A 72,089-nucleotide genomic window follows, 5' to 3' on the forward strand; every position below is an offset into this window, starting at 1 on the left:
GAAATCTTCTATAAAGCAAACAAAATGTCCATTATATGGTTCTTATGCAATATAGAACTTATGAAATTATCTTGAATTGGGTGTGTGACTCACTGAGAAAAGCTCACTTTGGTGAGAATAAAGACATGTTTTAAGCACCAATTTTCTTTAGCTATCTGAATGGTACTGAAAATGAAAACTGCAGCACCCTCTTCTGGCCTCAGTGGCCTTAGCTTAGTAGGTAATACACAGCAGACAGAAACAGTTAAGGCTAACCAAGTTCATCCAGACATGCGGTTTTTTAAACATACCTGAAAAACTTAGTTTCACTATTTTCTTGCGTGACTGTGTGTGGTCTGAGTGTGTGCAAGCTTCCCTATGCATACTCAGAGAAGCCAGAGAAGATCAGGCGTGCTGCTCTTCCATGCGCCACCTTATTCCCTTAAGAGCAGCGTCACACTGAAACAGGAGCTGGCTCAGCCCTGCTGATGTGACATATGTACGTATATATGAAGTATGAAAGTATATATGAAGTACGTCTCACAGTACTGGGCATATGCAAACATGACTACATCTAGTTTTTTATGTGGGTGCTGGGGATCTGAACTCGGGACCTCAAGTTTATGCGACAAATGCTCTGACCTGCTGAGACATCTTCCAGCCTGTAGTTTCATTACTTCTACGAACAAGTCATGTGGGTTCTGATTCTAACTTCAGAATAAGAATTATTTTAATGAGAATGGATGTTCAGATTTGAGTGGTGGATAAAAATGTTTAAAAGCGAAAGTGTAAAACTCAATATGAAGCGCCACAGCTTCCACTCTGAATGCCTCTTTCAACTGTATAGAAGTTAATTTGGTTGTACAGTCTTTTCATCTGGTTAATCTTAGTGTGTTTTTTGTTTTTTGTTTTGGTTTTTTGAGACAGGGTTTCTCTGTGTAGCCTTGACTGTTCTGGACTTGCTTTGTAGACCAGGCTGGCTTCAAACTGTATTTTTTATATGTGTTTTTACAATGTTTTTTATAATAAAATATAAAAACAAAAGTTTCCATTGGTCATGAAATCAAATTAAAAGGATAACTGCAAAGAAAGAAGGACACAAACAAAAATCTAGAAAGTAGGAAATTCTTTGTATAGTGTGGCTCTTAAAAAGTCAACAATAAGCCAGGTGAGGTGGCGCATGCTTGTAATCCCAGCACTTAGGGAGACAGAGGCAGGAGGATCTCTGTGAGTTCAAACCCATCCTAGTCTATGAAGCAAGTCCAGGACAGCCAAGGATACACAGAGAAACCCTGTCTTAAAAAAAACCAAAGCTAGCCGGGCGTGGCGGCACACGCCTTTAATCCCAGCACTCGGGAGGCAGAGGCAGGCGGATCACTGTGAGTTCGAGGCCAGCCTGGTCTACAAAGTGAGTCCAGGATGGCCAAGGCTACACAGAGAAACCCTGTCTCGAAAAAAACCAAAAAACCAAAAAAAAAAAAAAAAAAACCAAAAAACCCAAAGCAAAGTAAACATTAGAATAGAGAAAGATGGCACTGGGGATTAATCTAAATTAACAACAGAATAAAAGAACATTACACAGGTGGCATATATTCCTGGAATGGATCCGCAATTTAATAATATGTGCGTGTGCGTGTGTATAATGAATATATATCCATTCACACATAAATATGAATATATGTAAGAATTATTAATATGTATATATGTACACACACACACACACACACACACACACACACACATATATTTAAGACAGTTTGGAGGCTGATAGCACTTAATGGTGGTAATATCTGAAGAATCATTGTCAGTTTTTCTGGACATGATGGTGGTTTACGTTATACGGGAGACTGCTCTAATCTTTACAGGAAGCATAAAGCAGCCATGCATACAGTTTCTATCTATAGCATGTTTACCACTCAACATAGTGTGTGTGTGTGTGTGTGTGTGTGTGTACACACATGTATATCTACATACAAATGCATAATACCAGTAACTGTAAGTAAAGAACACTTGTGTACCCAATGGCTTGCAAGCCTGAAACCTCTCAGTGCAGACAGCTGTTGGGTAAGCACCACATGTATCATCAGTCAATTTAGGAGTTCCTACTCCCCTTCTGAGAGGAAAGATAACTAAAAATAAGACCTTAGAGAAAAAAGACAAAAGTCAGCTTCTTCTTATAGAAGGAGATACAAGCAGTTATCAACTCCCAAACAAACCAAAGACACAAAAATTAAAAACCTAACAAGATCACTGGAAAACAACAAATCAAAATGTTAAACTTAAGCTTGTTATCACCATAAAAAAGAGCCATAATAGGAAACTGTCAGTATTATACTGTAGTTAGTAACTAAAGGAAGGTAGTGGGTGAGAGAAGTGAAAAGATTTCATGTAGGCTGCCCAATTACACCAGTGACCCTCACACTACAGATAATTTCCACAGTTTGTCAGAGCTGAACAGGTGACTGTGCAGAGGATTAATCTAACACATGTTTAAGCACTATTCTATGGGACAGGCGTCACATGTGAAAGCTCTCTATGTTAGAAAGGAGGGGTGTTGATTTCCTAAACAAGTTTAAGTATTAAAAGAAAGAGGGAAGAAAAAAAATGCTCCAGAAGTAATTAGTAAGAAGGGTATCTCTGGACACAGGTAAGAAAAATGTGTCTCCCCGAGTAGGGGGGACAGATAACAGTACAGAAGATAAGAGCATCAAAAAGGCCTAAAGAAGCACGCTAACACACAGTACAAGTGGCAACTAGAAATCGGAGGGAACTGACATTATCACATCCGATACAGCACGGGGACTGCAGCACTGGAACAGAGCTGCATCTTGTCTCCTGTAGTTGTCACTTTTATACAAACACTTCTCAAACTTCAAAAAGGATTAAGCCAAAAATCTCCCTCACAGACGTTCATAGACACTTTGTTTTATAAATTACTCCACTTCATCAAAGAATGAACAGCTGTCAATGAAAATTTTTTGTTATTTGTTTTTTAGGACAGGGTCTCACTAAGTAGCCTGGATAGCCTGGAAATTACTCTGTAGTCCAGGCTGGCCTCAAAGTCACAGATATCTGCCTTCCTCCGCATCCTGAGTGCTGGGGTTAAATGTGTGCATCATCAAGCCTAGAAAAGATTTTCTCAAAGTGCAACCTGCATAGGCTTTAAAACAAAACTATTTATCATCTCAATTAGCCCCACTTTTACCCTTGTCATGCCACTCTAAGGGTGAAAGGCCAGTGCTTCATTTTCTCTATAACTTTTCTACCAGGTTAACAAAGTGAAGTCACTATGACGGAATGCAGGCCACTCATTCAACTCTATGTGCCTAGTGATCTAATGTGTAATAAAAATATATATGCATCGTAAAATGGCTATCTTCCTCTTTTCATTTTACTACTGAGGAACTAACAGGGTTATAATCTAATTGCTTATAAGGTTTAATAAAAAAAATACTTAAATGTGACACCTGAATTAAAATTTTACTGAAAAAGAGCTTTAAACATGAACCTGTGAATTAATCACCCTCAGACTATCTGCCAAAGCCGAAGTCACTTGTCAAAAAGGAAACAGAAGTCCTAGAAATGCAATTCTAATTTGCATTCACTGGAGGAAAACTTAGGTCTATTAGTTAAATATGGTACCCAAATTTCAGGTTATTGAAATCATATAAATTATAAATATCTATGACTAAGATGTCAGTGGAAATTTTTTGTATGGATTAAAATAATTCATTGAAATTACTCGTAAATAAGAAGCAAAACTAATTCTATTAGAACTTTAAATGAGACAGAGACAAAGAGGGCAAATTTAAAAACTCCAGATTGAAACTTAACAATAAATATATAAACTATTAAACAAAATCAGGAATATAAATTACTTTCAAACACCTACTCATATCCATTTTAATGAGAATTAAAAGATACAATGTGTCAAAGACATTTTTAAAAACTAGTGGGGTAAAATAAGTGAATCAAATTTTGTTTATATCCTAAAAATTACAAACACTTTGAAAATGTAGTGTTAGTTCATTGTTTTTCCAGTCAAAAACTTTCTATGTTCATCGCCTCTATCTTTGGTGTCACTGCTACCAATAAGCACAGTATACAGCTTTAAAATCATATCACCACATTTAACTAGGGAAAAGTAAATCAATGTTACTTCTTTAAAAATAAGATATAAAGACTATTTGTCTCATGGTCCACAATACCTGAACATCATGCCAAAATGTAAAAGTTTAAAGGGAACATCAGTCTCCTCTAACTGCACCAAAAACTTGGCTACTGTACGCTGGTGGGCAGAAGCTACAAAAAGACGTAACATACATAGATTTTGCTCACAATTAGTAAAAGAAAGGGTCAATTTAATGTGACACTACAACAGGACAACAATTCCTTCAGGTCAATGTGCTACAACTTGGTTCTCTTGTAGCTTAAAAAGATAGTGTACTTATCTTAAATTTACATAAAACATTAGCAAACATGGTAGTTGTTCATGATTAAAATAAAACAGCAATGTAAATTAATTTAACACAGTGTTAAATATATTCACATGATCACCATTGTAATTCAAATGGCCACTAATGAAGTTATAGGTCAATATATGTACATAACATTTGCCATAGCAGTTTTTGAACTTTTGAGTGTTACAAACCAGGTACTTTTACAAGACAATAGTCTTGTAACAATTCTTCATATTATGAAAGGAAATAAATGTAAGTAGTTTCATTCCTCGGGGGGGAGGGGCAGACCTCTGAAAAGTCAGTGCAAATTGAAGACAGTTCTACCTCTTGAGTGTTTGAACTTGACCAAGATGGACTGCTATAAGCTGAGGAAAACAAATCTTAGGGTGTTAATGAATCTCCTAACACAGTCAAGGGCATTCAGCAGAAGCATGCCACCAAGAGGAACGTTGAGTTCTATAGCAGAGCCTTCTGAGAATATGCTTGCTGTGGCTGAGGTGGCTGCTGGCTGCCTCCTGTTTGAGGCAGGGCTGATGACGTTAAAGTATAGTTTGGCACCTGGGACATATTAGGTCCTGCATTCTGGTATATAGTGACATCAGCAGGTACAGGCACAGCAGCAGGGACAGCTACAGGTACAGCAGCAGCAGCGGCGGCAGCAGGAGGACTATATATTGAAGCCTGGCTGGGATACGAATTTCCTTGAACAGAACTAACCATTGCACTGTGGAGAGAGGGAAACACTTAATTAGCTAAATAATGAATTATGCACAAATTCAGAGAGAAGCAGGAAAACTATTACACAATTCATTTGATAATTTATTAAATATATATAGTATCAAACTGGTATTTAAGCACTGGGATGCTATGAATAAAGAAAAGTAAGTGTCTATTATTATGGAGTTTACATTTCGGTAAGAGGAAAAAAACCCAGTAAATTTATAGTATGTCAATGGTTAAAATTGCAGCGAAGAAAATCAGGGCATGGCAAGCAATACCAGAAGTACCTGAGATAATGGAGTCTCACTTGTGTAGGGTGGTAGAAGGAGGCTTTTCAGGTAAGGGTTAATTCAAGGAAAGATCTTAAGAAGGCAGAGGAACCATGCCAGCAGTCTAGGAGAGGCTAAGAAAAAAGCCTTTGAGGCTTAATAACGACAGGTATGTTCAAGGAACAGAAAGGAAGCCAAGGCAATTGCAGAGGAATAAGCAAAGAGCACATGTGGTATAAGAGATAGAATGGCCAGTAAGAGGAGGGGCAGAGGAAGGTCCAGTGCATATTTTAGGAGCCACAGGGTTATGCTTTGGGAGTGAAGTGAAACAAACACTGGTTTGTTTTTTAGGAGAAAGGTAATTGGATATGACTTGCATTTTGACAGGCTCACATGGGAACATAGATACAAGAGCTGGCAGGGGTCCAGAGCCATAGTGGAGACAAGAAAAAAGGGCCACACCCTACTTTGGAAAAAGTGCCATTGAAATCTGATAATGGACCAAGGAGTCTAGAATGTCTAATTTTATAACTGATAAAAATAACTGGAATGGCTACTTACTAAAAGGAGAAAATTACACTTGGGACTATAGTTGACTGGAACTAGAAAGGCACGGGCAAGAAGAATTGCTTTGGAGAGATCACATGAGATGCCTACAAGACACAGAAGAAAACTGGCACACTAAGGAGGCAGGCTCAAGATAATCTCTAGAAGCTTGAGGCCAGCGTGGTCTACAAAGAGAGTCCAGGCCAAGTTTTGCTATACTGAGAAACCCTGTCTGAGAGACAGAGAGACACAGAGAGAGAAAGAGACCAAAACAGAAAAAGAGGTGGGCAAAGGAAAAGAACAAAAAGTAAACAATGCACATGCGGTCTGGAGTCCCGAGGGAGAGCAGGAGTTGAAACAGACACTAGAGTCCTCATTCAGACATAGGGGCCAAAGGATGTCCTTGGGAAATGCTTGCCCAGAACAGAGCAGTCCACACAACGAGCCCTAGACTTTATGTCAGGAATATAAAGGGGACTGGGGAACAGTAAGCAAAATGGAAAACCAATTGACTATTGCATGACCTAGTAAACCACATTCAACACAGGGAAGGGGATGACTGGGAAGGAGGGTAGGAGACTTGTGAAATGAGCATAGGATCCAGCATTATGGACACGAGCAGCACCTTCACAGAACAGTCACAATGTGCTGGAGAGATGTAAGCATGATCCTCTCCCTTACTGCCCTACACGCACATCAGAAGACGGGCATCGTACACACCAACTGCCACCCCATCTACCAAGTACCTGCAACTGTACCTGTTCAGATTGCATCTGTATCCATATGTGCCCGACCTTACATGCAGTGGCACATTAATGTCTCCTCTAGAGGACCCCTGTGCATTCCACAGGTGCTTTCTGTGGGGCATGTCCTGCAAATGTTTGGCCTTCTTGGCTTGGCTCCTATCCATTCTCTAGTTAGTCCTCAGCTTGCCTTCATTTTCTCTAGGACACTTATGCTATCCTGTTTCCTATCTGTTGCTCTCGGGTGCCATCAGATGGTACATGTGCATCTGTCACTGTTTCCTCTGGTGACTGCCATTTTATGTGTCTACTCTCCTAAAACTACAGTCACTTTAAGAGCTGGAGTTTCTTTCATCTTTTTGCAGTCATCTGTGAAGGACACAATTTTATACCAGGAACTCAGTAAATAAGTAATATTTAAATGTTAAACTGTTAAGGATGACAATTTCAAATACTAAACTAAGATAGAGGTGGGTAGCTGTTTTTCAATTCCTCAAAAGGATATCACAAAGACTCTGAGGTAATATGAAGAACTGGCATACATTTAAATATGTATAAACGCAAATCTGTGTTTAGAAAAAGAAATAAGGCAACTGTTGGCAAAGCAAATGAAGAATTAAAAAAAAGCAAAATGGAAGAAAAAAGCAAGGCCTGGGGTGAGTGACAAATGCTGTATATCTGACTAAGCTTTCCAATTGTAATTTAAGGCTATCAAGATTTTCACTGATTCACAGGCAAGTTTGCCTAACTCTCTTCAGCACACATCTAGGAGGCTATTTGTTCAAAAAATTTTATACACCTTAATTAATATAAAACTACATCACTTTCCATCTTTCCTCCCTCTAGCCCCTGCCCTGATCCCTACTCTCAAGTTGATAGCTTCTTCTTCTCTGATTACTGTTACACACATATACATGTGTGTGCATGTATAGGTATGTAAAAAAACAAACACAATCAGCTGAGTCTGTTTTTATTGTATGTTTCAGGACTGATAACTTTGTACTGGAAAACCAATAAAGGCATGCACAGGAGGCCATTTCTTATTCCTCTGCATACAGTTTTAGTTTTAGAATCTGTCCCCAGGACATTTGGAAGGCGCTCACTTAGGAGGTGGTACTCATGCAGTGTCCAAATACTGTGTATGGTGGTGACATTATTTTGAGAAGACAGTAAGGATGAAGCCACCATAGCTTATGGATCTGTTTATCAATTACTTCACCTGTTAAACAGCGGTTTAAGAATTTAATGAGAGATGCAGTATAAACTGGTGGTAGAACTCTTGCCTACATAAAAGATGAAGGTTTTGTCCCCAGCACTGTGAAGAATGTGTGAGGCTGCAAGGGGGCAGACATGGACAAAAAGCAACTTGTTCAGAGTAACTGATATGAAGCTGTTTTGATTTGACATGGGGCATGGGGTAGTTAAGAAAGGTCTCACTGAGAGAAGGGAGTCTTTGATATAGGTATGTACTTCCAAAGTCAGGGAGAAAAAAAGGGAAATTAAAAAATAGAAAGATAGAAATAATAAAGAAAAATTAACCTTAAAAAGCTTCAGCAGAAAGCCACCAATGGTAATATTAACTCTTTGAAATGAGTGATAAATTTAACAACCTGGAAACACTGATCAAGAAGAAAAGCAAATCAATCAAAAATGGAAAAGAAAGCTTAGTGAACATATACTAATACTTCCTACACAAATATGATTTAGTTTCTTAGTTTCAAAATACTGTCTAGTTGTGGGAAATCTATAAAAATATGCAATTTATTATATAATAAATCATAAATGCAGATAGGTACCCAGTGCATTAAGGTGCCTGAAGATTTGAAGAAGTTTTCCAAGAAAATATATCCAACTTCTATCTTTCCAAGAAGTAAAAATAGGAAAGATAACCAACATAAAATATGACAGTATGGCATGGCACACTATGGCATCCAGGGCAAAAGCAGACAGGCGGGGGGAAAAAGGCCTTGACAGCATCAGAGAGAGAAGAGAGAGGGCAAAGAGAGGAGAGAGGGGGTTGACAGGGAAAGCGGGGGAAAGGGAGGGAGGGAGGCAAGGAGGAAGGGAAGGAGGGCGGAAGGGAGGGAGGGAAGAAGGAAGGGAGGGAGGGAGGGAGGAGACAGACACCTGGAGATACTGACAAGGACTGGAGAATGAATGCCATAGTCTGAGTTGATGAGAACTCATCTTTAAATAGTAATTGCATTCCTAAGGACAAAAAGCTGTGCAGCCGTGGTGATCAGGTAAGAAATTATTAGTATCCAACTTTAATAGATCTTGATATTAATGTGAAAGATTCATTTTGGAGATTAGTAAATAATTATATATTAGTCATCATCATGATAAAAAGACAATGCAGGGGCGAGATAAGAAAAAGAAGTTGGTGTCCAATGCAGGCTTTTAGCTCAGCTACGAGGTAGACAGTGGAACTGTGAACTGAGATAAGGAATTACAACATCAAGGGAGACAGCCAGCGTTTACAGGCTGCTTAGTACTTGCCCAGAGCATACTGATGCTATACCCCCATCCACCATCACTCCAAACACGCCGCACTATGAGAAAGGAAATTGAATTTCAGTGTTCAGGCAATGTGATCAACTCTGGAGCCAGATGCCTGGTTTGGATCTTAGCTAAGTGGGACGGGACCATAGTCCGTTTCTCAGTTTCTCACTAGCAAAATAGGGTGCCAATGCATCTCGCTCATAGGTTATTATAGGGGAGTAAGGCAGTCAGTATGTGTTAAACATAAGCACATCACTTGGTCTGCACCATACAGCCCGTATTAGGCATTTTCCCCTACCCTCCTTAAAGTGACTTGAGCACCCCAGACATGACAACATAACAATGTGTTTAAAAGCTCACACACTCTTTGTGGAGGTACACTATAATAGTGCGGTCCATACAGGAGCATTTGTAGACACGGCTGCTTTCTGGGAGTGTGCCTGTGCTACCTTACAACCCTGCTAGTGAACTCTTAAAGCCTACCCATACTTGCTTCAAGGAAAAGAATTAGCCTACATTCGTTCAAAACCCACTCTACACACAGACAGGGAGGTCTGAACACAGTGCCTACCTCTAGCTTTTCTTATCCAGGTTTATGCTTACAGACCATTACAACCAATTAAAGAATTTTAACATTAAACCCAAACAACCATCAACAATCAAGTTACTTTGGGTAAGAAGCCTGGGTCTGCTGACTAGGAAGAGCTGGGTTTGCTGAGGGAGGAACGGCTCCTTGGCTGATGGAAGATAGTTGCTCAGGGGGAAGACTGTAGCTCTGGAGATGGCTCATCTGTGTACTCCCTGCAACCAGGTAGGTCCCACTTTGAGCAGGTCCTGGATATACCTACAAGAGGTGATAAGGAAACATTTCATTACACAACTCTAATGCACACTCCAAACTTAGCAGAGGCATTCAGTTACTTTGCCCCTTTAGAACTTTTTCCAAATGTTACTTTTATCAACCAGAATTTTATAAAAAGCACTTTTTAGTAGACTGGTGATTTTTATCATTTTGCATGTGTATGTGTGTTTGCGTGAATGCATATGTATGCATGCATAAGTATGCAATAGCATGCGGGCCAAAGGTTGACACCAGGTGTCTTCTTGGATCATTTCCCAACTTAGCAATCCAGCCAGGGTCTCTCACTACAACCAAAGCTCATCTATTTGGCTACTACAGCTAGCCAGATTGCTCTGGGGATCCCTTCTGTATTTCCACATGCTGGGATTACAGGCAGGCGACCATGCCCAGGTGGCATCCACAGAGAGTTGGGAATCCAAACTGCAGTCTGGCAAGAACTTTACCCACTGAGCCTTCTTCCTAATCCAGGTTTTTATTTTAAAGCATTACATGAACAGATTTTGTTTTCATATAGAAGCATTAAAGAAATACATTTCATACTATACAGCCTCTATATTAAATTTATGACATATTTTCTATGTTGCTCTTTTAAAAGTTTTTTATTTATTTTTTAATTCTGGTTTGTTTGGTTTTTTTGGTTGCCTGTTTATTTGAGGGGGGCTGGAGTTGGGGGAGTGTGGAGGTGAGAAAGATCTGGGAGGAGTTGTGAGAGGAAAAACTATGATCAGAATATATTGTATGAAAATTGTTATTTTCAATTACTATACACACACACACACACACACACACACACACACACACACACACACACACACACATTCATACTCACACAGAAATACAAGAATGAGAATCCCAACACTTTGGAAGGTACTTGAATTCATTATTTTCTAGCCCTAGACTCTATTTACAATTCACATATGTAAACTGCAACTGACTGAATGGAGAACAAATTAACTTGCCAAGGTAGCGGTCAGCAAATTTTCTTAGTAGGGCCAGTGAGTCTGCTGTAAACACTCAATTTTATAGGTTTAGAATACAGCTACATACACAGCAGAAATAAATGGGGAGGCTGTTATACTGACTGGTTTGCTGTAGCCTATGTGGGCCAAGCTGGCCTTAAACATGAAGCAATCCTCCTGCCTCAGCTTCCTCCTGAATGCTCAAATTCCACATGTGCAGCCATCCTCTCTAGCAATTAGCCTATCAGCATAAGCTACCATGACTCACTGAAGTCTTAAACATTCCATCTTAATTTTTATTTATTGTGAAAGTCTGTTTACATACTTGAAAAGACATTCTACTGTCTTTACAGTGAGATTGTTCTCATGTGCTAAGGCAACTAGCACAATCACCAAAAACAGTCACCTATATTTCATTAAATGTAAAAGACTCACATCAAAATGGTAAATCTCAGAAGAATTTGGAATTAGCAAATGTATTCGAAATGATAGAAAAACTGGTTTTAACCACATAATTACATATAAAATGTTATGAGACCAAATTTTAAAGATTTTGATTTACAGGTCTAGAGTAGGGTGAAAATATCATTACTTTTAAAAAGGGGGTGTGAGGAAACTACTTAGTGGGTAACTTTGCTACTTATATACACACACACAATACTGGTATATTCAGCACATTATACATTTGTGAACTTAAAATGTTATTAATTTTTTCACTGTAAATATTATGCCTTTTGGGCTACAAAGATGACTCAGTGGTTAAAAGCACTTCCTTTTCTTTGGGGGCCAAGTTCAGTTCCTAGCAGACTACTCAAAACCACCTATAAATTCAGCTCTGGAAGATCCAACACCCTCTTCTGGCAACCAAGGGGCCCAGTACACACAAATGGTATAGACTCACAAGGACATAGACACAACACATGCATTTTACAAAAACACAGACATTTCAAATAATCTCAAGTACATTCAAGGATCTGCACAGCACCCCTGAGCTTTACATACCTGGGAACCAGAAACACCAGCTGACTGCACATAATACTGCTGATTCTGTAATTTTGCATACATAGAATACATTGGGTCTTCATTCATTAACTTCGTATACAACGAAAGAGCTTCCATCACCTTCACATTTAGTTCTGAGAGTTCTGAATGTTTTCTGAAACATTACACAATAATTTGATTGCTAAATGATACACTGCTCTAAATTATGACTCATCAAAATAACAAAAAGTAATCAATAGACTTGGGACAAAAAGATTTTTTTCCTTTGGCCCCAGGCAGCAAAAACTGTTTTCAGGTTAGTATCCCATGCTGGAGTACTTGACTGTAGCTGGAACTGCCTGGATGTCCTCATTATCAGCAGCCAGCCAGCCTGTGGGCTCTGGTAATGCTGTTTTAGTAAGCACAACTACATAAAAAAAGAGAAAGACGGCGAAGGCTTATGGGAGCTTTGCTTTCCAGGAAAGAGCAAATGAGTCTTAAATCCTCACTCATATCAAGGTAAAAGTGGTGAATGGAGAACAGTTATTTGATGTTATGTGTCTGTGTGTGATGTGTCTGACAGCTGCATGTGCACGTTGAAGCCTGAGACACTCTGGGTATCTTTTCTTTATGGCATCTACCTTTAGTTTGAAGACAGGATCTCTTACTGAACCCCATTAAGTCACCTTAGCTGGCTGTGCAGTGGACCTCAGTGATCTGCCTCTGCACCACGCCTCTTCCTCCCTCTCCCCACCACTGCTGCCCTGGTTGAGCCTCTAGGTCCACCCACATCATGCCCTACTTTTTATGTGGGCTTTGAGGAGCCAAACTCCGGTCCCTGCAGTTGTGTGGCAGGCTCTTTACCATATGAGCCATATCTGCAGCCAGGAGTACCTTTTTCAAAAGGCAGTTTACTCAAATGGTTTCAGAGAGAAAGACACACAATTCAAGCTCTTTACCTATCAATATCTTCCAGCTTTTCATCAATGAGAGGTCCCATCTGGTGACACATTGCTAAGATGACAATTTTTGAAGAAATAAAAAAAACACATGAAAAGAAAGTAAACTTTTGAAAAATATTCATATAATTAAAGAAATAAAGTTTAATATGAAGTAATAAAGGTATCAATTATCCTTTGTCAATAGAACCTAAAATTGATTTTCTTAAAGTATAATGGTGACAATTTAAAATACTGATTTCAAAATACATACACTTTTTTATCTTACAACATTTTAAGATGTTGAATAAAATAATTTGTATAGTAAGTCTGTGATTTCAAGTTCTACTCGAGATTTAAATAGCACATGAAAGGTGAGACACGTACAGGAAGAATGTGTAATGTCTCATTTCTAAGGTTACTCTCAAAACCCCTCCTGAAGCAGTAGAGTAGAAAGATCTCTGATTATTCTTTGCTTGCAAGATAGACTGAAAAAGAGGTTACCTTCAAGATGAAGTAGCTCTGGTAAGTCTGGCTGGTTATCACTGGGGTCTGTACTTTGCAACATCTGTAACAACTGGTCCATTTTATCCTACAGAAATTAAATAGTTAACGTCAAAAAGCAACCAATCTCTATGAAACATGTTCTCACTTTGATAACTCAGTCATGAATAAAATGTTTTTATAATTCATAGTTAGGAAGGTTAATTTTCCTTTTGTTTTTAGCATCTTATGTGTTCCCTTTAGCATCATAAAAAAAATCAGGCCCTGCACACTATTCTTAGGTGTTTTTCAAAATGTTCAAATTACAACAGGACCATTCATTTAAACATACAGGGTATAGTTCCCCCCATCTCTTATATCATGTTCAAGAATTCCCTTTGTTTTAGAGCAGCTGCAGCTTAGCCACACAACAGTTGGAACATCCCTCTCAAGATGGCTTGCTATGACTACTAGCTCAGTCATTACTTGTCGCTGGCAGTGAGTATGACAGCTGCTCCACACAGAGCCCTGGCCTTTACAGCTGCTCGTCTAAGTGGGGCTCTAAGGATTTGCTCTGCTCTCTTTCCATCAACATTTCAGTTTGTGATAAAAGAAAAAGATTGCAGTACTCTTTTTTGCGGGAAATGATGCATAGAATATCCATTTACTTGTGTCTATTTCAAAATCCATTAATATTTAGGGCCGAAGGAACTAAAAAGGGCAGTTGCATAAATATACCCACATATTATACAAGATGTAGTTTTTCATTTGCTACACTCTGTAAAAACTACAAACTTTTCTCGTGTGTATTTTCTATGGAGTAATGCTACTACACACGCACAATGTATACTACACATTACTGCGCTACGCACCTAAGCAGTAGTAATACTACACACAGGTACACAAGGCTAATAATTTAAAGACTACAAAGTCTAAGTAAAATTGTTACGTCCAACCAAGACTGAAAGATGAATTAATTGTTCGACTGTAAGTAGAGGAAAGCTCCGGTCAAGGCAAACTAATTGTGTATTTTAAAATGGATATTCTTTCCAAGATTCATACTCATTTTAAGACATTTAGAAAGCAGAAATGTTTGTCTTCCGTTAATACAACATGGTTTCTATATGGACCGCAGCTGAGGGCTCAATCTGGCCGAGCAGAGTGTGCCCTGACCTAGCTGGATTCCATAGTTCTTAGCACTCCATTCTTGTTTCTCTCAGACAGCAAGTAGCACTGCCACCATTTAACCCAGGCTGGAGATGGGGCTCACTAGAAGACCACGTGCCTGGCATGTGTGAGACTCTGGACCACCTCCAGGACCACAAAAACAAACAATTGTTTTTTTTTTTTTTTTAAATCAGTCATTCAAAATTGATTATTGTTCTCCATAACCTCATTATATTTCTGCTCATTATCTCCTACAAAATTTTATCTGAACAAGCTTTAATTAAAGTCACCTACAAGACTATGTTTAACTTCTTTGCGATAAAAATGTGTGATCTGTATGTATTAATAATGATTTCTACTAGTATTAAAGGGTTACAGTAACAAAGTTCAAGTTTAAAAGGATGAAATGAGTCAGGACTCAAGGTCATTCCTATTCCGACTTTATGATGATATCGGTGAAACTGAGGGGAACCTTATTTATATATTTCAAGCTGGTAGAGCACTCGATTATTGATTATTTCCATAGCTTCTCAGTGTTGTGACAGGAATCACAAACAGCTTATCATTAAAAAATTATTTTTAGGGGCTGAAGAGATGACTCAGAATTTGAGAACACTGGCAGCTCTTCCATAGGATTCCCAGCACCCATATGGCAGCTTGTAACTATCTGTTATCCCAGTTCCAGAGAAACCCAATGCCCTCTCTGGCCTCTGCAGACACTAGGCATGCAAGTGATACAAAGACATAAGTCCAGGCAAAACACCCATACACATGAAGTAAAATAAAAATTTAAAAATTTAAAAATTACATGCTCGCAATTCACTGTGCTCATTGTTTTTGTGAACTGCGCTACCTAGGCATGACTACCACCAATACTTGGAACTGCCCCTAGGAGTCAGTGCACCACACAATAAAGCACAGTTTGGGCAAGAGGAGGCTTTTATCTGTATAATGGAGAAAGAAATTGTAAATGAGAAGATTAAGATTTTTCTCAAGCACTTCACCTTCAGGAATTATTTCAAGAAAATGGGGTCCTGAGAAGAGTGCTCTTTACTCATCTATCCCAGGAGCCAGAAAGTAAGTACAGGACTCTATGATCTCGTAATGGCAGCCAAAAAAAATCATAAAAGAATGTAGCTGTATTTCAAATCTGGCTTGCTGGGGACAGCACCCTTTACTAACTATTTCCAGTAACTTTTTCTAATTCAATACAATTTGATACTGCTATTCAAAACAACATTATTAATAGGTTTGAATATAAAAATGTAAGGGCAGGGGCTGGAAAAATAGCTTAGCAGTGGAGAAGCGCCCATGTGCAGTTCACAGTTGTCTAAAGTCCAGCTCTGAGGAGACAGCAGAAGCCTTCCTCAGGCTTCCACAGGTGCTAAGTATGCACACGGTGCAGAGTTACATGCAATAAAAAAATACCTATACACATAAAAACTGAATTTAAAAAATATACAGCTATAAACATGATTAAAGACATAATTTCAGTATTTTTTCATGTGTAGTAACATGTGCAGAGATTTTAACGCAGCCTATGGCATATTAATTTAAACCCAGAGATGGCAAGTCTGGGTTGGAGACAGCCCAGTTAGAGTGCTGGCGTCACAAGCAGAAGGTCTCAATCTCCAGCATTCTAAAACAAGCATCCCACCAAGTTAGCCTGACTCCAAAAAGTACTGACACAGTTGCCACTAAGTGTATTTTCAAACACAACCACTGAAAACAATCATTATTTCAGATGCAACAATGACATATGGGCATATTTAACATAAAATTAACATAAGCTTTTCTCAATCAAAGGTGTTCAATCCAAGGAAGAAGCATAATTCATTTCCCAGAACTGGTTTATGCAGTAATAATTTAATAACAGCTTCATTTTGAAAACCAGCAAATTTATTTTATTCTTTCAACAGACAGTAAGTGTCCCATACTCTGACATGTAGAAGCAATTTTCATGCCTACTGGGCATATGAAAAAGCAGATATTTATACAGATCACCAACAAGACTGTAAAACTGGTCTTTTGTTCAACAATTTCACAGTACCTATTAACATGAAAAAACACACAGATCCTTCAGTTTGGAAGTTCCATTCCTGGATATCTAAGCTAAGAAAAACAAACTAAATGTTAAAACCAAACCAAAACAAAACAAAAAACCCTCACTATGATACTGTTTGTGATAGCAATTAAATTTGGAAACTATCATCTATGTACCCAATTAATCAAATGCATCAATATAAATCCAATCTATAAAATACCAGACAGGAATCCGTATTCATCCTTATCTTACTATCCTCTCTCTCTAGCACTGGAGATCAATTCAGAGCCTCACACAAGCTACACAAATGCTCATCTATAGAGCTATATCCTCAATCCTTAGCAAGATAAATAAGATCTTAATAACATAAAAATAAACCAAAGAAGTTGTAAAAAGAATATATACTTTGTCTATATTGTTAACATTCCCAGGGCAAGAAAACAAGTTATCCAGCTTCCATACAAAGTACCTGTTAAGATGAACACGGAAATCACTCACCTCATCAATAAAGGCTGGTTCTGGTTCTGGCTCTATTGTCTCTATCTGAACATCATCACTGAATTGTACTGTCTTCTTCTCCGTTTTAACTGAAAAATACGTAAAAATTATATTTTCCTTAAAATAGATCTAAAAGATCTAAGTCCTAATTGAGAATGCGGACATTAGAGACTCAATATAAGGAACAACTAAACTGAAGATATCTTAGAAAATGATGGAAATTTACTTTATAAATCTGCCTAGATTTCCTAATTTCCTCTTGCAAAAATCTTTGTTTCCTATAAGCGAACTCACTAAGTTATGCTTCTGAAATAAAATTAACCTATTTTAGAATTAAAAGCTTAATGCTGGCATAAGTAGATTCTATAATTTAAAATAATTCTTTTTAAATGACCAGACAATTCAAAAGAAAAATTGTTGTTGATGAAATACCATGTTACAACAACATAATAAACTGGAAAACCACACATGTCCTCTGGCATGACACTGAGCTTTCTACCCAAAGCAGCATGAAAGCTTGGGGAAAAACGTGTAGGTGACCACAGCAGGTGTGTGCACTGGCCAGCACATGAATCCGACATTCTGGTTTCATTGTACTTACGAGTAAAGCATGGCTAGTGAGAGTCGGCAAACAACTGGCCATAAGCACAGATTTCTCTTGCTCATAAAGCAATCTTTGAAAACTTCTCAATGTAACTAAAAATTCAAGGTGTTGTTAACATGGCAACCCGCAAACAGCACAGACAAATAACTCAAGTAACACAAAAGTAGAGAGAGTTCTAGAGAAAGACCATGTTTCCTGGATTTTGATCCTTGCATCAATGAGGTCAGTTAGACATGAAAATGTTAGGAATAAAGATGAAAACACGGAGACGTCACAGTAGGAGGAACTAGCTGGAAGTAATACTTATTACACACTCAATATGTTTGATGAAATATTAAATTTGCCCTGACAAACTTCCCAAACATTCCTTTAAGGTATGCCTATTTTAAAGAAACTGGTTTAGAAAGATTAAAATCTCCTGCACAAAAGAAAACTAACAATTGAAATGGCTGGATCTGAAAGTTCACTGGTCTTGTCATTTAGCTCTACAAATGGAGTCTGGACTGTGACTTTGAAAAGAAGTTATTATTGTTATGTGGTATAGGCTTTGGTACTGTCCGTTTAATTGCACACACAAGGAGCATATTTATTACCATCAAGTCACCATAATGCAACATTTTACATACCAAAAAAAAGTTTTGGCTGATTTATTTTCCCACAGGGAAAAGAGACATCTGCTACAGACACTCTGCTTGCTATCTTGCACTACTGAACAAGTAGAAAGCTGGGACAGCTCTGCATTCACTGGCTATTACCCAAAAGAAAACACATGGCAAAGTTCACAGAAGTGAAAATGCACAAGGTTGCAGCCTCTCTTCTCACGGGAATTGATATTAAATGTGTAGGACATGTAAAATATGGCACTCACATACACAATGGCGTATTTCACAGCATCTGTCTCTAAAGTAAACAAAGTAAATGAGGCACTTGGATCTATGTGGCAGGTCAAGTGAAACTGACTTCTATTTCCTGTAAAAGAATGATGCTGTAGGAATTCTGCTAGCACGTTTTCTAAATCTGAGGACTATTACTGCATTACCTAAGTTTCTCTGATCCTGCTGCCCAGGATGAAACATACAAGAATCAGAAAACTCACAGGAAAGGTGGATCGTCATATGAAAAACAATGATGAGATGGCTGCTTAACAAACATGAGAGCTAGGCTCTTGTCCCAGACACAAGTCCAAAGATGGTCTAAATTTGCCAGTGACAAAAAAAAAAAAGTGGCACATACCTCTAATCCCAGCAATTGGGAGGCAGAGGCAGAGGCAGGCAGATTGCTGTGAGTTTGAGGCCAGCCTGGTCTACAAAGTGAGTCCAGGACAACAAAACTGGGTTCTCAGGAAGAACAGCATATGGTCGTAACCACTATGCCATCTGCCCAGCCCCCAAGATTATGCATTTTGAGTTCCAGTGGCTTCTTAGTTCTAACAATGGCGAACTGCACTGAAAGGATGAGTATCAAGACCTGCCTCTACAAAAGTGATACAACTCAGAAGTTACAAGAGAGTTAGCATTTTACTAAAGATCTATAATTTCTAACTTGCTGTTAAAAGCTTTTCTTCACTGCTAACACATATATCCCACGTCATGTATTCTAGGAATATTTATACAGTATATACTGTGGTGAAGACTCAGAAGTCTTCCCATATCAAACCTATTTCTGGTTTTGTTTTGTTTCGTTTTGGTTTTTCGAGACAGGGTTTCTCTGTGTAGTCTTGGCTGTCCTGGACTCGCTTTGTAAACCAGGCTGGCCTCGAACTCACAGAGATTCATCTGCCTCTGCCTGCTTCTGTCACACTTTTATCAGCTGAGAAAAAAATCACAGCATATATAAATTCCCACAAGACTTCTTCATGTATTTGTGCCGTGTGTGTGTGTGTGTGTGTGTGTGTGTGTGTGTGTATCACAAAGACTGGCAGACACAGGGCTTTAATTCTTAGATTATTTCTGGCAAGATTTTTAATTTTATTTATTTGCTTTTAGAGACAAGGTGTCAGGGTAGCTCAGAGTGGCCTCCCTTTGGCTGTGTAGCATCACTCCTCCACATGTTGGGACTACCAGAGTGCTGGCATTCCAAGCATGCAACACCATGTGCTGCTTGGAATTTCACTAGTGAACACACCTAGAGGCAAAACCATTAAAGTCATTTGGCTATAAAGCTGAATTCACTCATCTTTCACCATGAAGATTATGGATTACCTGTCATCCATAAGTAGACTGAAAAGTACTTACTCATTTCTGGTTCAGCAGTGAGATCTGCAGTCACAAAATTAGAAGGAAAAAGCCCCATCCCTTGGTGGGTTTCACCTTTCCACCAGTTGGGATCACTGTGACAGAGAAAAAAGGAACGCTTTACAGCAAGAGAAACATGTTCCTGTAAGCCTTCCCCTTCCATGGTACTTAATTCACATCACCACCAGACTGGCCTCCTGCAGCCATGCAGTAAAGGAGATAATGCCTATGTTCAAGCAGGAAGCGAGGCACCCCAGCAGCACCCCAGTTAGCTTGAGGCTCTAATACGAATAGGAAATGAGCCCCATCAACAGCAGCTTTTAAAAACACAGTTCTTTCTCTCAAAAGGGCAGTAACTCCTCTAAGAAGCCAACAAGGGGCTATGAACAGTGCAGTGATTGGAATTTCCCAGACTTTCTTGGTACTATTATTGTCTTGCATTTATTCCTAACAATACAGCAGACCCTCAAACACTGATTTTTAATTGTCTTGCCTTTTATTGATATTCTCATAACTAGGGACCTGAAATAAGATTTCAGTTTGTCAAATCAAACACGTAATGTTTATAAGTAAACCTTCACATGTCAGTCCCTTGCTAGGCATTTTTCACCCCATGAATTTTAATTTTATCAGAATCAAAGACTCGGAGCCTTTAATGGCATGGACATTAGACTCTTTTCTCATTTCAACTTTGTCTGTGGTTAACAGAGTCAGTCAAACAAGCCATTATTAATTTTTAGATAAGAAATGTTGAAAATTGTTTACTTCCTAAGGTTGCATCATTCTTGACTTCAAGAGAAAGAAAGAAAAGGAAAAAAAAAAAAAAAAAGCTATGAACTCTGTCCCCCAAAAGAGGCCTTAAGCTTAAAACCATCGTGTTGGGGAGTGCTTTGGGCTTCAACAGAAGAGCTCTTTCTACTAAGACAGGGTATGGACTACTCGACCACACCTGCACACCTTCACCACTACTCTCTTATGCGTACACTGACAAGGAACATGTCTTCCTTCCAATTTGGCACATATGGAAGATGGTCCCACCTGTAGTACAAACTTCCAATCAGAACTCTCCCCAGTGCCCAGTGGGTAGAAAGCCAGCAAGTGTTTATTAAACACTTTTTCCAAAGAATGAGGGACCAACATGCTAGTCTAACTAACCAGCTCAAACTTCACATTATTTTTTTTCTTCCCACTCAAACTATGGCTCCAGCCAAGGACAATACAGGACGTAAACTTTAAACCCAGATCTAGCCAATGGACAGGACATTCTCCACAGTTGAGTGGAGAGTGGGCTATGACTTTCACATGTACTCTGGTGCCTCATATTTGACTACGTACCCTGGAGGGGGAGACCTGGTGGTACTCAGAGGAAGGACAGCAGGCTACCGAGAAGAGACTTGATACCTTATGAGCATATATAGGGGGAGGAAGTCCCCCTCAGTCACAGTCATAGGGGAGGAGAGTAAGGGGAAAATGGGAGGGAAGGAGGAATGGGAGGATACAAGGATGGGATAATCACTGAGATGTAATAGGAATAAATTAATAAAATAAAATTAAAAAAAAAAAAGAAATTCAAAGTCAGACTAAAAGAAATGTTAAAATATAAATACAATGGTCTGAATGTGTGCCTTACTAAATCCATGTGCTAAAATCTTGTCAGTGTCAGAAGGGGCCTTTGGAAGGTGACTAATTCACGAAGCAGAACTTTCTTGAACGGGATCAGTGACCTTACAAGACTCCTGATTGCTTCTTTGCTCCTTTTGACACCACACGAACCCACAGCTGTGACTGAACCAAAAAGGGCCCTTACCATGTGCCAAATCTGAAAGATCTCGAACTTTTTAGTCTCAGAACTAAGAGAAATAAATTTCTGCTGTTTAAAGGTCTGTTCGGCAACACAAAAAGACTAAAGCATTTTTTTTAAGTCTATAGAAATAACATTTATCAATCTCAATTCATTTCTAAAAAGCAGTTACAAATACTTTCTGGCTAACAGTTCATTTTACGTCAAATATATGAGTTAGACTTGAGAATCTGATGCCGTGTAGCTCTTCCCATGGCACAGTAAGCATAAGATTATTATGTTCTACCTGGGTATGTGCTTCTATACAATACTATCAACACATCATGAAATTCCTTCAATAAGTCCAATGTACTTTCTAAATCTTTAACCTTTTAAAAGATTTAACAATTTAAATTACTGGATGGAACAAAACATAAACAAATACAACAACATTTCAAAGCAAATAAAAATGATTTATGTAACATAAATTAGGGGAAATTATACTACAATATGAGTCTATATAGTACAAGACAAGTAAGCTAACCATTATTTAAGACATCTAGTCAATATTTTGACTATGTTTGGTAATTATATTCAAATATTAAAACAAAGGTACTACAGAATATATTTTTTTAAGAGTGCTCAATGTATAATTAACCATTACCTGTCATCAAGGACTGTAATTATTTCTCCAGCTTTAAAAGTAAGCTCATTATCCTCAGCAGCTTCAAAGTCATACACAGCACGAACTTTTCTGCCTTCGTGTTGGTGGTTAGCTAAGAGATTAGATGTGCTTGGATACAGAGTGGAAAGGGTAGTTGACTGCTGCCTTTGTTCCTTGAGGGACAACTCAATAGCTGCAGAACAGTGAGATTTTAAAGACGTCAAATGTTAATACAGCCAACAGTACACTGACATTACTGTTTTTCAATAGTGTAGCAGATGATTAGGATGAATTAGCAGTTATATACATCCGCTCCTTACTTAAAACACTTAAAAATTTTTTATGACATTTTAATTGCAAAAAACACAATTTAAGTTATTTGAGGCAATAAAAAAAAAACCCCATAAATTTCATTAAAAAAATAAAGCAGCTCTGCTTCATCTGGCCATTTCCTTTATGTGTAAACGGGTAAGAACTGTTACTCAGTCAGAGGCCTATATTCTTCCTTCCTCTTCCAGGACTTATAAACTCACCTTTTGCTAAATCTTCTTCTTCCTTTTTGTTAGCCACAGTGCCAGGGTCCTTGGCTACCAGAGCAGGGCTTGCTTTTGCTTGTTCTGCAGCCTAATGTACATAAAAAAAGAAAAAAAAAAATATGACAGTCATTCTCAAATTGCCCTACGTGTTTACCTCACCTAAAGTCTTGCAAGAACCCTCTCATTCACCTGCCACAGACTTCTCAAGAAGAAAGATGCCCACTCTGGAAGGCCTTCCACTTGAAAAAGGAAGGAGCATCAGAAATGAAAAGTGAAAAGCAACTGAACAGGTGGATAGACTATCCACATTTCGCCAGATTAATATAAAAATAAACTAAAAACAATATCAAGCCAGAAATGAACCAGATAATTTTATAATTTTTGAAAACTTCCAGAACCAAAAAATAAGAGTTGGGAGAGGAAAACAGCAAATTACTTCAAAATAACAGCTTTTGAAATCTTTAATACAAATTCAACAGTTTTGTTTTACTATTTTCTTTCAGGTGAAAAGACAGAAAGTATGAGCTAATATTTATAAATAAGGGTACTCTTAAAACTACATTTTTTAATTATTAATTTTTACTTTATGTGCATTGATGTTTTGCTTGCATTCATGTCTCTGTGAGGGTGTCAGATCTTGGAGTTACAGACAGGGTAAGCTACCATGTGGGTGCTGGGAGTTGAACTCTGGTCCTCTGGAAGAGGAGTTAGTGCTCTTAATTGCTGAGCCATCTCTCCAGCCCTTTTTTAGACCAGGCTAGCCTCGAACTCACATTGATCCACCTGCCTCTGCCTCCCAAGTGCTGGGATTACAGGCGTGCACTACCACACCTGGCATCTCTTCAGCCCTTAAAACCACATTGTATAAGCTAAAATGCAAGCAACTTTGGCGGTGTGTTAAAGCTTGCAATTATATAGTAAAGAAGACAATGTGGAGATAAAAATGTGTGCTAATTCTCATGTCCGGAATTAGAAGTTTCTAAGCCTCATGGCCTTCATGGCCTCTTGGGATGTGATACACTCAATGCAGATAAGTACACAGCCTATTTTTGCCAGACTGGTTTTCAGCCAGTATACCAGTTTCCAGAAGCTAATGGTGGTTCCTGAGCAGACTATGCACTCCAACTTGTATACCCATGGCCCATATTTGCTTCTATTTATAATGTTTCCCCTTGGTTCATTGTGATTCATAAATTTTTTTTTTTTTTTTTGGGTCCCTATCACGTTCCAACTGGCCAGTCAGTAAGTATCTAATAAATCTCTTTACCAACGAAACACTCCTAAACCCTTAGTTACAAGTTAAAAATCAGGCAAACATAGATTCAAATTCTACATCTCCTACACTTTCTAGCCATATGATCCTCTTCACGTCTTAGCTTCCCACGAAAGCAAGGACATATAACAGCATCTGCTTCTCATGGTTGCATTACAACATATTTAGCGTCTAGGTTTGCATGTGCAGCTTCTAAAATCAGACGAGAGGAGGTCCATTCTGAGTTCAAAGCAGAAGTATAACATTTATATCCAGGAGCTTATCATAATGTATATGGTAATTCATATGACAACTACAAAACTAGAGATGCTGAGGTGGGGAGTAAATGAAACAGCAAATGATATAACATCGACTCAATAAAAAAATCTATAAAGAACTCAGATGGCATCACAATCTTCTTTTGGGTCCCACAATATGGGGAGTAGGGATGACTTCTGACATGGACGCTGGCCCCTACCCTCATGTTAATCACTACCCCTGGAGGGGCAGCCTTCTTAGGTCACAGAGGAAGAGGATACAGGTAGTACAAATGAGACTTGATAGACTGAGGTCAGATGTTGGGGGAGGAGGGCTCCCCTTTCTGAGGACTAAGGGAGGGAGAGGGTAGAACGTAGGGAGGGTGGGATTGGGAAGTGACAAGGGAGGGGTCTACAACCAGGATGTAAAGTGAGTAAATTAAAAATAAATAAATAAATAAATAAAATTATATATTTACAGAAATCTTTATGTTTTCAGAAGCTGTTGCTAAGTCTGCTTTGATTAAAAAGCTAGGTAGATTAAAAAGTAGAAGGACTTCAGTAGCTAGGTAGCTTTAAACTCTAGAGGAGACTCCGCAGTTGAACCTACATTATGTTTTTCATTCACCACATCTTTACAGTTTACAATGACAAGGTTTTCAGAAATAATGTAACAATCACAATTCTATCTCATATTTTACTTTCTATGCAATTAGCAGGATGTTAATAACTAAACTAAAAAGGTTTTTTCATGAGTCAGTATGAAAAATCTTCAGTTATCTACATCAGAAAATAATTTGAGCAAAAGAATAATGTAATTTCTATACCATTCAACAATAAATGCTCCTGTCAGTATCTACTACTTCTTGCCCATGACGCCTGATCTACACAGAGAAAGCAGGCACGAGCATGTAGTGTAAAAATTATCCTGTCTGTGGTGTCCAGCCATCCTCAGAATCAGTTCCCTTGCATGTAAAATGAAGAGACTATATTAGGGGACTCCTGAAGTTGTTCCCATAACTATCTAAATAGACTCTAGACTGATGAAGAAGGCTCCATGTCAAACACATCACTACTGTTTCCTTCTCTTAAAACGTCGATTCCCTATGGAGTGAGAAAGGCTGTGCTCCTGGCAGTGCTTCTCAGTGTGTGTGCACGGTAGAAAGCATCTGAGATCTTGTTAAGTGAAGACAATAAGCCCACAGGTATAGAAAATGCAATTCTACAAAGTCCACTCTGTATTTCTCTTCAATGCACATAACGCTTTGACAGTTTCTGCTACCAAAGAATTTATAGTACACTGGACTGTTCTGCATAAAATCTATCATTAATTTCAAATGCTCAAAACTACTAATAAAACTTAGCTACTAATTAGGAATGACTATTAAGATGTATCATCATAAACTTAATTTTAAGAACTATTTTTTCCCAAACAAACAAACAAACAAAAAATCCACTCGCTTCCTTTCTCTCTTAGATCTTTGTCAGTCTTCACATGTAAAGAACACTCAAAACGGAAATGCCTTGGGAAAAGAATCTCGATAGCTCTAGACAAAAGTATACAATTAATAACTCCTTAAAGTGGTCAACGGTCAGAAGGTAAGCTCTTCACAGAAGGGATGTTTCATTCGTAGTTTCACATGACTTGCTAGAATGTCTAACCCACAGAACAGGAAAGAGAATAGACTGAATTACTACACACTTAGTCACTCTACATTAGTTAAACACCTTACAGATGGTTGCCTAGAATAGAAAGACATAGAAAAGATGGCCCTGGATTTTTTTCTATATGACACAAATCAGAAACTCACTACATTTCACAGACAGTTGTGTGTGCAATAGAAGCCAACCCTGCAGCCAGTCACATCTTTTACAGAGAAAGCCAAAGACTCAGGCTCTATCTAGCTTTTTTTATTTTTAAAATCATCTATTTGCTTTATTTGCCAAAGACCTCTTATATCTCCTCCCTTGAAAGAACAGTATTCATAAATTTCTCAATAAAAAGATACCCCACGTTTAAGCTATCATTCCTCTAGACCGAATAACAGTATTAAGAGCTTGTTACTAATGAGACTGTCCATTGTTACCTGATCCAACGTACTTCTGTTATAATAAAACTAAATAAATAATTTAAATTACAAAACATTAAAGCAATTCCTTTCTGAAGGAGAGGTGGTGAGACAGGAGAGCTTTAGCACACCAGTATTCTACTACAAGGAGTTTGATTTTATTTTTTTGAATCTACAAATAAAATAATGTTATTAGCTAACCACTCTATAGCAGTAAAAGCTAATTATAAATTTAAAAGAAATAAGAGAAAAACTTAAAAATGCATGACTATTAGAGAAGAAAAAATAAACTATAACACACAACTTCACAAAATACCTGAGAGCCAATGGCTGGGAATGTAACACCTTGTTCCTTAAGGTTCTTAATCATCGCCGATATGAGACTAAGCTGTGGATCATTCTTAAATTCATCTGTCCATTCCACCATAAGAGCCTTTAATTTTTCACATACTTTAGGGTGACCCTAAGGAACAGTGGGGGAGGGGGAAATAAAAGGTAAAGTACCAGTTTTCTGATAGTTAAAATATTAAACACTCTAAAGTATTACAAATCTCTCTTAAAAATCACAAATTGTCCCTTTTAAATATAGAATTAAATATATACATTTTGTCTGTATACATATTTCTTTTCTATACAATAAACTATACAAATATAAGGAAATACAGTTAGCATCTATAAATCAATGTTACTTTCATACCATGAAAAAGACAAATGAAAAATACTATTACCTATATCTCACTTAACACTGAAACATTAAAACAGTAATAACTTATTTTGGAGATCAGAATGAGAGAACTTTTTAGTGTAATGTACAACCCACATGCTTTATACACCAGCATGAAAAAGAAAAATAACTTATTTTGCATTGCTGTTTATACTGGGGGGGAAGCTGCAAGAAAAGAATAAATCACATTGGATCCTTTCTCCCTAACTCATTCCTTCTGGTTTTTCTGCCCGTGTTTCCCCAGGACTCTTAACTAGGGTCTGTGGGAGTACACGACATACTAATCATCTAAGGAGCTTCTGCTGCTCCAAAGAGGACCTCCCCCTTGAGGAAAAAGCTAAAAGTATCTTAAGTCATCTCTCCACAGGTTTCTGTTTTTGAAAACAGCTGTTTATAGTACTATATAACTTTTTTTCCTGTATCTTAATTAAAATTACAGAAAATATGATTCAGTCAGTCACTCCTTTTACTGGACGTTTACAACATTATAAGGCATGTTCATTCATTAGTTAAAAACAAACAATGTGATTCATTGAAACAGAAAAGAGAATCATGGTTGAGTCCTACAACATTTTTATTTCCTTTCAGATTTCTGTACAAGTTTTCCCCCTAAAATTCTGACGCACTCACATACTTCAAAACTGCCAAGGTATTTCCCCATTTAACATTAAACCCCCTTTTTGATATACAATACCAAATACTTTAAGCCAGAAGTAATTACTTATAGAATGTGAACATTTTTACTATTTTTAGACTCCTTGAATTATGCACAGAATTTTTTTCTGACATGAAGTTCAGTAGGCAGCATTAGAGTTCCAGGCTCCCCTGCTTTCTTGTCCAGACAGAAACACACAAACACCTGGCTGCCTGTATGACCAGGGGCTGTGTGTGTCCCTCTATAGATGTGAAAATAAGCCAGGCCTTGTTTAAACTCTTGGCTGAAACACGAAAGATCAAATATGTGGGCAAACACACAGAATGCAGTCCTGGCCTTGAGCAGCTTCTTCAGGTGTAGTCCTCATGTAACTCTCTAGCCCAACCACCTCCATTACAGACAGATCTGGAGAGACTGCCTCCCCATCACGAGGCCACTGCAGGTCTCAGTAGCTAGGTGACACATGATAGTTCTGATACCCATGAAACTGAATGTTTCTTAGTTTGGAATCACAGCTGGCCAGGCTTGGCTTGGGGCAGTCCTCAGTAAATGTCTTTGCCAGAACCTTAAAGGTAAGCCCATCTCCAGGTCTGGCCCAACAGAAGAGTAATGCAGCAGGCACACCCTGTGATAGTGTGAAAGATGAAGACTCAACGGGACCTTAAATTCTGGCAGTTTTCTCTGAAGGATTCTACATTAGGGAAATATATTTATGGGTACAAAAATGGTACCAAAAATGCCAGAGTAGATTGGTATTATTTCATTAAATATAGAAATTTGTTTTCTTATCAGATGAAAAGATAGAAATCCTAACCTATTTTAATGTGGCTTGTAAAAGAAGAAGCAACACTAAAATTTATGTGGATTTGTAGTCTTTTCAAGGAAGCATACTTCTTACAATCTAGGAACACACACACACGCACACACACACACACACACACACACACACACACACACTCTTTGGAATTTAAAATGGAAAGAACTTAACAATAAAATACACCAAGAAAGAAGACATCCTTGATTTCTGGACATATTGTTACTTACCTTATTTAATACGTTGCTTACTTCACTAGCAAAATCTCTTGAACATACTTCTAAGTGAAAAATTTTGCCACAGTTTGATACACATGCTCCTAGAAGCTATGAGGATAAAGTGAGAAATTAAAAGGGTTCAATGCTGAAAGACAGTTAAGTGGTGCTGCACACTTAAAACAAAGCTACTTACAGTTAAAGCTTGCATAGCAACATGGGGGTCTTTATGGTTCACTCTTCTCATAATAGAGCGAAGACAGTCTTTAGGTCTAAAAAATGAGAACTTTAATAATTAGTAATATGTCTAGTTTCTGCCACTTAGTGTACAAAAGGGAAAATATTGTACGAGAATTTGATTGTTGACATCTAGCTCTGTTAAAATTTTCCAAAGGTAACAAGTTCTCTTGCTTAGTAAACATGGATGAGGCATTTCAAGCTAACTCTGCATTAAAAACTGTGGGTAAAATGGAAGGCTAAGACATTTCAAATCATAGCAAAATAAATGCAGCAAGATTTATATTCTGCTATAAACAATTACAAAACTAGAAAATACATATGGACTATATATTGAAAGGTGTGGCCCCGTGGCTTTGGTAGTGACAGCAGCTCCCTCTGGTCCTGATCCAAGTAGACCCAGCTTGACCTGCTCCACACAACTGTGAGCAAGGGAAAGGTGATAATCAAAGGGGAAAATGTCCTCCTTTCTACCACAGACAGAATTCTGCCTAAAAACGGGCAAGCTTGGATGCAGACAGAGTCAATGGCCAAAGACAGGGTAAGCAAGTCCTCAATAGTTCCTGCCTCACAAATATGTCTGTCAGATACATTGGGCCAGAAGGCTGAAGATGATGCTCCAATGTTATAAAGAGTTTTCGGTGACTGTTCAGGTAGCAAACTGTCTCTGTCATCTTCTCATTTGGAAAGCGACTAAAACCTGCTCTCCGGGATACTCAGGCAATCAAATTTATTCCTTCTCAAGTCTTTGATGGAGTTGAAGACCAGGTTGCTTAGTTTTACAATGAAACTTAGTTGTTTAGGGGTTAAGATGTATTTAGGCCTACATGGATGTTTCAAGTTCATAATAACAAGATATGATTGAGATTGATTTACATTCAGAATTTTAGATGCACCAAGATAGGAAAGATGTTTTCTTCAAGTCTGTCAAATACAAACAGCCAAAACACTAAGAATGTACCATTTATATAATCCCTGACTGTGCATGGTTCTTCTTGCTATAGGTAGTTTATTGTATATATATATATGTATAATAATATAAATGTCTATGTAAAAAAAATATTTAATTAAAAAAAAGGTAGACAGGTCCAAAGAGATGCAACAGCAATTGGAGGAATAATGCATTCAGGCAAGGACACTCGCTGCAGCCTACATATTATTTACAGTAGTGTAGCAGAGAAGGAGCTTGACAAGAGGCATAACCCACCTATGAGAAGCACTGAGTGAAAGGAACCTCAGTAGATATACGAAACAACACTGCAGCTACTTCTATCTGGGCTAAGAGGCCAATCTTCTGCTCAAAGCTGCCGAAAATAACTGTGTCATAAGCTTAGTGGCCTAGCCAAAAAGAATTTTAGGCTAACAACCAGATGCCAGAGACAGAAATCACTAGCCATCCTAACCAGCATCTTAATTCTACGAACTTTTATTATGTACAGTAGTTCTGGTTATGTAAAGCAAGTAAGGAAAAGAGCCAGCCTTTGTTATCTGTTCCAGAAGTGCTGGGGACTGAGCCTAGGACTTTCATAAGGTAGGAAGCACTCTATCACTGAGATACAACTGTAGTCTGCATTTGTATTTATGTTCTAGTCTATATTTCTCTGCCTCAAGTTTTCTCTCAATCCATTATTCTAAATCACATATAACTACTTTAAATTAAACAGATGCTCCTGTAGGCCATAGACACAGTGCCTAACATGTCCTAAGTTTGACCCTCATCGTTGCAAATTAATTAATATATATTGAGGTGTTTGGGGATACTAGGCCAGGCAGTAATGAAAAATAATCCATAAAAAGGAAATAAGTCAAATAAGCCACGAGTTTGTCTCAAACTTCTACCTCCAGATACTTTTCAAATTTTAGTGCACTAAACACAGTTTTTAGCTTTACAGGACAAGGACAATGATTCTACAAATAGTGTTTCATTGAATCCATCAGAATATATTAACCAGGAAGCCTAAGAAATCTAGAAATCATAGGGTGGAATAGAAAGTATGACATAAAAAGAATCCCAGAATTTGAGAGATGACTTAGTCCACAGAGTACCTGCCACGCGTGCATGGAGACCCAAGCTCAGTGACCCAGCCAGTAGAGGAAAATTGGTGACCTCAGTTCAATAAGGACCCTGTCTTAGAAAATAAGGTAGAAAATGCCCAGAGAAGACAGTTGACATCAGTCTCTGGCCTCCACATGCATGCACACACAAGCACATCATGTACAGGTGCACACATATATACCAAACACACACAAATTATAAAATTTAAAGACTTAATAGAAATAAACTAGAACATAAGCTTCTTCACTCTGCCTCCTCCATGATGGACTAAAACTTATACAGTTCTGAATGAAGATAAACCCTTCCTCTCCTAAGTTAGCTCCCCTACCCCACCCCACCCTGAGACAAGGTTTCTCTCTGTGTAGCCTTGGCTCTCCTGGCCTTACTTTGTAGACCAAGCTGGCCTTGAACTCACAGAGATCCTCCTGCCTCTGCCTCCCCAAGTGCTGGGATTACAAGAGTGAGCCACCGCACCCGCTTTAACAGAAAGCTGGCAGCAGAGAAGAGGGATTGCTGCTGTGAGTTTTCCTGATGATGTCATTCAGAAGTCTCCAGAACAAATCTGTGGGAGGCATTTGAAAGGCTGAGAGATACATGTTAAGGAGACAGAGTAAGTCGTAATCAATGTAAAATCACTGTTGTACGCAGAGCTCAGTGGGAAGCTCAGAGTGCTAACAGAACAGACAGTACAGGCTGTGCTCGAGAGGCTTCAGACAACTACTATGCACTCCACAGGGTATTGCATCACAGGCCATCTGTGTTACATTCTGGCAAAGAGCTCGCCTACATTTAGTCTAGTCCTGAGGCTTTGTGGAAGGCTGAACTTCAAAGGGGTGGAGTAATTAATCTGCTTGAAGATATTTCAGGGCCACCACTGAGGCTGTAGCACGATTACTGCTACTTGCTTTTAGCCAAATTTACACAGAACAACAGTGGAAATCACAACAGAAAAGCCTAGAAAGTTTGCCATTTGTTCAGAAAGGAAATGTGGGTAAATAAAAAACGTGATTGCTGAAGAGATTAAAACCATTTAAAAATAAAACAAATACTCTACATGAGTACAGTAGAAAAGATACTTAAAGGACTCTGAAGAAAGTCTTGTCATACCCTACATTTGACTGTTCTAAGAAGAGCTCTAGGGCATCCGGCTCACAGAGGCCAGGCCAGGACACTCCACCACAGATCCAGACACTCTACACCTGTGGTCCAAGGGGATCTAATGGCTCAAGCTGGGAGGAGGCCTTGGTCCTGTTCACATGGTGCTGCTTTGCAGACACACAAAGTCTGAGATTTACATGGTCATGAAAGCCTTCCTCCAGATTTCAAAGAAATGCTTGGGAAGCCAGGGTAAGGGTCAAGATCCCCACAGCAGCTAAGACTGTGATTTGTCAATCTGAGACAGTGCAAGCTGAATGACAGCAATGCAGATCCTAGAAGTCAGAGATATGAGGAATGCATGTCAAAGTAAGCCACAGGCAGTAAGTGGAGTCAACCCCAAGAGAAGGGCCATGTGGGCAGCAATGCAAAGGCCATGGGTGGGGCTTACCTTCCATGGGAGAAGATGCTTGCTAGTTCTACATCTGACGCAGGATTAGTAACCAGAATATACAAGAAATTTTAAACACTAACCACCAAGAGAACAAACATGCTGATTTAAAATGGGGTATAGAAATAAACAAAGAATTCTCAAGAGAAGAAATATATATGGCTACTAAACACTTCATATATTTTAATATCCTTAGCAATGAAGGAAATGCAGATTACAACTACTTTAAATTCTTTTTTACTCCAGTCATAATGGCCATCAAGAATAATAGCAACAAATGCTTGTGAAGCACAGAGTATCCTTTTACGCTGTTGGTAGAAATGTAAAATAGTGCAGCAACTTTGGAAAACAACCTGGAGGGTCCTCAATAAACTAGAAACAAAGTTACCATGGCTTATCTATACCACTCCTGGATGACATACATGCAAAGAAATCTATGCACTGTTACAGAGACACTTGCACATCCACATTCATTACTGCCTTGTTGTCAAGCACAGGTATCCGCCTAGATGCCCACCAATTGGTAGATAGGAAAATGCTGTAACACACACAATGAAATTCTATCCACCTGTAAAGAAAAGTTAAACTAAATTTTCCAGGAAACTGGGGGAAGGAGTAATACTGAATAAGGTAATTCAAGCCCAGGACAGATGTCTCTTTCATAAAGGATCCTATCTTCAACTCTGGTTTTAATGTTAAACTTGGAGTACTTGGGGAAGCCATGAAACTAGAAAGAGTTCAAGTTAGGGACACAAAAAGGACCTTAGGAAGGAGGACTGTAGAACACTGTTAAAAATGAAAGTACAGAGGGGGGTTAATGGAGGTAGAAAGGGTTAAAGGAGGAAGAGGATGGAGAAAACAGGGGGACAGGAACAAATAGAAACATATAGGGGTATAAAAAGACTATATAAAAATACAATCTTCTAAACCAGCTAAAATAGTTTTTAAAGTTTGAAAGGAGATAACCTGTATGGCAAGACACTAATAAAAAATCCTACTGCTAAATGTGGGAAATCTCACATGTAGCTGGTCAGTGCAGCCCTAAAACAATACCGTCTCCTGTCTTCCCACCTGGCCGCCCTCCAGAAGAGAACGTATTGTTAAGACATTCTACATCTTCGTAGCAAGGGAAGAGGAATCAAGCTAAGCTGGAAATCTCCCCGCTTGCTAGCTTTCAAATTTCAGGAGGGGCTACACGGGCTACTGGGCAAAGAAAGAAATCATCAATAATCTTACTCAGCAGTGAACGCCATAAACTACAATGCTAACCCATCAGGCAAAATGTGCCCACATGTGCAATAACGGCACAACTGTTCTGTGGGTTGACTGGATCTGAGGCCCACTCCACAGAAGAGAACTCATGCCTTGAGAAGTCATAGGCTCTATGAGAGAAATTACTACTGATGTTAATTTAAGCTAAATAGACAATGTGAAACTGCCTTATAAATATCTGTATTATATCCTTAGACAAAGGCTACTCTCAACCTTTTTGAGGAGCCTATCTTTTCAGTGAAGAGCAGTGAATGCAGAGACTCAAGATGCTGAGAGTAAGTAACAGATGAGATTTCAGCCCTTTAACAATTCATTTCTCATCTTCTAGTCATGAATAAAATCACAGACTCACAGCAGATATGCTTACTTGCACTGAACCTGTGTAAGACAAGCCCTCTCAACATTCAGTTGTGAACGGACGAGCGAATCATGGGACCACGCCCCTTATTACTCAACTGCAGGCTACTGAAAAGACGCTGGCAGAGTTACTGTCTTCAACTGTGTACCCACTGGTGACCCACCAGGCTCTTATGGATAGTTCTGATCTCATGGTCACACAGATAGCACTGTTCAAACGAAGTAAGACGACAAAGCACTGTGTGGGGATGTGGATTATATAAATGTATGAAATTATGAAAGAACAAATTTAAGGAATGAAAAATGGAGGGGGGGGGGTAAAGTTTTGTCTCTAAGTAATCAAGCCAATTCAAAAATGTTATGGGGACAGAAGAGAATAGGAGAAACAGAAGTGATATGAAGAGTGGATAGGGAAAGGAGACTTCAGCTGGGAAGGGAGATGGAAGGGGTACAGAAGGGGAGGGAGGAAGGAAGGGTAAAGTTCAAAATACCTTAAGCAAACATTTTATATTTATCAAAGAATGAGAGAGAGAGAGAGAGAGAGAGAGAGAGAGAGAGAGAGAGAGAGAGAGAGAGAGAGAGAGAGAGAGAGAGTGTTAAGTTATGCCACTTGAGCTAATGATGTTTTTCCCAAGAACCATGGACCACCTAACAAAACCCCACCACCCAGCATGAGAAACCTATTCTGAGTTGTTGTTCAGGGGAGTTCAAGAGACTCCTAAAACAATATAGGACACCATAGTTGCTCTTGATTGCCTCCCAGAGGTTGAAGCTAAGTCCCTATTATTGAAGATACCATGAATTTCGGACACCGGGCCTGGAAGATTCAATTTGGATCTTACCTAAAAAGTTCTCCTTGAGGAACAGCTGTCACAGTATTAGTTCATTGCAAACTGCAAGGGAGGAAAGCAATCAATAGCTCTAACCAGCTGGGGTGCTTATGAGCCACACCAGTAACCAGTATGGCAAGATACCCTAAAGGTGCAATAGTGGCATTCACGAATGGAAACCAAAACCCCTCTAATTGGATATAAGTCCCACTCAAATGGAAAACCATGCTTATTACTGGGAACCTAGCCAACTACCACTGGTAATGGACGAGATGGTGGGTCTTAGGAGAACCCACTATCACTACTTTCCTAGACCAGCGTAATTCCTAACTGCATTCTCAACAGTTACTTTATACATACAAATAAGTATAGCTCTCCTTTCCCATCAAAGCTCTCTGCAGCAAAGACAGACCATCAAAGAAAACTACAACTGGTCAAAAATGCAGAGAATAATTGGGCATGGGTTGCCCAGCCCCAACTAATCGGTCCAACTCACATACCCAAGGCTCAGGGAATCTTGAGGAAGAGAAGGAGAAAAGATTGTTTAAAAAAAAAAAAAAAAAAAAAACAGAGGACCAGGACATCTGGTATAGGGCTGTATCTCCTAGAAAAGGAAGCTACTTATACTAATACCTAAACAATATGATTGCCTAAACAAGACCAACAATGAAAGCACCAACACACATGCTAATGTGGAAGGAGAAAATTTCACATGGCCCAACTCCCAGACAAAGACCAGCAACTGAGGCATGCTACATAGGGAAGAATTAATCTTCCCCAGGGAAAAGCTCCTTAACTGGTTATCCAATAACAAGTGGTCAACCTTACAGTCATATACATACAAGCAACACTAAAACGAATAAAGCAGGGTGTGTGTGTGTGTGTGTGTGTGTGTGTGTGTGTGTGTGTGTGTGTAACAACAAAACCAAAGAAAAAGAGACCATGATTACGCCTTTAATCCCAACCCTCAGGAGGCAAAGGCAGGCGGATCGCTGTGAGTTCGAGGCCAGCCTGGTCTACAAAGTGAGTCTAGGACAGCCAAGGCTACACAGAGAAACCCTGTCTCGAAAAACCAAGAAAAAAAAAAAAAAAAAAAAAAAAAGAAAGAAAGAAAATAGTAAGGCAGGAACATGAGAGGAGCTGAAAGAAGGGGAAGGATGAAAAGGATAAATTAAGAATAGAAAGCAATACTACCAAGCTTTACTAATTACAAAGCTTTACTAATTAAATCCATAAGTAACACACACATAGCAGACATTATCAGTGAGACTAAACAGAAAAAATTATATCCAAATAGATATTGGAATGTACTACAGAAAGGTAGTATTTCAAATAGAAAAAAATCAAATAGGACTATTCAGTAAATGGTACTGTGGTATTTGGAAACAGTTAATTACACTATCAGGATTGTTGATGCTGAATAGACAAAAATAAAGTTGGAATAAAATTTTTCATAGTGTTTAATAACTACCAAATCAGACCAAAGACCTCAATGTAAAAGATTAAACAATATAGTGACTAAAGATGGTGTGGTGAATTCTTACACACACAAGTTCCTAGGCATTTACTTGATAAACTAATAAACTTTCCAAGAATTTATATTTTTATTTCGCACAAAATATCAGATAAAATGGTTATCATAAATCTTTTAATTTTGTTACAGAAATGCTAAGATTCTCTTTCTGGCTAAATATATAATTGACCAAATAAAGATTGATATCATGAAACCTGGCGTGATGATGGTGCACGCCTGTAATCCCGGGCTCGGGGAGGCAGGGGCAGGGGCAGGGGCAGGGGCAGGGGCAGAGGCAGAGGCAGAGGCAGAGGCAGAGGCAGGCAGCTCTCAGTGAGTTGGAGGCCAGCCTGCTCTACAAAGCAACTCCAGGAAGCTAAGGCTACACAGAGAAACCCTGAGGGGGAAGAGGGAGAAAAGGGGAGAACGACATCACACTTTCCAGCTTTTCATGACTAAAGTGAAACAATTAACAACAACAAACAACACCAATTAATCGAGAATCAATTATATGACTTCAACTAATATGGATAATCAATACTGTGCTAGCCAGTTTTTACATCCAGTTAACACAATCTAGAGTCATTTGGGAAGAGAGAACCTCATTTGAGGAAATATCTCCACCAAATTGGTGTGGGCAAGTCTGTGGTACATTTTCTTTTTTTGGTTTTTGGAGACAGGGTTTCTATGTGTAGCCCTGGCTGTCCTGGACTATTGCTATAGACCGGCTGGCCTCGAACTCACAGAGATCCACCTGGCTTTGCCTCCAGTGCTGGAATTAAAGGCATATACCACCAAGCCTGGCTACATTTTCTTAACTAACGACTGTGGTGGTTTGAATAGGATTAGCCCCCATAGACTCATGTGCTTGGCCCACTGCGTGTAGTACTGTTAGATGTGGTCTTGGAGTAGGCTTGACTTTGATGGAGAAGGTGTGTCACTAAAGGGTAGGCTTTGAGTTTACTTCCTGATGCCTGTCAATCCAAATGTAGAGCTCTCTGCTACTTCTCCAGCACCATGCCATTCTGCATGTGGCCATGTTTCCCCTATGACAATAAAGCACTAAACCAATGAAACTGTAAACCAACTCCAATTAGACGGTTTCCTTTATAAGAGCTGCTGCGGGGGGGGGGGGGGGGGGGGGGGGGGGAGACTATGGTGCTGGAGAGATGGCTCAGCCGTTAAGAGCATCAGCTGCTCTTCCAGAAGCTCTTCCAGAATTACCAGCACCTACATGGGGTAGTTCACAAGTGTATGTAACTTCTTTTCCAGGGGATCCAACACCCTCATAGACATATAAACAGACAAAACACCAAAGTACACAAAAATTAATGCATTATTTTTGTGCACACCTTTAATGCCAGCACTTGGGAGGCAGAGGCAGGTGGATCTCTTTACGTTCGAGGCCGCCTGGTCTACAGAGGGAGTTCCAAGACAGTCAAAGCTACACAGAGAAACCCTGTCTTACAAAACCAAACAAAAAACAAGAGTTGCTGTGGTCATGATGTCTCTTCACAGCAATAGTAACCCTAAGACAAGGATTAATGTGTGAGGGCCCAGCTTACTGTGGGTAGGGCCATCCCTGGGCAGGTGGTCCTAATAGTCTAAGAAAGCAGGCCGAGCGAGTCATAGAAAGCAGGCCAATAAGCCGCACTCCTCCGAGGCATCTGCCTCAGTTCTACCTTGAGTTTCTGCCCTGACTTCCTTCAGTGGTCGACTGTAATGTAGAATTGTGAGCAAAATAAACCCATTCCTCTGAGGTCTACTTTTGGTCACTGTGTTTTATCAGAGCCATAGAAATCCTAATTAAGACAAATACCTACCCTCACATCTATTACATGAACAACTAATAAAATTAACACACAAAAGGAACTCTTCTGAAACTTCTCTTGATTTCTAAACAAACAGAGGCTGCTCAGGTCATCACATGGCCCTGCTGGCATTCTTCACGACTGACTCATACACTGGAGCTGCACACTAAAGATCATGTGAGTGTCTTGAGAAATCTGAAGTATTTTTCAAAACATCAAGTCTTAAGTTTAATATAATAAAATAGTTTGGTTTATTTTTATAAAACTCACATAACCTATCAAAGCAAATAGGGAGTACATGAGTAGTTTTCCAAGACTGATACAGTTACTTAAAATTATGTTTATTAACAGTAATTGAACAGTGTCAGATACTATTTATCACCAAAATAGATGTTAAATTAGAAAATGTTTTTAATTAGTCCAATACTAATAGACATTAAAAAAATACATTTCTAAGAGTGACTGTCTATATTAGGGTTTTATGTACTATACACAGAGTAGCATTTATACAACAGTGTATACAATATGCTTACTGTATATGAATGGAGAACTTACATTCATATCTGTGCAAAGATATAATGAAAATGTAAAGTGTTTTTTACTTATAGGAGGTTAGTATTAGAAACAGGAATAGGAGTAAGATCTGTCAATTTTCCTCTAATAGGCAGATACAGATTTAACAATCCCAGCACTAGAGGCTGATAGAGCAGGACATGTGCTGTTTTCCTCTGGCTTCTGCACGTGACCAGGTTTACACCCTACACAAGACACAAACACACAAGAACCTATAAATTGTCCCTATAATGTTAATCCTTTGGATATGTAGAATCATGGTATCTCTGGCTCACAATAATTCTAGAGGCAAGCAAAAATGCTAAATTATTTTAAAGACTAAAAAAGAATCTTTACACTAAAATGCTTTAACATATATGTAAACTTCTTCACAGCAATTCAGTGATAAAATGTTGTATTTATTATTTTTTTTAATGGCCAAAGTATCCCATAAAAGCAAAATGCCTTAGGACCAGGGAAGACAGAATGGTACCTTATACTTACCAACTTCTGTAATCAGAATACTAATGTACTGCAATAAAGCAGAAACTCGTGCATGTACATAAACAAAAAACATATATACACATTCGCTCATTCACTCCATCATTTATCATTGTATAACTCAGGTGGAACCAGAGCTCTCTATGTAGCACAGCCTGGCTTTGAATGCCCATCGATTTTCCCTCTTTAAGATAGAACTATTAAGAGACCTGACAGGCTATGATCTTATAGTGGGACAAGGTCCGCTTCTGTCACAGACCTAGGGGAGGGGAATAGGATGAAAGAGGGAGGGAGTGGGAACAGGAAGATACAAGTGAGGGGATAACAAATGAGATGTAATCTGAATAAATTACTCAAATAAAATGTTAAAAGCAAACAAACAAAAAAAGAACTATTTCCAAAGTAAACTCCTAGATTTAGTATAACTAATTCAAATCCCCAAACAGCAACTGAAATGCTAAAAATGCCCTGTGAAAAAGCAGGTGGACTGACTTTCTCTTTTTAAATGAGCATGTACCTAAACCTACTGGCACAGAATAAAACAAAATGCAGAATATAATATATATGTCTAGTGAGTATGGCTGGTACAAAGTTAATATAATGAAAGAATGATGTAACTTGCCCATCATTACATCACACAAAATTTCAAGTTGAGTTTTTCCTCTTTCTTTCTTTTTGGTTTTTCGAGACAGCCTTGGCTGTCCTGGACTCCCTTTATAGACCAGACTAGCCTCAAACTCACAGAGATCAGCCTGCCTCTACCTCCTGAGTGCTGGGATTACAGACATTTATCACTGCACCCAATTTCGAGTTGATTTTTATTTTTTATCTTTTGGTTTTTCAAGACAGGGTTTCTCTGTGTAGCCTTGACTATCCTGGACTCACTTTATAGAACAGGCTGGCCTCAAACTCACAGGGATCTACCTGCCTTTGTCTCCCAAGTGCTGGGATTAAAGGTGTATGCCACCACCGCCCAGCTCAAGTTGATTTTTAACTAGAAAAATTTTTAGTAATGAAATGGAATGTGTGTTTGTGATCTTAGGCATTTGCCCAAATTATTATAAAAGGTACCTAGAAAAACAACTAAAACCCCCAAGAATAAATAAAGAACAGAGAGAAGAAAGGACAAACTTCGTAGCTGTGACACTTGATAAAGTTGTACTCTTAAAACACACCAGACCAGTCTTGTTTGGTGCTCAGTCCTCAGTGGACAAAGTGTCAGAAAATGGGGCTTTAATCAAAGATGCCAAGCACTGTTAAACACATTACGAATTAACAAAGCCTAATATGGGTGAAGAAAAGGGGATTTTATTCTTTTGTGGTAAACTAGCAAAGTACAGCTCAGTGTGACCCACCATCCACAGAGCCACATCTGAACTCAGCTCTTTCCTGAGTCCATGCTTCCAACCACTAAGCTATGTTTCCTTCCTCTACACAGTCAAAAAAACAAACCAACAAACAAAAAAAACAAACAACTATTCAATCTACAAATGTACAAAATAAGCCAATGGTGGTGGTGCATGCCTTTAATTCCAGCACTCAGGAGGCAGAGACACGTGAATCTCTGTGAGTTCAAGGCCAGCCCAGTCTACAGTGAGTTCCAGAACTGCTAGGGCTACACAGAGAAACCTTGTCTCAAAAACCAAACCAAAACACAAATATACTAAACAAATTCACTACATAAATTACTAAAATATACAAATGTTTTTTCATTTTGTTGGTTTCTTTCCTCTTAGTTTTGTGCTGGGGTTGAATGCAGGGGCTCCTTTAGGCCCAGCCCACAGTCTACCACTGAGCTATATCCCTGCCATAAGAGTATTTTTGATATAGTACTTTGAAGACTCAGAGAACCATCATATTATTCTCAATGAAAAGGATAAAAATGACTTTGAGACAAATGATAGGTAAACTGAGTCTGGTAAGACATGTCAAAAAGGTGGAAAATGAGACAAAAATGTTCACAAGTCAGGAATAAAGAAACCAATCAATAGCATTTAACCCTGTTAAAAACAACCACCACCCATTGGCCACTTCAGTAATTAATTGCATTGAAATCAATGTCATGTAGGAAAGAAAGGAAGTTAAATGATGTGGAAAACTGAAAAGTCACTATAGGAGACAAGAGTGGCATGGACAGTTTTTATATGGCAATTCTGTACCAGATTTAGACACGAAGAAACAGGTTAATGCACCACTCCAGACAACATGTTCTACTTGCATCTCTGTTGCTGTAACAAAATATCGTGACAAAAAAAACAAAACAAAACAACAATAACAAAAACTCCAACAAACAAAAAAAGGAACTTAGAGGGAAAAGGCTTCTTTGCTTTAGAAGTACAGGTTACAATCTGTCACCATGAAGAGATCAGGAGGGAAACAGAGAAAGAATTAGTTTGTGCATGCTCAGGAGGGACCTGTCTGCTTTCTCCTCAGCTCTATTTCTCCTTCTTAAAGTAGGTCAGGACCCACTCACCCATCCCCAGACTCTACCTCACCCTTGTGGTGGCCTGACTCTTAAAAGACAATCCCACAAAAACGACCACATGGTAACCAATGCAGACAATCCTCCACTGAAACTCCATTCTCAGTTGACTGTACACTGTATCAGGTTGACATTAAAGCTAATCACTCAGCACAAGGAATTTCCCAAATAAAGTGGGCCCAATGAAAAGTGAAAGAGGAATGGCTAATTAACACACAGCAGTTACTCAAATTTCAGTTAAATTATGAGCTGTACCAGAAAACACAGTCTTAGTACGTTAAATATAAAGATAAAAATGAAAGAAAGAGGTAGAGCGCCCAGGAGATGACTCAGAGGTAAAAATGTTGCTACGCAAGCCTGAGGAACTAAGTTCAATCCCTGAAGCCCATGTAAAGGTGAATGGAGAGAAGTGACTCCTCAGAGTTATCTTCTGAAGTCCACATGTAAGTTGTAGCATCCATGCACCCATGTACGCGCAAATGCATGCGCGCGCACATGACTAAAATTAAATTTAAATTACACATCAGTTAATGTACTCTGGACTGTTTGAAAAGCTTGTAATTTATGTTAAGGTTTAAGATTCTATTTGCTTATCTCTCTCAGTCATCATTAATCATTTGAAAGATGTGAAAAAATTAAAATATAACCATGAAACTTGGTAAGTAAGAAATAATTAATGGCTCTAAACTGAGTGAAAGGGTGGATTTCAGAAAGAAAATGACGCAACAGAAGAGCAATAAAGCACCACCTTTCTAACAATTCTATCACCATCACAGGCCATAAGCAGCTGTATTAGTTGTTTTCTCGTGGCTGAGAACGGATCCTGACTAGAAGCAACTTGGAGGCTTACTGTAACTACAGTTCAAGACAGGCAACTGCTCATTATGGTATGGAAGACATCGTGATGGGTACAAGAGGAGGCTGATCACACTGTATCTGAACTCAGGAAACAGAGAGGGGACAGGAGGTAGGACTTGGGATAATCCCTCAAGGTACATTCCCAGTGGCCCATTTCCCCCAACAGGGCTCCACCTCCAAAGGTTCTGCAGGAGGCCCAAATATCACCGCCAACTGGAGACCATGCGATCAACACAGGAGTCTTAAGAGGGTTAGTCTACATTCGAACCACACTAGGGGTAACCTAAGTAGGACAATTCTTCCAATCTTTCTAGTAAAAACATTCTCTTTTAAATTAATTTAGATTTGTAATATACTTTACTTTTCTATTTTTTTTCTTGATTATAAGGAAGATGAAAAAAAACTCTTGAATCTTTGAACACTCACCCAGTGCGAGATTGGCCAACCTTATCACAAATATCCAAGATGAGGCCCCAGTCCTCAGCAGTATTCAACTCACTAGTTGCTTTCTCTGTAAATTATAAAAGAATATTGTTGTAAAATGTTATCACATTCAAATCACCAAAGTGTAACATAATTAAGTCTCAACATCAAACCCAAATATTGCCAGTACTATTATTAATCAGATTTTGATGTCGATCCTTCAAAGGGGCAGGTCCAATCTATCTATCACAAAAATCTTCCCTAGTCACACTTTATCGCTTTCTCCTTCACTTGTAAGCCATTGATTTTTCTTCATTCACGTCTACTTCTATCTGCAAACAGACTAAGTAAAGAAATATTTTTTATTTTCAGAAAATTCTTATCTTTCCTTGGCAATAAAAGGGACACAGACTAAGCACTAATTGCTTATGATTCAGGTAATTTAGATATTTAGCTACATTTGTAGCTACCCTGACTTTGTCAGGGTAGAGAAAAGTATCCAGAATACAAATCAAGCTTTTACTATTTTCCCATAAAGAAACCTGACATATCAGAACCAGTAAGATAGCTCAGTTGCCACAATGAGTTTGGCCTCTGAATCCTATACTAAAAGAAGGGACCTGACTCTTGAGAGCTACCCTGTGCATACATGTATACACATATACACACAGTAAAAATAAGTCTAAAACTTGATATATTATTAAAGGCATCAACAGAGACAGGTAGATTGATTTTTAAAAACAAGGGCAAGATAAACATAAGCTATTGGCAGCAAATTTTTCTGGCAATATACATATATAGTGTGGCCTATATAAAAGACGTAAGAGAGGAGAATCAAAGTAGCAATAGTAAAGCCTTAAGAGCAAGTCTGTTTTATACTATTGAGCTGCAAGAAAGTTCAAAAACTTGACAACAGCAACAAAGTAAACCGAAGAGGACTTAAAAGTCCTTAAAAGCCAGTTACAATGACACATGCCTTTAATCCTAACATTCTGAAGGCAGAAGTAGGAGGAGCTCAGCACTGAAGGCCAGCTGGTCTACACAGAGCCCTATGGGTGAGACCCTCTCTCAGAAGGAAAAGTAAACAGGAGGAATGAATACAGATGCTTGAAATGTAGGTGGGTCACTACTTCCCTTCTCAAGCAAGAGTGCCAGCAACTACCTCTCCCCAATAGGAGAGAGAGTGGAAGTTTACTTTCTGGAGATCAAGTAAAGCTTTTTTGGAATAGTAGGCACCAGAATAGTAAAGATGGGCAAAAAAAGGAAGTATTAATTCTTGACCCACTATGTAAGGAGAAAAGATGTCATTCCTCCATCCCAACAAACAAAAAGCTGGATAAACTGAAATCATAACTCTCTTTAGATTCTTTAGGGAAGGGAACTTACAGCTAATTACTGACTCCAAAACTACAAGGCAAAAAGAGTTCCAACTTAGCACAGCCATCTATCTCCATAGGAACCAATGATGAGCTGGAGGACCCAAATATAAGTGACAGACTGGTGGAGGCTCAGTGAGGACAAGTACACGCTTGTAATCCCAATACTGAGGAGAAGAGACAGATGGGTCCCTGGGGCCAACTGGCCATTCAGCCTAACATCAATGAACTACTTTAACTGGTAATAGCAGAATATACACTCTTTTCTAGCTCACATGCAAACTCACCATTATATACTACACTTGAACCAAAATACAGAGTAGACAAGTACTAAATATACAAATCATACAATGTTTGCTCATACCACAATAGAATTAAACCTAGTAAGCAATTACTGAAAAAATCCTTAAATGCATGGAGAAAATACACTTTTTTGTATTAATTTGTCTGTTTTATGGGTACATACGCATGTATATACATTTGCAGAGTCAGAAGACAACTTGCAGAGTCATGTCTATGCTAACACCACGTAGATCATGGAGATCCAACTCAAGTCATGAGACTTGGCAGCAAATACCATTAGCACTAAGCCATCTCACTGGCCATAGGTTGGATTTTTTTATTGTTGTTTTTGTCATTATTATTTGTTTTTGTTTGAGGGTTTTTATTTTTAGATAGGCTCTCATGTAGCCCAATCTGCCTTGACCTCACAATGTAGCTAAGTATAACCTTGGAACTTCTGATCTGCCTTCCTCTACTTCTCAGTGCTGAGACTGCCCATGCATCACCACACTTGGTTCATGAGGTTCTAGGAATCAAAATGTAGGGCTTTGAGTGTGACCAGCACTTTAGGAAGTTAGTTACCTCTTAGCCCAATACACTTCTGAACAGTAGGAATAAAAAAATTTGAAAGCGTCTTACCTCTTAGTCCAATATACTCCTGGACAACATGAATTTTTTAAAAAATGTCAAAGCATCTGTGAGGGTGTGAATAAAAATGGCACCCAAGCCAGGCATGGTGGCACATGCCTGTAATCTCAGCACTCGGAGGGAGAGGCAGGCAGATCTCTGCCAGTTCAAGGCCAGACTGCTCTACAAATTGAGTCCAGGAACCCAAGGCTACACAGAGGGAAAAAAAAAAATGGTGGCCATAGGCTCATATATTTGAATGCTTAGTCATCAGGAAATGGTGTTACTTGAAAGGATTAGAAGAATTAGGGGTGTGGCCTTGTTGGAGTAGGTGTCTCTTTGTTGAAGGAAGTATGTTACTGGGGGTAGGCTTTGAAGTTCACAACTGTCTATAATTCCAGATCCTGGGAATCTGACACCCTCATACAGACATATATGGAGGCAGAAACCAATGTAACCCCTCCCCCCACACTTGTGGATCAGGATGTAGCTCTTAGCTACACTTCTCCAGTACCATACCTGGCTACCACAATGCTCCCTGCCATGCTGACAATGGATTAACTCTCTGAAGCTAAAAGAAGCCCCCAATTAAATGTTTTCTTTTATAAGAGTTGCTGTGGTCATGATGTCTCTTCACAGCAACAGAACAGTGACTAAGACCAAACAAATAAAAAATACAAAGCACGCTGACAAGCTGAAAAAAGAAAAGCAATTTTAAAAAAAAAAAATCATCACAAACGTTGAAGATTAGCAAAATCAATAAGCCTCTAGGGAAGCTAACTAAAAGAAGAGAGAAGACAGAAGGTCCTAGTATGAGAAATCAAAAAGAGAAGCTCATAAATATTACAAAATAAATATTACCAACTTTATGCCCACTAATTTGATCACTTGGATGAAGCAGGACAACTCTTTTAAAGGTATATATATGTCTAGACAAGAAGAGAACAGATAACCCAAATAAGCTATCTATTAAGGAAATTAAACCAATTAAGTTAATAATCTTTCAAACCGCAAAGCACCAGGGCATCAGGGCCCAGTTGGGTTTACCTGAGAAGTAGACAAAACATTTAAGAAAAAATAATACATCAGGTTTCCACAATCATTTGCAAAAAACAGAAGGAGAGAAAATACTCATTTATCAATGCTCCCAAAATTACCATAATACTCAACCCAGGCAACAGTTACTGAAAACTATGAATAAATCCTTTCCATAATTACAAATGGAAGCCCCCCCCCCCCCCCGAAAAATATGAACAAACTGAAACTTTGACCAAGTGAGGTTAATTCTAATTATGCAGGGCTAGTTAAACATCAAGGCTATTATCTTCGGAGACATCATTCGAAGACTTCTCTAGCTGGGAGGTGGTGACATATGCTTTTAATCCCAGCACTCAGGAGGCAAAGGCAGGCGGATCTCTGGCCAACCTTGTCTACAGAGTTCCAGGACAGCTAGAGCTACACAGAGAAATCCTGTCTCAAAATTTTTTTTAAAAATCTGTATGTGATCCAGGTGTGGTAGCACACACCTTTAATCCTAGCATTCATTCAGGAAGGCAGAGGCAGGTGGATCTCTGTGAGTTCAAGGCAAGCCTGGTCTACAAAGTGAGTCCAGGCCAGCAAAGGCTACACAGAGATTTTTGTCTCAGATAATAAAATTTTGTATGTGCTCTGCTCAGCTCAATATGAAAGACAGATACTAAAAACAAAATATGGAAAGTTGAGGAAGAGACTCTATAGTAAACAGACCACCAGAAAAAACTTACTATGATGAAGTTAAGGTTGAGAAAACCTAACCACATTATCAGCATTTCCAAGGTTTTTCCCCCCAAGTATTAACCAGGGGCAGTAATTCAAGGATTATCAGCTAAGAGAATCTTCTAACATGAGAGATTAAGGAAAATACAAACAAGAAGGGGAAAAACAATTTAGGTTACACAGAATCTATGTACAGAAAGTCAAAGCTGCACAGAAGCACAAGTAACTAGCCTTGACTTGAACCCTGATAAAGTGATGTCATTCCATCATATCTTCAGTAACAGATCAATTTTTTTAGCCCGACACAGATCAACCAATATTAAGATTCTTATGTGTAGTACTTGGTCTTAATCATGTTAACAATGAAACTTCCTGGTTTCTTCTCTTCCTCAGTGCCTTGCTAATTCAAGGGAATTCCCTATTTGATATACTACTGGGAACTAGAGGTAGGTGTCATTAAGTTTAATAGCAGAAAATTCTTTGCAAGCTTACAAAATGATCCATATCATAGCTCTCAGGGATATAGCATTGTTTACCAAGTTAGTCTCTAGCACTGGACAACTAGAATAGACACCTTGAAGAAAGGCATTAAGCCACACGTACTAGCACTTACAGTACCTAGGCCTCATGGTTTGGACCTAGGCCCTCTACTCAGATGTAGCAGATAGGCAGCTCAGGCTTCATGTGGGTCCCCTAGTGGGGCAAAGGCGGGGAGAGGCTGTTTCTGACATGGACGCTGTGGCCAGCTTTCTAATCACTTCCCTCGGGCAGGGCTTCCTTGCCAGGCCACAGGGGAAGAGGATGACTCAGACCTGATGTGACTTGATGAACTGAGGTGGGTGGGTAAAGGGGCTCCCCTTTTCTGAGGTATGGGGTGGGGTGGGGGAGTGGGGAGCGAGGAGGCTTGGGAGGAGGGGAGATAGGGGGCTATGACCAGGATGTAAAGGGAATAAACAAATAAACTAATAAAAAAATGAAGGCCCTCATTACTGGTGTTCTGCCTTACGAACCACAACAGCAAAGAGGAGAAGCATCAACAGGTAGGTCTTGGTAGGTTTCTCCACTCAGTCCATTACAGTTAGCTCATAGCTTCTGGTACATAGCTATGCAAATATCAAATTTAAGCATAAAAATGAACAGGACATTCAGATGTCTGAGATTTAAAAAAAATGGCCGCCATGTCAAGAAAAACTATTGTCACATTATTTGTTATGTTTATTTCTTGTTAACCCATCTTAATTGGTTTCTTTTTAAAGACAGGGTCTTGCTATATAGCCTACACAACCCCTGAATTCACTATAGAATGCAGACTGGCCCTAAGTGCATAATCCTCCTGCCTCAGTCACCCAAATGATATGAAGACCAATAAGTACCACTATGCCCAACTTAATCTGTTTTGAATACAGGGATATAGATCATGATACTGTCTCAGAAATAGGGTCACCTATCCCACCTCTACACAATCTGCTATAAGCTGATTTTATTGAAAATTATAAAATTTAAGTATAATATTCAATAAAATAAAATAATTTCTAGCCCGTTCCAGGTCATATCAAAGTGCCTTACAATGACAAATGAAGTTAACAGATACAGACTTAATATAAGATAGAAAGGTATCACAGAAATTATAAAGATGAAAGTAATTTTAAAGAAGAGTAGAGTTATAGGGAAGAAAGAAAAAAATAAAAAAGGATGTTGGACTCAATTTAGAAACTACAAAAAAACAGAAAGACCTATTTTCTTTCTACTTAATTGATAAAGCATAAAGTAATAGAAACATAAAAGCATAATGATGAATTCAGGCTGGTTGTTGTACAGACCACTTGTAAAAAACTGAATAAGAAACAACTACACCATCTAAGTTAATGGTTTTGAAGCCTATACCTTTGGTATTGTTTGGCCCTTTTACATCTCTTAGCATGGAGGACTAAGAAAGCTGTACATTGTTGCTTGAGAGTATGTACATTTTAGAACAGATTTGTATGTGCACTGTCAGTATGGCAAATGAGTGGAACATGTTAATACACTATTGGATTTTTTTTTTTTTTAATTTCCTGTTTTGATTTCAGCTTATGCCCTGGCTGGAAAACCTCAATTTATGTTCATGACAGTGGGGATTTTTAAAATGTCTACATTCTTTCTAATAAACTGTTGGAAGATTTAATAAAAAAAAGAAAGAAACAACTACACTAATATGTAACCCATTAGAAGAGGTATTTGTAGTGATTCAAGAAACATCGGGGAGAGCCAAGAGCCTTGAATAAGCAAACAATACAATCACATCAATACAATCACAGCTGGGCTGTTAGAAAAGTAATTATTCTCTACCAATAATAAAAGTAGCTTATAAGAGGGAAAAAAAAAGAAAACATTAAAAAGACCCAAGTAACTAAGTGGCTTGCTTAAAATGCAAATACGAAATGCAGGGGCAGAGGGGCAGAAGCAGAGAGGCAGAGGCAGAGGGGCAGAGGGGCAGAGAGGCAGAGGCAGAGGGGCAGAGAGGCAGAGGCAGAGGGGCAGAGAGGCAAAGGCAGATCTCTGTGAGTTTAAGGCCAGCCAATGTCTGCAGCAGGCATGGTGGTCCATGAAAGAATCCCACCACTTGGGAGGCAGAACTAGGTGGAGTTCGAGGCCAACTTGGACTACAGAGCCAGCTCCAGGGCTTCTAGGACATCCAAGGCTACACTGAGAAATCTTGTCTTAAAAGCAAACAAAACCAAAAGCTCAGTAACACATTTTACAACTCTGAACTGATGACATCATTTCTGATGCTGCCTCAAGATCAACTAAATAGTGGCACAAGTCTTCTCGGCTCTTAAAAAAAAAAAGAAAACAATAAAATCAAAAGAATATTAATTACCAGCAGCAACTCAAAATGGATTTATAAACAACAAATAAAGCAAAAAACTATTAATTTCTAAGATAAAAACAGAGCATGGGGAGCACCCCATCCACCCCAGACCTGCTTTTAAAGAATTCAAAGTTTATTGTCTCATTTTTATCTTTTGATTCTTTGCAGTTGTGGTGGTTTGAATGAAAATGGACCCCTAAAGGCACAAAGGAAATAGCACCATTAGGAAATGTGACCATGTTGGAGTAGGTGTGGCTTTGTTGGGAGGAAGTATGTCACTAGGGGTGGGCTCTGAGGTCTCAGATGGTCAAGCTCAGATGCTCAAAAGCTTCCTGCTGCCTGCCAATGCAGATGTAGAACTCCCAGCTCCTTCTCCATCACTATGTCTGCCTACATCTGTCATGCTTCCTGCCATGATGGTAAAGGACTAACCCTCTGAATTGTAAGCCAGTCCCAATTAAATTCTTTCCTTTATAAGTTGCTGTGGCCACGGTGTCTCTTTAGAGCAACAGAACACTGACTAAGATGACAGTCATAAAGAGGAGCTTAAGGATTTTTTAAATGGTACTCGGAAGAATCACACATGAATGCCTCAACTGAATCTTCTCAACAGATCAGACAACTTTACTGATAAACAGATATTTCTGATTTTCTAAAATTTGACTGCTGAACATTTGAGAAAATACAGAAATGACAGGATGATTACACATAATAATCGTTCTGTAGAAAATCAATTGTCATCAGTCAGCTTCAAGATGCTATAGTTCTTTAAAACTGGACAATGGAGGCTTGAGCTTAGTGTATGCTCATTACACATCAGATAATGGGTTCAATCCTCAACGTTCAAAGGGAAAGAACTAAGTTAGTGAAGAGAAAGAGATGTAACTGACCAAACAGAGTTAAATAAAAACAATAAGGAGTAGAAACAGACCTTTAAGAAAGGAATGAAGGGCCGAAGAGATGGCTCAGTGGTTAAGAGCTCTGTCCCCTCTTCCAGAGGACCCTGGTTCTTGTCCCAGCATCCACATGGCAGCTCACAACTGTTTGTAACCCCATCCAGTTCCAGGGGACCCAACACCCTCACACAGACATACATACAGACAAAACACCAATACACATTGAATGAATGAATGAATGAATGAATGAATGGAAGATGAGGCTGTAGAATTAAAAGGCAGCCAGGTCAGAAGCCCTGGGCTTGACACCTGTAATCCCAGGATTTAGATGTAGAGGCAGGAGGACTGCTTCAAACTACAGCCTGCTTTACATAAAGCTTTTCCGCCTTCCAAGGTTTCACATGAAGGCACAGTGGAACCAGAAATTTTGAGTTGTTATAAGCCATCGTGACGAGTTCATATTAGGTTGTAGATTCAATTAAAAATATTTCAATCAAAAGGATTACATTTATATTCTTAAAACATGATATTAAACATCACTAGAAAAAAAAAACAATTAGAAGCTTCAGGACTAATCTAAAAGGTATTTATGATGGTAAATACCTTCCCATTTGCAGGAATAGAAGGATGGACTCAAAAGCAGTTTAAGATAAAGCATACACATTATACCAGCACCCTGAAGGAGCATGGTGGGTTTGTCTATTACACAATCAAGAGAACATAGCTATTGTCAGGAATGTAGAGAATTACAACCATGAAAGTCAAGTTGTCACACAGGCTACTGACCTGTGTAACAATGTAAACAACTGATGTTCAGTCAGAAAAACAACAGGAAGAAATGTTAACTAATTTTAAAAGTTTCAATAAAGCTTTGAACATGCTAAATTTGAGGTACATGAAGCACATTAAACACTGGTTAAGAACTAGAATGTCAAGTGTTTTGACAAATAATCCTGATGTAAGTACTTACAACACTGGAAAATGAATTCAAAGTGTTTCATCCTGTTCAATACAAAAATCTTCTTTTCACTAACAGTAATGCTACAGGTACAATTTAAGGCCAAAGTCAAGATCTCTGTGCATTCCCAAGCGTGGTGGCAAATGCCTTTAATCCTAGCACTCCGGAGACAGAGATAGGCAGATCTCTGTGAGTTCTCAGCCAGCCTAGTCTGCAAAGCAAGTCCAGGATAGCCAGGGCTCTGTTACACAGAGAAACCCTGTCTCGAAAAACCAAAAATTAAAAAAAAAGAAAATCTCTGCACACTTTAAGACAGTGGTTCTCAGCCTGTGGGTCGCAGAACCCTCTGCACTATCTCCAAAAATATTTATATTATAATTATAATCTATAACAGCAAAATTAGTGATAAAATAACAATGAAAATAATGTTATGGCTGGAAGTCACCACAACATGAGGAACTGTATTACAGGGTCACAGCATTAAGAGGGTTGAGAACCACTGCTTTGGAAAAAACTAATATGACTGTGGTTTATGATGCTGACTGGACTAAGCAGCATAAATAAAAAGTATATATGGTAGATTAACAGTATTCAGGATATGAACTGGCCAAACAGAACTTGACTAAGAATGCTTATCTTTTTAAAATTTAATTAATTTATTTATTTATATTTAGACAAGGTCTTGCTACATACCTTCGGCTGGCTGTCCACCTACCTCTGCCTCCTGAGAGCTGGGATTAAAAGTGTGGCCACCACACCTGGATAAACTACTATTTACTCTAAATATTAAAAGCAGCATTTAGCAGAGACAAAGGAATGATTCAAAAACATTTCTTGTTAGCACTAGGCTTGCTGCTGTGCAACTGTCATCTCAGCACTTAGGAGGCAGAGGTAAGAACATCTAGGGTTCACGGCCAGCTTGAGATACACAGTGAGACTCAATCTCAAGAAAGCAAGACCAGGGACTATAAGGGTGTGGGTAAGAGGTAGAGTGCTTCCCTGGCCCATGCAAGGTCCTGAGCTAGATCTCCTACACTGAAGGGAGGGAGGGAGACCAGAATTTTTTATATTTCAAAAGTCATGATAGCCAGGAGATAATTTCATGCCTTTAATCCCAGCATTCGGAAGGCAGAGGCAGGCAGATCTCTTGGTTCAAGGCCAGCCTGGTCTACACAGATAGTTCTAGGACAGCCAAAGCTACACAAAGAAACACTATCAAAAAACCAAAGCCACAATAAATGGAACATTATAAAACAATCGAATAATGAAAACAACAACATGGAAAGTTGAATTCAGTTTTCTAACAGATTGATTTTTAAGTGGTAAAAGAACATCAAACTGACAATCTAGAAAATTATTGGTAATTCATTACTAGATTAAGTATATGTTTAGTGTGTTCTAGGAATTGCCTCTAAGGTACTAGAGACAGGAATGAAAAGTTCTAATCTTTATGAAGTTTATACCATATAAGACAGTCAATTGGCTAACTTAATATCAGTAGTTGAATATTATCAAGAAAATGAACAAGCAGTAGTGAGCAGATAATGACTATTTGTTGTTAAGAGAAGGCAGACAACTAGGAAAGCCTGTCTTGGAAAGTGGATTTTGAATAGAGCCCCCAAATGATGTGATAGACACCATGACCGTACAATGCCTAAGGGGACATTAGCCTAAGCAAAGAAAATGACCTAAGAAACTACAGAGGCAGACATGCTTGGAATACTCAGATCCAAGAAGCTTGATATGACAGTGAAGATCCCAACCATCACTCTTTATATGTACATATAGGAAGTTACCAGAGATTTCAGACCTGGTAACCCAGTGTTTTCTAAAGATTACTAGCTTTTATAAATGAAACCTTACTGCAGGGGCAAACAGTAACAAGAAAGAAATCCCACCCCAAATCCCTGCCACAGTCTCTGAAAGGGGGTGGGATGGCTGAGTGTAATAATGAGGTAACAAGATTCTGGATAAAAGTTAAGTACAGCCAAAAGATCTTACCGACAGAATGGATAGGGAGTATGGGAGAATCAAGGATTCTTAGACACCAGAACTAACAAAGAGAAAATATTAATAACAAGCCATTGAGATGAGCTAGGATGACACACAGAGGAGTTGGAGGGGAGCAGATGAGTTTTTGACATGCTTATTTCTAGACTCCTATCAAAATCTAGTGGAAATATCAAGTAGATGGATATTTAAATCTCCAATACAGATCAAGACTATTTAAATTTGTGAGTTACTGGAATACACAGTGATTAAAACTAAGGGAGTAGGCTTTTTTGTTTTAAATCTTGCTTCAAAAAAAGAGAAGAAAGAAAAAAAAAAAAGAAAAGAAAGAAGAAAGAAAATTTTCTAAGTACTTTTAACACACTGATTCAATTCTCTTACCAATCCTGCAAGCTAAAAAAAAATTATTATAATTCTTATACTATATATTTTAAGACAAAGAAACAAAGGTACAGAATATTTAACCAACTAGTTCAAAGTCACACTGCTGATAAACAGCAAACCTGAAACCTGAATTCGAACAAGTCATACAAAATTCTACTAAACACTAAGCCTCCTAAGAAAACAAGTGTCAGTGAAGAAGACATTTTATTACTGAACTCAAGTTTTCCAACATTTAGACACTGAAAAAGAAAAGGGAATAGGAGAATAAAAAGCTAAGAAAAAAACCAGAAAAGGTATGGTGATATAGAAACCTATGGATAAGGTACAAAAGAAAAACTTAAGATATCAATTAAAAAATGGTAAGGAACTGACTGTTGGAATTGGTAAATACAAATCAGCAAGGAACTTGACAGCTTTATAATCCAAATTGTTTTAAAAATCCATGTCTAACAGGTTTAACATATTTTCAACTCAACAAGCATTTATTCAAAGCCTACTATGTAGCAGCCACCAAACATGGGGCAAAATAAAGAACACGATAATATCTAATGTTTAATTTACTAAAGACAAAAATGCTGAAATCTGTAGCGAGTTTGGGCAAAGTGGAAATCACAACACTTCTGAAACATGAAGTATTTAAACACCCCAGGAGACATTAAATAATGCCTAAAGACTTTTAAAAGCGTAACTGGCTGTGAGATGTTATTGGTATCTACTGAGTAAAGGGCAAAAACAAAGTTAACACCCTTCACTGTGTACAATATAACTCACTTTACAATTTTATCTATTCCAAACCGTCAATAATGTTGTTAGTAAGAAACTCCAGGGGGCTGAAGAGGTGGCTCAGGGGTGAAGAGCACTGGCTTCTCTTCCATAGCTCCTGAGTTCAATTCCCAGCAACCACATGGTGGCTCACAACCATCTATAATGAGATCTGGTGTCATCTTCTGGTGTGCAGGTGTACATGCAGACACAACATTGTATATATAATAAATAAATCTAAACAAACAAACAAAAAAGTCCTCCAGGTTGCAGAAATCAGGAAATAATTAAGGTACAGCAAACTGGATTCTAAGCTGACCTTAAAACATAGGGACATACATAGAAAGACATGAACTAATAAAAACAAAAGCATAAAGGCAAGAAGGAGCCTGTGTTTGAAATGGGTGGTGTATGGTAGGTAGCAAGGACAGGTTTAACACTGAGAAGCCCATCTGAATCTAGTGCAAATGCAGTTTTAAAAAAGCAGAAAGAAAACAAATTAGGCCCTAGGTTCCATTCCCAACACTATCAAAACCAAACAAGCCGGGAGATGACGAGTGTGACTGATTACCTGGAAGTAAGGTTATACAGGACCACAACTAGATATGGGTTAGGTTCTGGAAACAGAAGCAGCAGGAACTGTTTTATTCTAAGCATTCGTCCTAGAGATTGATGTAATACATTGTAAAACTGCCAAAGAGGAGCAACGCGATGGTCTTCCTGGTTGTAACTCTTGTCAGTGAACACTGTGTTCAGTAAGTACTGGTGCTAAGCACTTGTTAAACACAATTTTCCAATTCATTACTTATTTAGCAGCATTGACGATTTCTAAAGTTCCATCCACAGCTCAGATTCAGGGCATGTTCATTTAAATCGCTATGAACCAGGCAAGAAGTGGCCCTAATAGGATTTCCAGTGAGATGCTATACAGGAGCAAAATTTGAAATTCACCTCTAATAAACAAGCCTCATGAAGTAACTCTCCCAGGTTCTCCTTGCAGTCTTACACTATAGAGATGGCAAAACTCAGTCTTGTGGGACTGGGTGTTGTTCATTCAGCACTTTGGTGCCAGTGTAGTTCTATGAGCCACAGCCCAAGCTTCTCTTTCAAGAATTCAAATCCATTACTACCATCAGGCCAGAAAAAGAGAGAGCTGGCCTGCTAAACTGCTGTGATCGGTCTCTAATACCAACGATTCAGACAACAACAAAAAAGTGAGCATTTCAGACCCCTTCCTAGAATCAAAATCCTCGTCCACACTTCCCCAGAGGCAGAGACCCAGCCTGAACGGGGCATCCCAAAGCCTCATGTCTTCAATGGCGGTTCAGTTGTCGCCAAGTAGTCAGTCCATCGTCCATCTCTCCCAACACTTCAACGGACCTGTAAACCCAAACCTGTCTCCTCAAAGGACAGCTAGAAGAGCGATTTTTAAAACCCTTTAAGAAACCTTACCTAGAACATTTTGGCCAGGTCTTGAACGCTCTCCATCGGGCTAGGCAAATACTTTGGCGATAGGGCTAATAACCAATCCTCCGCTCCAGCCAAGATACACCCAGCCCTTCGCTCTTCTCCGAGAAGCCAAGCCCCAGCGGCAGATGGCTTCCTCGGCTGCACCTCCCCAGGCAACCCTTCACCCCAAATCCCTTAGGCGATTCCTCCGAAGAGGCCCCCACCCCCACCCCGCACGTCCCAAGGCCCATTAGAGAGGTTCTGAGTCCCATTTCTTTCAAAGAGGATGCGCCAAGCATTCAACCTTCTCCCGACTCTGGGCGATGGGGTCCCGGGAGAGAGAAGAACGTGAGCTCGGCCTTCGGAGTCCAGACTGAAGGTAGGGAGGGGGTGGGCGACGTGGGCTTGCAGTCAGGACGGGAACGGACAGAGGACGGGGAAAAAACACTTACCCACATCCTGGTCGAAAGGATTGGTGGCAAAGAGAGGCATGTCCGCTGCGTGCCGAGGTGTCCCCAGGGACTGTCCCCCCTCGACAGCGCGGCGTGGTCAAGGTGTGACGGAGAAAAGAAGGCCCCTCAGGTACAAAAAAACAGCAACGGAGACAGCCAGTGCAGAGTCCTTCTCAGCCCCTCCTCTCTCACCCACCCCCAGCAACAAGAGGCGGCGGCGGCAACAGCAGAGAAGCTGAACAGACAGGACCCCCGCGCGGGGCGTGTCGGGAATTTAGGCGTCCTGAGCGCTGCCCTGCTCCAGGTCTGACCACAACCCGGCTTTTCTGTAGAGCCCCGACGCAAAGAGCCGCCTCTGCTGCTTCCTCTGTTTACCTCCCACGTGCCGGTGGGGTTAGAGGCTTTGTTTTCGCCTTTTCTATTGCCCCGGCGGCTCGGCGGGACGGGGTCCTTCAGGCGCGCCGAAGCCGACTAAGCGCCTCTGGAGTGAATCACGGACTGGGAAAGAAAGAGGGTTCAGTTTAGGTCCAGCCAGACCCTTAATTTTTAACTCCTCGAGTTTATCCGATGGGTTGTTGTAATCCCTTTAGAAGGTCAGACAGTCCTTTGGGTTATTCCGAGTAAAATGTTCAGTGCGCTGGTCTGAGAGGACAAGGAAGTTGCAGGGATGGAGTCATGTGAGCTGGTGGAACTGGCTGGAATCCCTTGGCGAGTCGTGTTGAGGCGCGCAGCCTCTGGAGAGGCTGAGGTAACGCTGGCTCCTTCCCCAGCCTGAGGTCAGAGGGAAGCTTTCTGGGTGTCAGCACCAACTGACTAAAGGTGCAGTCACCGAGCAGCTGGAGTGACGGAACGGTGAGACCTTCCTTCGCGGGCAGAGAGAAGCACATACACCCAACTGCAGAAGAAACAAACAAAAAACGAAAAGTGAGCCGGACATTGATGAGGACTCGTGGCGACTTAGAATGTTGATTTGGCGATCTAGTTTGTACATGTGTGTGTAGCACACGCACACACACAAATTGTCCTCAAAATCATGTGGAAATCTTAAGGATCATCTCTTGGGAATATTACGTAAAGTTAGCAAGCTCGTCTTACGCACACAATGCAATTATGTAAAATATGCCCAAAAGGGGACACTTATAAATGTAGCTTATAAACATACACATGTCAACAAGATTGGAATGACAATACAAAAAGCTTGCTTACATATAGTTGACGTCGAATTTTGGAGAAGAGCAATCTAAAGTATTGGTTAGTATTTTCAAGTCATTTAAAGACAAAAGAATCCAAGGGATGGGGACTGTAAAGTTGTTGGATGCCGCAATCTTGAAAAACTTGAACCAAAGCAAGGCATGGTGGTGCACGCCTGTAATCTCAGCAGGCAGAGGCAGGCGGATCGCTGCGAGTTCGAGGCCAGCCTAATATAAAAAGTGAGTACGGGTCAGCAAAGACTACACAGAGAAACTCTTGTCTAAAAAAAAAAAAAAGAAAAAAAGAAAAGAAAACGAAAAATAACAAACTACTGAAGATTAAATAAATTAGAAGCACATCCCCTGTAACAGTGCCTGGCATATAATAAGCACTCAGGTACAGTCTAAAGTTACAAATGTACTGCTCGTTTGTAATTGTACTATCCTGTGCCAGTGATACAAAAATTATTATTTCTGTTTATTTGTTTGAGACAGGGTTCCTCTGTGTAGCCTTGGCTGTCCTCAACTTGCTTTGTAGACCAGGCTGGCCTCGAACTCAGAGCGATCTTCCTGCCTATGACTCCTTGAGTGCTGGGATTACAGGCCTGCGCCACCATGCCTGGCTTATAAAAATTATTTAGCCATTGAAAGTAACACAGTAAATCTATGTTTACATAGCAAGACATCTGAGGGCATACAAATTTTAACGATTGTAAAGACTGGCTGACGATGTGGCTCAGTGACTGAGCGCTTGTCTAGAATGGAGGAGGCCCTGAGTTCTGTCCTTGGCACTGGAAAAAACAACAAACAAAACAGCAGCAACAAGAGCCTACAAATACATGTGAAATAAAGCCTGACAAGATTATCTCTGGATAGAACCACTCTGGATAACTTTTTGGTCATGCAGTTTATATTTCCCAAATATTTTAATGATGAGCATGTTTTTTTTTTTTCTTTTTGTAACAAATGTCATATGTTAAAGCCACCCTTTTCTTAACATTTGAAACCCTTGTGTGTCACTACAAGTGTAGAATCTTGCCACTCTTGGTATGCGAAGCAGAGCGTCATCTCTCAACAGACCTGCTCTTGGTTACTGCGCTTACAGAATTAGGTGTTAACTCATCCATTTAAAATAATGGGCCTGTGCCTTAGGTGCCTTATCATAACTGCCCTGTTTCAGACCCAGATAGTTGTGAAAATGTATTTGGGCATGCGTTACATTCCAGTAATGAAACTGAATTGTTATGTTTCTGGCAAAATGCTACTGTTCAACCTTTAATTATCAATACGTGAGTATTATGAATAACATATAGTATTGATAACATTAACCATATATTCTGACCTAGAAGAATGGCTTTAGCTATTAGGGATCTTTATGAAGTAATATACAAAAGAGGAGTTTTAAAAATAAGAAATACTATAAGTGCAAGAAAAGCCAAATATAAAAGGTGGCATGGCTTTATATTTTGAGGTGAACTAGACATATTATCTAAAATACTGAAATACCTAGTTTTCTTTTTAATATGTTTCTTGAAAGACATTTTAAAGATTTCGTTTCACATATCCTGAAACAAACAACTTTTACCACTCTTGTCATATTTAGAAATCTCTGGGTCTTCTCTGAATCTCCACTTACATTTCACTGACAAAAGCCTTCCTAACTCAGTACCTGATGAGTAATGGTACATGATATTTTTTTGCTAATTAATTGGCTGAGTGGCCACCTCTATCACAGCACTCGATGGGGCAATGTTTGTTCCATATATAGATTACTATATAGCCTCTTAGTGTAAAAACAGTTTCTTTGGCTTACAAATCAAAATTTTGGTTGGACCTCAGCATGAACAGCTTGCCTCTTCTCTCGTACAGCATCAACAGGAGAGGTGCAAGGACTGAGATGACTACAGCACATTTTCAACATTTAAGGAAGTTACTCAGTGTAGATCTGGCAATAGATGCTGGAAGTTGGCTGAGTCATCGGGGCTCTCAGCCACACCAACTGCACAGAACTTGCTATGCTTGCTATGTATCTGCTTGGCATCTTCTAGAATATTGGATAGACGTGAGTCAGAATGCTTCAGGAGACAGGAAGAAGAAGCTACCAGTTCCTTACGATGTGGCCCAAGAAATGGGGATAGCATCACTTCACTCCTACTTTATTGCAGTCACGGCATCTATACTCAAGGACAAAGAACAAAATTCAACTTTTGGTGAAATGGCTTTCAGGGAATTGGGGTAGGGGGTCATGTTTCAATGCTACCACAAAATTGTACCTCCTGTTATATAAGTGTTCTATTTTGAAATATTTATATGTATGTATTGAATCTTCATAGTTAGTTCCATAAATGTTTATTAAATAGAACGAATGTAATCTGCTATGAATATTATTGGCCATAAGGAGGTAACAAAATCTGTTTACTGTAAGAAAGAAAAACTGGGGAAAATACAGGTGTTGTGGATTAGATATGAAATGTGCCTTGAAGGCACATGTATCCCCTGCTGGTGATGTTACTGCAGGTGATAGGATCATGAACATGCTAACCTCATCAGTGGATGATGTCCATAGCTGAATGGGACGTGAGCTCTGGTTGGAGGAAGGATATCTTCAACATCCCTTATCTCCAGCTGTGTTTCAGTGAAATGGCAGCTTTGGGTTCTGCTTCTCACAGCACAGAAACAGTAGAGCCAGCTACCCACAGGCTGAGACCACTGGACATAGGTACGGAAACAAATCTTTCTTCCTTTTAAGTTGCTTACGCTAGGCATTTTGTCACAGTGATTAAAAAAAAAAAAAAAAAAGACCATAAAGTATGATTGATTTCAAATATGAGCATTTTGTCACAGTAATAAAAAAAGACACTAAGGTATGATTGATTTCAAACACGAGCCAATAGCAATACAAAACAAATCCCAAAGAGGGAGGAAAAGTGCATTGAGCCACATAACAGCCGAGACATTTCAGCCCAGAACTGATTTCTGAATTGTAGTATAGAACCCAAGACTAACCCAAAATGGTCATAATGTACTGAAGAGAAAAAAAAAAAAAGATATCAGAATTTGGGGAGGCCAAGAGACGTTTCCCAATTTAGAGGTTTCGGCCCGTGTTCATCTGTCGTCTTCAGAGACAGCATATCTTGGCAAGGGCATGTGGCAAAGCAGAAACACATGTTTCCTGGTAAGAAAGCAGGAGACAGAAGTATACGGAGTCCTGCTCTCTCCTCTCCAGGGCCCTAGTGACCTAAAGCTCTCCTGGGAGGGCCTACTTCTTAACACTTCCACCAGCTACCAATAATGCCAAGATGAGGACCAAGCCTTCAACACACTGACATCTGGGGGGGACACATGACCCAGACTGCAGCACCCAGAATATGTAGTATTTTAAAATGGAAACTTCTGTGTTGGGGGATGGTCTGGTGTATTTTGATGCTAATTAGTGCTTGCTGTCTCTGTGACCCACCTTTTGATAAATAAAATGCCATCCCACCTGGGCAGGGCAGAGGAGATAGGTGGGGCTAGGAGAGCGGAATTCTGGGAAGAAAAAAGACTGCCAGGTGGAGGAAGTAAGAGAGACCCTGAGGAGAGGAGAGGAGAGGAAGGTCGCCATGGGTTAGATGAAGGAGAAACACATGGCCAGTGTGGATGGAGAATCTGGCCCAGATGAAGAACATTAGCAAGTATTTGGGAGTATGGATGGGAGTTAGCTTGATAGGAGTTATTAAAAACAGATGGCATGGGACTGAGGCAGGGATCCCATGCCTGCCCCACTATGGGAGGTAGTTTAGAGGATTGATAACTGCCGTGCCCCAGGTTAACTAAGGCTATTTTTAAATATAACAAGTGTATGTGTCTTAATTGATTGCTAGCCGGGCATACTGATAATACTAATAATAATGATAATTTAAAAACAATACCTCTGTAATGTTCAGGCTTCAGTAAAGAAAAACCTTACTGAACATATGAAAAAAATGTGGCTCATACACAACAATCTTCAGAAACAGATCCTGAAATGAAAAGACGTTTCAGCTACTGCAGAAATGTTTTAAGAGTTGTTGTAACTATGATCCATGTGCTCTAGACTGTACAGAAAAGTAAGTATAATAAAGAGAAAAGAGAGAAATAAATTGTATCAAAAGTAATAAATGGTGGGCTGGAGAGATGGGTCAGTGGTTAAGAGCATTGGTTGCTCTTCCAGAGGTCCTGAGTTCAATTCCCAGCAACCACATAGTGGCTCACAACCATCTATAGTAGGATCTGATGCCCTCTTTTGTAATGCAGATGTACAAGAAGACAACATAAATAAATAAATAAATAAATCTTTTTTTAAAAAGTAAATGGAAATCCTAGAAATGGAAGATGGTATCTAAGAGAAATTTTAAATTATATGTAGTTCAAAGAAAAATTTACAAGAACACAAATCAAAGCAGCCTGAATAAAATGATCAGAACCTCAATTACCTGTAGAAAAAAAATAGAATACCATGTGTGAAGTCCCAGAGAAAATTAAAAATGAGACAAGCATGGTGTCCCATGCCTATAATCCCAGCACTTGGGAGGCTAAGACCAGAGAATTACTTTAAATTTAAGGATAGCCTGAACTACAGAATAAGATTCAATCTTAAAAAAAAAAAAAAAAAGCAGGGCATGGTAGTACATGACTTTAATTCCATCACTCAGGAGGTAGAGGCAGGGGACTATCTGAGTTCAAAGCTAGCCTGGTCTACAGAGCAAGTTCACTTTCTGAGAAGCAATCAAGGGCAACAGCAGTAGCCAATATTGTTATGGGAGCCTCTTGGAAACTTTTGACCAACTGGAAATACATTTGTTCATACCTGGTACTGGGGGTTTTGTTAGATAGCCTATGGCTCTTTGGGAGAGCATTATCATTCCTTTTTAATATATAATATATATGTATTTAAAAAAATATATGGAGTGGTGCACACCTTTAATCCCAGAGGCAGGGGGGTATCTGAGTTTGAGGCCAGCCTGGTCTATAGAGAGAGTTTCAGGAGAGCCAGGGATACACAGAGAAACCCTGTATCAAAAAATGAAAAAATGTATATACATATATATGTTCTATGTGCAATTGTAGATTACAATAATATGATTTGCTTTTACAAACATAGTGTTGTTTACATTCCCTCCTTCACCTTCTGTATTGTCCTCCCCCTACCCAACTGAAGCTCCCACCCCTTCAATTTCCCATTTCCTTCTTGTATGTATTATCTGTGTCCTGCTAGTCCCCCACTCTTTTTTTCCCCCAACATAATATTTTTATTGGGAATTTCACACAATGCACCACAATCACACTTGCTTCCTAGTCCTCCCAGGTCCACCTCCCATACTATGACACCCCCCAAAGAAGGAGGTGGAGGAGGAGGAAAGAATACATCAACTCTAATTTGTGTTGCATACACACACACACACAAACACACACACACACACACTCATTAGAGCATGGTCAACCACCCAGTGGCCAACCCCTTAAAGAAAACTCAGTCCAGGAAGCTGAAGAGATGGCTCAGCACTTAAGAACACTGAGTGCTCTTCAAGAGGCCCTAGCTTCAATTCCCAGCATCAACATAGCAGCTCACAACTGTCTGTAATTACAGGAGCCGACCCTCTCACACAGACATACATATGGGAAAGACACCAATGCACAAAAGAAGAAGAGGAAGAAGAAGGGGAATGAGAAGGATGAGGAGGAGGAGGAAGAGGAGGAGGAGGAAAAAAAGAAGATTGAGTACCCCCCCCCCATCCCTCACCCACAACCAGAAGCCGTCAGGTGTGAAGACTACACTTCAGCATCCTTGTCACAATTTTTAGAGGCTCTCTTCAATGGCATCCTGTCTAGACTGTTTCTTTTGGGGGGGGGGAGGTTGTCACAGAAGCCTTCAATGTCTCTTATTCTCAACTGTGAGTCTGCAGTCATGGATACCACTGCAAAAGACACTTCCTTGCCAGGAACAGCCAGTGGCAGCATGGATCATGGACTTCCATGTTGTTTCTGGTGACACACTGGACCATGCACATCTACACAGCCTCTGGTTGCAGCATACCACAGCACTACCCCTCCTAAACTTTTTCTCCAGCGCTGTGGTCTTTTTTTTTTTTTTTTTTTTTTAAACCTTCCTGGTTTCTGCAGTTACTTCAGGCTGTCTGCTCACATCTGAAGATACAGAGCTAAGGAAGTGCAGATAAGCGAGAACACGTGGTTTTCGTTTTAGGTCTGTGCTGGCTCATTCAGTATATTTTCTAATTCCATCTATTTACCTACAAATTTCATTATTTCCTTTTTAAAATAAATGTTAACAATAACTAGTTAATAACAAAAAAAAAACATTCGAGTAGTACAAAACAAACACAAGGAAAAGAGTTCAAGAAAAGGCATAAGAAACATTGATAAAGAGACATACTCATTCACACATAAAAATACAAAACTGGAAGCCATAATGCATACACAAAGGACCTGTAGGGAGGGAGGGAAAGAGAGAGGGAGAGAGAATAAGATTAGAGGTGGTACAGAATTTGTGGGAGTGGCCAGCCAATGAGTAGTTCAACTTAAGACCCATGCCATGGGAGGGAGCCCACCCCTTACACTATCTGGAGCTCCAGGAACCAGAAGCTGGCAACCCAGAGACCTGAGATAAAACCAAACACATCTAGCAAAAATAATAATAATATCCTGCTATACTCATAGATTGGAGCCTAGCCCAGGAGTCATCAGAGCGGCTTCAAACAGAAACTGGTGGAAATAGACGCAGAGCCCCACAAAATACTAGGAGGACTTAGGGGAATTCTGTGGAAGATGAGGAGGAACAGGTGCAGGAGCTAGAGGGGTCAAGGACACAACAAGAAAATGGCTTACAGAATCAGCTAAGCAGGGCTCAAAGGGGCACACAGAGACTGCTGATCAGGGATCCTGTATGGGTTTGACTGTGTCTGACCTAGGTCTTCTGACTATCTTATGCTTGTATAGGGGGACTCCTAACAGTGGGTGTTGGGGCTGTTTCTGACACCTTTTCCTGTTTTGAGGACCATTGTCCTCCTACTAAGTTGCCTCATCCAGACTTAATATGAGGGTATGAGCCTCGTCTTAGTGCCACATGATATGTCATGTTTGGTTGCTGTCCCTGGGAGGCCTGCCCTTCCTGAAGAAAAATGGAGGACGAGTGGATCTGCTGGGTAGGGGCTGGCAGGAGAAGAGGGAGGGGAAGCTACAGTAATATATGAGAGAAGAATAAAGGAAAGGAAAGGGAAGGAAGGAAGGAAGGAAGGAAGGAAGGAAGGAAGGAAGGAAGGAAGGAAGGAAGATGACTTTGTTTTCTTCTGCAGGGTTTCCTGAGTGAGGCCTGAGGGGAGGAATTTGGTGGAGATGTCCCACTTAGGGCTGAGTGTTCCAAAGTTTCTCATTCACTTTCTTTGTATTGTCGGTCCATGGGTCCCTGTATTTGTTCCTGCCTGTTGCAGGAGGAATTTCTCTGATGATGGCTGAACAAGTCACTGAGCTGCTTCCCTGGATGGAGTCAATCTGTAATCTTCTGTATTAAAGTTGAGTAAACTCAGCACGGTAGATGGATGACCTAAATGTTGTTGCCTATGTTTCTGTTTGTTTGTTTTTTCAAGACAGGGTTTCTCTGTGTAGCTCTGGCTGTCCTGAAACTCTTTGTAGACCAGGCTGCCCTTGAATTCAAAGAGATCTCCTGCCTCTGCCTCTGCCTCACAAAGGCATATACCACCATACCTGGCCTCCCCCCTCCTAAATTGAGGACCCAGTTTAGTGCCTTTGTTCAGTAGGCAAGCACCCAGCCACTGAGCCAAATCCTGAATCCCACGTATAGGTGTTGAGGCACACCAACATTGAGATATGCCCTGACAGGTCTAGGCCTTCCTGCCTAGCATAACCTCAGCCATTATGTTTTTAAGTCTCCATTTGATCATAAGGTGAAATTAAGCTCAGACTCTCAGATTCTGCCTGGCTGAGAACTTGAATAGACTTTTACTTGCAATTCAGTACTTGTTGAATGTTCTTCTTGAATTAATGATATATGTTCTACTTAAACAAAACCACAATACCCTGTTACGTCCCCAAAACAAGAGGTTTTGACTTGTTGGCCTTGGCATCATTTCCTATCATTTGGCTGTTCACCACCGCTCCACCTTGAGTCGCTACTAGAGAGAAAAACTCCAGAGAATACTTCAAGGTCCCTGGTTCTGCCTGCTGCTCTGGATTCCAGCTGCTGTGGTCATAGTCACCTTTGCTAAACTGCTGGTTTGCTGTTTAACCAGCCTGCTGAAATCCTGACTATGAAGAGTGGAATTGCTCCAAGGAACTGAGTCTAAAAAGGTCTACTTCTCCTGTCCCCATTAACCTCTTTTCTCTCCTATCCAGGGTAGGTGGGTTGGAAGGGAGGCATAAGCATTAAAGAACCCCAAATAAAGTAGGTTTGAAAAAGTTCAAAGCCTACAGTCTCTCCATATATTACTCCCTTGTTCCCTCCCCCTCCCCACTGCCCCCCCAGTCACATCCCCTCTGTCCCCCCCCCCCAGAGGTCTATCTGTCTCCCTTAGCCCCTTACTCTATACCTAACTTTTGTGGTTCTACAGATTGTAGCTTGGTTATAATTTACTTAACAGCTAATGTCCACATATAAGTGAATATCTTTCTGGGTCTGGATTACCACACTCAGGATCATTTTTTTTCCTAGCTTCATTCATTTACCTGTGAATTTAATGACTTCATTTTTTTAGTGGCTAGGTAATATTCTATTGGGTAAATATACGATGTTTTCTTCATCTATTCATCAGTATTTGTTTTATTTAAAGGCAAATAGTATTTTATTGTGCATATATACCACATTTGCATTATCCAGTCATCAGCTGAAAGACATTTATGTTGTCCATTTCCTAGTTTTGTAAATAGAGTTAGCAAAGAACACATCTGAGTATGTATCTATAGATATCCAGTAGGCACACTCATAAAATCTGTGAAATCAGATGCCCAGTCCTTTGGAAATATGCCTAGAAAGATCATGTGATAGATTTATTTTTCAGCTTCCAGAGAATTCTCCACATCGGTTTTCAAAGTGGCTATACCACTTTGCAATTCTACAACACTGAATAAGCATTTCCCTTTCCGAAATCCTCACCAGAACCTATTGTCAGTTGTTTTCTTGATCTTAGTCATTATGACTAGCGTAAGGTGGAACCCCAAGTTGCATTTCATACACTGGACTTAACTAGGTTTCTTAGGTGCTATGCATACTGCCAAGGGAAGAAAGCAATCCATAGTCCTACTCCACTGTGACACTTGAACAACGCTACACTGTGAACTGCAGCAATGACCAGCTTGACAGGATATCCCTAAAGGTGCAATAGTGGCACTCATGGCTTGATGGCTATGAGCAGTTGTTTAATTGATGAGCAGCTCACTCAACAGGATGGAAATCATACTACCCACAGGAAATGAGGGGATGCGTCTTAGAGAACGTCTCACTCCCACTTTCCTAAATGACCTAAATTTCTAACTGTATTGCTAATACTCATCTTTATATCCACAAATAAGTGTCCCTCTCACCCAGCATCAAAGAAGCTTCTTTGCAGCAGATGGAGTCCATATAAAAAGCTACGACTGGTCAAAATTCAGAGAACAACTGACGGTGGGGTTCTCAGGCTCAGCTCATTCATCTATAACATGACTCCAACACCTAAGACCTAGAGGCCACTGTGGGAGGGGGAGCAGGAAGGTCACGAGAGCCAGAAAACTAGGCTTCCTGCAAGATCGTGTCTTCTAACAATGACAAGAAAGCTACCCCCGTAAAATCTGTGAAATCAGTTGAAATGCCAAAATGAATGGAGGGAAATCTCATGCGATCCTGCCCATAGATGAAGAACTACAGGGAGTTAATATCTGCTGAGAGAGGGAGAGTTAGCCCCCACTCCCAATTGGTTATTTAATACCAGTAGCCAACATTAAAACATATGCATACAAACAACATGAAACTGACTCTGTAGATTGTATTTTTATATTTACCTTGATATTTACAAAACAATGATAAAAAGAGGCCATGTGTTTGAGAGGAAGCAAGGTGGGGAATGCTTGACAAGGAGTTAAGGAATGAAAGAAAAGGGAGAAAAATGATGTAATTAAATTTTTATTAAGAATAAAATAACTTTGAAAAGAGAGCAGTAGGTTGGATTTGGAGGTCGGTGGATCTGGAGAGCTGATGTGATCAAAACGTATTATGTGAAATTGTCAAAGAATTAACAAAAATATATTAAAAGATAAAAAAAAGGAAAACATTGAAATAATCTTAGTACTTTTGCTAGCATTCACCTGTGAGACACTCTGTATTCTCCACATACTGTTTTAATACAGCTGTGTGCTGTTCTATGTCAAAATAGATGTTAATAAATGAGGGAAGGAAAGTAAACTGCTGACAAAACTGTAGAAAATGCTTGAAGACTATAGGCTCAGACTATTGCTTTCCCATTCCTAAAAGATACTTTTGGATAGCTGTTGCTTTTTCTAACACATTCTTTTTGGGAGAGATGGGGAAGGGTTGAACTAAAGTTTATAATGCCAATATCTGTAAATAGCCTCATCATAAACAATGACAGTTTTATAATAAATATACTTGTCTCCAGTTTACAGGAGTTCAACTTGACACTTTCCTTTTTTCTTATAACTGAATCTAACAGCCATTAGCTGCCATAGGCTGGTTAAGTGGATAACAGGCATCTACCAGCTAGTCTGGATTGAGGGCAATTTCTATGCTTGGGTCTGCAGCTGATACATTATGATGGATCTTTGAAAAGAAGAACTCCCTGAGAGAATGGAAATTAGTGAGGAGGAGCACCCTGGAAAGGAGGAAGGCTCCTGGTCTATGGAAGTGACCTTAGCTGAGACTCCTAGCAGCGGGAGGGAGGCGGGATATGGAGCCAGAAGTGGCCACCCCCTGTAGCCAGATAGAACTTCAATTGGAGTTAGGAGGATACCAACCCACTCACAAAACCTTGGACCCCAAATTTGTCCTGCCTACAAGAAGTGTAGGGATAAAGATCGGGCAGAGATTGTGAGAATGGCCAACCAATGACTAGCCCAACTTGAGACCCACCCCATGGAAGAGAGCCAAGCCCTGGCACTATTAATGATTCTCTGCTATGCTTGCAGACAGGAGCCTAGCATAACTGTCTTCTGAGAGGCTTCATGCAGCAGCTGATGGAAACAGATGGAGAAACCCACAGCTGAACAACAGGCGGAGCTCCGGGAGATCTGTGAGAGAGTGGGAGGAAGGATAGAGGAAGTCAGAGGAGTCAAGGACACCATGAGAAGACCTACAAAAGAAACTAACCTAGGCCCATGGGGACTCACAGAGACTGAATCACCAACCAAAGAGTATGGACTGGACCTAGGCGCCCTGCACATGTGTAGCAGATGTGCAGCTAGGTCTTTATGTGGGTCCCTAACAATTGGAGTGAGGGCCGTCTCTGACTCTATTGCCTGCTTTTGGATCCCTTTCCCATCGCTGGGCTGCCTTGTCTGGCTCCAGTGGGAGGGGATGTGTTTAGTCCTGCTGCAACTTGATGTGCCAGGGTGGGTTAGTACCCTTCTCTGAGGAGACGAGGAGGGGAAGTGGGGGAAGAGGGGCACGAGGGTGGGCCTGGGAGGAGAGAAGAGATGGGTCTGTGATCAGGATGAAAAGTGATTAAATAAACAAATTAATGAGAAAAAAAAACTTCCCCAAGGAAGTTACTTTTTCAAAGCAATTTGCCATACAAAGATTTTTTTCTTTTAATTAAGTTCAGTTTTGAAGACAATTCAGTGTTTAACACTAAAACATGCAGCTCCTCCCTATAGGGAGATTTACAAGAAGGAAAGCATTTTCATTCTCAAGTTCCCTGGACTTTACCTCTGCTTATCTGAACACCATCCCTGAAGGAGGATTTGAAACACCCCTTCTGATAGTCAAGCACAATGAATAGTTTCATGATCAATTTTGTTATGCCTGAAATGATTCTGTAGAGCAAAGTTCTTAAGACAAAATATCTACAGCGCAGAAGGGTTTTACTTAGAAAGTCTTGTTTCTCACTCTTGGGCCATCAATCCTTATGACTGACTGTATTCTGAAGGACATTCTAGATTCTGTCTGAGACTTAAGAAGCCTCCTTCTTGACATCCATAAAAGGTAAAGAGATTTTTAAAGTCATCTCCCTGGCAGGAGAGGTGTTATGCAACTAACACATCTTATTACTCCAAGACAATATATCTTAAGTTTATTCATAAGACTATATTTTCTTATCCACTCTAAAATACTGTTTAATGAGGATATGCCCTCACTCATCGCTATAATCCATTTTCAACTAGTGCACAACAAGTTACTCATTTTCAAAGAGACAGTTTAGTTAATCTGTTGCTAATTACTCCTAAGGAATACATTTTTTCCAAAATGTTATATTTGAACTTTGTAATACATATCACTATTGTAAAAATGAAGTACCATCTTATGTCATGTTCTGTGATTTGCACTTTTCTCAGCCAAAAGGTGAAGAAGTGAGTCAAGTTCAATGCTTTAAAGGGATATTTGGAAGGGAGATTATTAACGAAATAAGACCCATCTTTGCCATAATATTGGTTTCATGTCATCACTAATACATAAATATACACTTAAAATACTATGCAAGATATTTAAAGATCAACTCCAAGTAATACCTCATACATAAATTAACCTATTTTTCATTTAGTGTGAAAACAGCAATCACAAGTGACAGGGTCGATGTTTAGTCTTTCCCCCCCACAGGCACCACTTGCTTCAAGCAATGCTGTCACTGTAAGTTTTTTCCTTTCTAGTTTCTTTTTTTTTTTTTTTTAATTTTGGGAAAATCATTTATTCAATCTAATAAGTAACATAATGAGTTTAAAGTTCTAATTATTCTTAGTGAACAGATTACACTCATTTATTTTTTACATGACAACTCACTTTAATTCATTTTGTTTAAACACAAATTATTTTATTTCCTATCATATTTTTTGTTTGTTTTTATTAAATATTTTTACATATACATTTATATTGTAAAATAGTTAGATAAGGTCTTCAAAAACCTCAGAGACATATAGAATATGGCGTTTAAAAACATTTTTATTATCTTATAAATTCATTGACAATGAGACAGGTTAACTCCTGGCAACACCCAGCCTACCTCAAAGAGGATGATGAGCATCAAAGAACCTCCTTATGGAGATGGCTTCAAATGTGGCAAACAAGCCACTAGGCAAAATGTCCTCGTTTCTACCACAGACAGAATTCTGCCTAAAAAAGGGCAAACTTGGATGCAGGCAGAGTCAACAGCCAAACTGTGCCAAGACAGGGTAAGCAAGTCCTCAACAGTTCCTGCCTCACAAATACGGCTGACAGATACAGTGGGCCAGAAGCCTGAGTATGATGCTCCAACGTTTAAAGAGTTTTGGGTAGCAAAAATGTCAGGTAGCAAACACTCTGTCATCTTCTCATTTGGGAAGCTGCTAACCTGCATCCCCTTTTTAGTTTCTTAAAAAATAATCATACTGGGAATAGGGCTTCCTCAAGACCCAGCTATTCCACTCCTTGGAATATACCCAGAAGATGCTCCAGCACACAACAAGAAAATTTGCTCAACCATGTTCATAGCAACCTTATTCATAATAGCCAGATCATGGAAATAGCCTAAG

General features: G+C 39.5%; 1 protein-coding gene across 1 annotated transcript; it reads right to left on the minus strand.

Annotated features, from left to right (window-relative positions):
• Positions 1–3,826: 3,826 nt before the first annotated feature.
• Positions 3,827–57,410, minus strand: Stam (signal transducing adaptor molecule). The gene is made up of 14 exons (XM_051151297.1): positions 57,196–57,410; positions 43,397–43,481; positions 29,152–29,227; positions 28,971–29,066; positions 26,864–27,010; positions 22,967–23,057; positions 22,434–22,626; positions 19,990–20,084; positions 17,152–17,240; positions 13,464–13,551; positions 12,981–13,035; positions 12,043–12,196; positions 9,888–10,063; positions 3,827–5,163 (listed from the first exon to the last, which is right to left on the minus strand). Exons 1-14 carry the CDS (start codon positions 57,233–57,235, stop codon positions 4,896–4,898), a joined length of 1,653 nt encoding a protein of 550 aa, XP_051007254.1. The 5' UTR covers positions 57,236–57,410; the 3' UTR covers positions 3,827–4,895.
• Positions 57,411–72,089: the final 14,679 nt, after the last annotated feature.

The sequence above is a fragment of the Acomys russatus genome, chromosome 9, assembly GCF_903995435.1.
Source record: "Acomys russatus chromosome 9, mAcoRus1.1, whole genome shotgun sequence".
NCBI lineage: Eukaryota > Metazoa > Chordata > Mammalia > Rodentia > Muridae > Acomys > Acomys russatus.

Excerpts from the sequence above, each read along its gene's own strand:
- Stam (XM_051151297.1), bottom strand. The coding sequence starts at position 57,235 with ATGCCTCTCTTTGCCACCAATCCTTTCGACCAGGATGTGG. Across the intron at positions 29,228-43,396 it reads GTTGGCCAATCTCGCACTGG|ACCTAAAGACTGTCTTCGCT; the intron begins GTGAGTGTTCAA and ends CTCATTTTTTAG. Across the intron at positions 12,197-12,980 it reads AAGCTGGAAGATATTGATAG|AAAACATTCAGAACTCTCAG; the intron begins GTAAAGAGCTTG and ends GTAATGTTTCAG.